Genomic DNA, 72,089 nt, shown 5'->3' on the forward strand with positions numbered 1-72,089 from the left:
TGAGGTTCGAAAATCTACCTATTGGGTCCTATGCTCACTACCTGGGTGACAAAATCATTTGTACACCAAACTTCAGTGACACACAATTTACCCATGTAACAAACCTGCACTTGTACTCTCGAGTGTAAAATAGAAGTTGAAAAGAAAAGAGAGAGATCCAAGATGGCTGATCACTAGCAGCTTGGGCTCGTAGTTCCCAGTGAAAGCGCAGAGAACGAGAGGACGCCACACTTTCAGACGAATATTTGTTGCTCACGGACCAGGAGATCCCCAGCAGAGGAGCCCCACGTGCCGCCAGGGTGACTCTTGTGGCCGGCGCGGCGGTTTTGCTGGTGCCTTAGCGTGCCAGTTTTTGGTGCAGAGTCCAGAGATTCCCGGGCAGAAAAGCACCATCAATCTTAACACCGCTATTTTGGCCAGCGCAGTGGATTTCTCAGATTTCGGCGCTGGGAATCAACAAGTTGGACGTCTGCTCAGAGACCTAGTTAGAAAGTCGGTAATTACAAAGATAACAGACGGATAAATATATAATGAAGGGAAGAAATCAGCGTAAAAAGGCAGAGAATACTCAAAATCAGAATGCCTCTCCCTCTACAGGGGATCGCAATTCCTCATCAGTAACGGAACAAGGCTTAATAGATTACGAGTGTGTTCCAATAACAGAAGCAGGTTTCCAAACGTGGGTGATAAGAAACTTCTGTGAATTAAAAGAACTTGTTCTAACCCAATGCAAAGAAACTAAGAACGCTGAAAAAAGGTTTGACGAAATGTTAACGAGAATGGACAATTTAGAGAGGAATATAAGTGAATTGATGGAGCTGAAAAACACAACACGAGAACTTTGCGAAGTCTGCACAAGTTTAAACAGTCGAATTGATCAAGTAGAAGAAAGGATATCAGAAGTCAAGAACCAGCTCAGTGAAATGAAATGAGAAGACAAGATTGGAGAAAAAAGGATGAAAAGGAATGAGCAAAGTCTCCAGGAAATATGGGACTATGTGAAAAGAGCTAATTTACGTTTGATAGGTGTACCTGAATGTGATGAAGAGAATGAATCCAAGTTGGAAAATACTCTTCAGGACATCATTCAGGAAAACTTTCCCAACCTGGCAAGGCAGGGTAATATTCAACTGAGGTAATACAGAAAACACCACAAAGATATTCTTCAAGAAAACCAACCCCAAGGCACATAATTGCCAGATTTATTAGGGTTGAAATGAAGGAGAAAATACTAAGGGCAGCCAGAGAGAAAGGTCAGGTTACCCATAAAGGGAAACCTATCACACTTACAGCAGATCTCTCAGCAGAAACCCTACAAGCCAGAAAAGAGTGGGGACCAATATTTAACATCCTTAAAGAAAAGAACTTTCAACCCAGAATTTCCTATCCAGCCAAACTAAGCTTTATAATCGAAGGAAAAATTAAATCCTTTGTGAACAAACAAGTACTTAGAGAGTTCACCACCACCAGGCCTGCTTTACAAGAGCTTCTGAAAGAAGCACTATACATATAAAGGAACAACCAATATCAGCCTTTCCAAAAATATATCAAAAAGAAAAGAACATTAACACAACAAAAAATTTACACTAACTAATGGGCAAAACAGCCAGCTAGCATCAAATGCCAGTATTAAAGTTACATATATTCTAATCGGATAAAAAGCCAAAACCCATTGGTATGTTGCATCCAGACCCATCTCACATGCAACGATACAAAAAGACTCAAAACAAAGAGAAGGAGGAAGATTTATCAACCAGTCAGAGAGTAAAAATAAACAAATAAATAAAAAGCAGGAGATGCAATTCTCGCCTCTGATAAAGTAGACTTTAAAGCAACAAAGAGCAAAAGAGGCAAAGAAGGACATTACATAATGGCAAAAGGATCAATGTAACAAGAAGAGCTAATGATTTTATAGATCAACGAGACAGAAAATTAACAAAGACATCCAGGACTTGAACTCAGACCCGGAACAAGTAAACTTGATAAACATTTACAGAACTCTCTACTTCAAATACATAAAATATACATTACCACCTCACACCTATTCCATAAGTGACTACATAATTGGAAGTAAATCACTCCTTAGTAATCGCATAGCATTTCATAGGTTTAAATGAAATATTGGTTGGCTGCTCGTCTGTTATTTTTTTCCCTTATTCCTTCCTGTTTACATCAAGTATAATTATTGGTATAAAAGAAGTTTTCAAAACCCATTACTAAAATGCATTCTAGCCTGGGCAAGAAAGCAATACTCCCATTCTCTCTCTCTCTTTCTCTTCCTTTTTCCTCCTCTTCTTTATTCTTTTTCTTTCTTTCTAAAAAAAAAAAAGAAAAGAAAAGAAAAAAAGAAGTTATAATTTCCAAATTAATCTCTAAGTTAAACTAAAGCTAATAAAATATCAAAAAAGTTTTCATGGAATTAACAAGCTGCTATTTAAAATATGGTGATAACAGAAGATGAAAATAGACAAAAAAAAAAAAAAGAGAGAGACACCACTGGAGAATGACAAGAAGGGAGAAATTTGTGAAGACAAGTAAGATATACTTGCAGGGTATACTGTTTAAGGTATTGTGTTATTGGCTCAATTACTAAACAAGGATAAAACAGAAACTACAAAAACAGACACTTGTACATATGTGTTTACATACACACATATTTAAGTTTATAGTATATATATGTGTGTATGCATATATTCTCTCTCTATATATATGCATGACTGTATATACACAGTATATACATAAGTATATACTATATACATAACATATATAGTATAAAGTATACTGTACACTGCACTTACATATATACTGATGTGTACACATGCATGTATATACTATACACACACATATATGTGTATGTGTGTCTCTGCTCTGTTCCAGTGGTTTGCATATATGTATGTGTGTATATATATATCTCCCATGACAGAAGTATAACTATAAATTAATATGAAGATAATAGCTGACACACTTAATAGTAAGACAAATACTTTTCAATCTCTAGGAAAAATATTAGATTTTGAACTCATATCCCACACAAAAATATGTGGATTTATAACTTAAATACAAAGACAAAGCTTTACATTCCTAGACGGAAATATAGAAGAATAACTTAATAAATTAAGGGTTAAGGAATAATTTCTTAAGGACTAAGATACAAGCCATAAAGAAGAAACCTAAAAAAGGTGATTAAAGATTTTTGAAATATATAAAATATATACATATATGTTCTGTATATGTATCCAAACATCTATATGTAAAAATAGGGTAAAATATTAACAAAAGAATTAAAGTACAATATGCAGAGGTGTTCTTTGTATTATTTTTATTCTTAAGACATTTTTCTGTGTTTGAGATCATCGTCAAATCAAAATATTTTAAAAGACAGTATGATGGGACTAAAAATAGTAGCTACAGACTAAAAAAGAAAAACAACCTAGGGCACAAGGAAAGGATTATCTAGAATATATAAGGAAATTTAATAAATCACTAAGAGAAAGAAACAATCCAACATAAAAATGAGCAAAGCATATGAACAGGCAATTCGTAGGAGAGTAAAACTAAATGATCATTAAACATATGAAAAGATGATCAATCCCACTAACCAAAAAGGAGTTGTAAATTAAAGTGAGATATCTTGTGTTTTTATCCAAGTGATCCCAAGAATATTCTACTTTGTTGTTTATATATATGAAATACAGGAATAATAAAGAGACAAAAGTTACCTATTTTGAAAAAGGAAAGCTAAGGGTATTGAAAAAATGGAAGTCTCATGTGCTTCTGGTAGAAGAATAAATTGGTACAACCACATTGGCAAACAATTTGTAGTACTTGTAGGTAGAAGGAGTCAAGTCATTATGGACAGCAGAATGTCCCAAACATTGTAGAAAGAGGGTCCCAGCTACTAGGGAGGCTGAGGCAGGAGAATTGCCTGAACCCAGGAGGCGGAGGTTGCGGTGAGCCGAGATCGCACCATTGCACTCCAGCCTGGGTAACAAGAGCGGAACTCCGTCTCAAAAAAAAAAAAAGAAAGAGGGAATACTTTCTTTGAAAATGAAATGCTGCCTATCCGCGCTGACCTGCTGGAGCTAGTCTCAGAGACTGGTTGTTTTCTGCACCCTTTCTTACAATATAGTCCTAGCAGTACAGATGCTCTCAATCACTGCCTCAGTACTGAAGCTACACTCAGCTAGATCTACATCAGATAATGAGGTGGAAGCCATGACTCAGCAAGCCAGTTGGTTGTTTCCAAATATATACACCTTTGTTTGCCAGGGTAAAGTTTTACACAAAACGATTTCAACACACATCGTGGCAGAATATCAAAACAACTACGGCAGTGAGATTTGGCTAAAGTGATAAGAGGTGGGATTTTAATGTGGAAGCTTGATTAAAATAATAAGTTTCATCATTGGTACTTTGTTTTGATAATTTAAGTGCAAGCAAAAAACAGCAGAAGGCGTTGTTTCTTTGGAAGTAGCTCTCATGACTCAATGCTTTAAATGCTCTCTGACACCTTGAAGTTTTCCCTTTGTGACAATTTCTTACCCTGTAACAGGCAAGGCATTTTCTGAGTTTTGCAACAGCCTGCAGACAGAAACTTACCCCTATTCCTATTAAAAAATGTTCGCCATTGAATATTGCAATTTTCATGTATGTCTTTTTCATTTCCACAATTGCCTGAGTTTGCTTTTAGGTATGCTTCTCTGGGGATAATTTTATTAAAATGAACTTATATGAAGTGTTATGTCATTATTTGCTACTCATTTAAGTCAGTCATTCCTTTCAACCACAAATTTTATTGAGTGCCAACAAGGTGACTTGCTGTGACCCCAGTGCTGGATACAATAATAGCCAACATTTATTGAACATTTATTATGTGGCAGGCATTGTTCTGACAGTTTTATGTGAATTACCTCATTCATTCTTTCCAAAAACTCTATTAGGTAGACAGTATTATCCCATTTTACAGGTGAGGAAACAGTTGCAAAGGGAGGTTGAATCGTCTGTTCCAGGTCGCTCAGCTGGCAAGTAGTAGATCTGAGATTTAAATGTGGACAGGCTGGCTTTAGAGAATATACCTGCAGCTGGTAAGTGATTTTGTCTCTTCTAAAAAGCAAATCTATTTTATGTCATCAATAAAAACAAAATTAGGCATGGTAGATTTTGCACCATAGTATGTGATAATTTTAACAAGTGTGCCATTGACCCCATTGCTTCCCTTTAAATGTTTTTGAGTTCAGTGTAGGAAAAAAAATGGCATTGGAAATTAACGTTTAAAGATCAGACTTGTCAGTCTTGACAATTACTAAGTTGTAGGAGTTTCAAAATGTGGAGGATGTGAAGTCAAGATATTCCAAGGAAAGAAATTGGCTGAGGTTTAGACAGTTGAGCAAAGGCATCAGGGAAGCAGGTAGCCTCGAACCAGGCATAGATAATCAGGTTCTGGCAGTGTCAATATTGAGTTTCAGTAACTCTGTCACTTTTCTCAGTCCTTTCATTCTACATCTGTTCCTTTAGGATTCAGGTCTTGTTTCTGCTCCCAGTTCTTGCACTGCTTTATGGTTGTTGAAGTATTAACTCATTCGTATTACCTCATCTTATCCTCATAGTTTTCAATGGTAAGAAGCAAAGATGATGTTCATTTTTCTGAAGAGTACACTGGCTTTCAGAGGTATTATGAAACTTAGCCAATAAATCATCACTAAGCAAAGGCAGGACTTAGAGCATGGCCCTATAACCTAGGATTCTGGATTATCTCTAGAGCACCCGTCTAATCATTCCGTCTTCAAAAGAAAACATAAAACCTACCTTGGCACCACTCCCTTCTTACCTCTAGACCTTGGACTGTCCTTCTGTGCTCAGATCCCATCCTCCCATGTTACTCTCAAGACTGAAATTAAATTGCCACACCCAGTAAGGTAACCCCATACCCCCACAACAGTCTAGATTAGAAGAGTCTCATGTGTACACAGCCCCATAGAATCCCATGCCTGCTGCCGTCATAACATTGATCACAGGCATTTTAATTGATTGTTCTTTTTGAGACTGAGTCTTGCTCTGTTGCCCAGGCTGGAATGCAATGACAGGATCTTGCCTCACTGCAAACTCTACCTACTGGGTTGAAGTTATTCTCCTGCCTCAGCCTCCCATTCAAGATTACAGGTGCTGGCCACCACACCTAGCTACTTTTTTTTTTTTTTTTGTATTTTTAGTAGAGATCGTCTTTCACCATGTTGGCCAGACTGCCCTTGAACTCCTGGCCTCAAGTGACCTGCCTGCCTCAGCCTCCCAAAGTGCCAGAATTACAGGCATGAGCCACTGCGCCTGGCCATTTGTTCTTTTTTATGTGTCTTCATCCTTAACAAAGTTGTTTAAGGGCACAGATGATGGCAATAATGATATATTTTTTAATTTTATTTTTATTCCCAGTGCATAGTAGAGTTCCTGGCATAGAGAAGTTGCTCACTAAATATTTAGGATGAAAGTCTATAATTTTAAGTTTGACAATGACTCTCACAATATTGTTATATTTGACCTTCAGCATATGATGAATAGATTTCATTCCTCTCGAACTTGTTACTGGCAGTGGTATACAGGGTGGGGCAGTTCACAGCAGAATACACGAGAATGGCAAGATTGGTCCCAGCATCTGAGTTCCACCAGATTGTTGAGAGATGGAGAACTAAAACAAATGTTTCAGTACTAGTGGATTAAAACAGTCCTCTTCAAATTGTGTGCAAAGTGCAATGCTGTGCTGTATTGGTATCTGCAATTTTTTATAAGGATTCAGAAAAAAATACTTCATGCAGAGAAGGGTTTAAATTATTACTATAATGTCTCTATACATTTTCACCAAAAGTTGACAGCTTTAACATTTAAATAAAGTAATTGAAATACATAATAAATAAAATGAAATGTAGAGAAAGCATATTGCTGTTGCCTAATAAAGAATATTGTGAATAGAAAGCAATATTATTTTTTTAAAAGAAGGAAATCATGTAGACCAAGAGTTTAACACAATAGTAGAGATATGAAAATAATAGTAACTTATCTTGTTTAGTAAATAGTTAACACACTTTTATTTATTTATTTATTTATTTATTTACTATGAGATGGAGTCTCTCGCTCTGTCGTTTAGGCTGGAGTGCAGTGGCGCAATCTCAGCTCACTACAGCCTCCGCCTCCTGGGTTCAAGCAATTTTTCTGCCTCAGCCTCCTGAGTAGCTGGGACTACGGACACATGCCACCACACCCAGCTAATTTTTGTATTTTTAGTAGAGACGGGGTTTCACCATATTGGCCAGGCTGGTCTCGAACTCCTGACCTTGTGATTCGCCTGCCTCGGCCTCCCGAAGTGCTGGGATTACAGGCGTGAGCCACCTGCACCCGATCAACACACACTTTTAAACTGAAAACTAACTATAATGTTTACTTGGTATTTATAGCAAAAATAACCTAAAATAAATAGTATTTAAAATATGAGAATTTAATATTGAAATAGAGTATTTTTATGGAAGACATTTTGTTAGATTTTGTATGTGATTGAAGGAAGAACTCTCCTCCAACCTCCCCCACCAAAAGTTTGTTTTATTTTGTTTTTTGTTTTGTTTTGTTTGGGACAGAGTTTTGCTCTTGTCACCCAGACTGGAGTGCTATTTGGGGTGATCTCGGCTCACTGCAACCACCTACTCCCAGGTTCAAGTGATTCTCCTGAGTAGCAGGGATTACAGGCACCTGCCACCAAGCCCGGCTAATTTTTTATTGCTAGCAGAGACTGGGCTTCACCATGTTGACCAGGCTGGTCTCAAACTCCTGGCCTCAGGGTGATCTGCCTACCTTGGCCTCCCAAAATGTTGGGATTATAGGCATGAACCACCATGCCCAGCCCAAAAGTTTATTTTTTATAAGTATCTCAAAGAAAATCAGTACTAAAGGATTTTGATTTGGACAGCCACCATCTATATAGTGTGTGCATAGCATTCTTTGTTATATTGTCTAGCTACCTGGTGCGCATGTGTGCTCACACATGCGCGTGTGAGTGTATGTGTGCACATGTATGTTTGTGGGAGTATGTTTTTATTTTACTGTGAGTGTGCTAGGAATTTCCTATTTGTGCCAGCACACAGCAACAGGCAGTTGGAAAGATGAAAGGTGTTTATTTGAAAGCTAACTCGGTCTTTCATTAACTTGTGTCCATTATAAATTATTCAGCCTCTCTGAACCTCAGTTTCCCCATTTAGAAAATGGGAAAAGGTAACAATTAGTCACAGTACATACACAGTACTTGACATGATACATAGTATGCCATATAGACATAATAAATTATAGCTGTGGATATTATCATCGTTATTCTTATTCAGTTAAATTTGGCAAATTACTCAGCAATACTTGGGCTACACTCTTAGCCCTGCCTTTATTAATCTTAAATATTAAGGATTAAACTTGACACACTTTGGATCCTGATATCTACGACCTTCCACACTGCCTATTTCATAGTCACCAACAATAATTATTTACTGGAATGGTTCTATAGTGCTTTGTGTTTGCAAATAACCCTTTAGTCTTACAGCAAATCTATGGTGTTGATGTCACCCTGACCATTTTGCTGATTAGGAAGTTAAGGCCTAGGAAAGTAAAAAAATTAACCTGCAATCATTTGGTCAGTGCTGGAGCAGGGCTCAAACACAGGTTTGGGACTATAAGGCTCTACCCTACCTGCCATTCTCTATTTGGTCTCTAAGCCGACACCAGGCTGGGCGCTATGTTGTGCAGACAGAATGTGTTATTCAAAGTAGAATATATTGGTGGGGAATGTGGTGCTAGTATTAATTATTCTCAGACAAGATTAAGTCAGGCCAAGCAGGACATAGGGTCACACTGGTCAGAATATAAAAATGGCATATCTTCAAACTCCAACTTCCTTAGCAAATAGCTTGGGAGTTAGAATATAACTACAAACAACAAAACATTAAGTAGCATAGAAGATACAGGTAAGTGATAGCAGTTACAGCTGTGCAGACAGGAAAAATATATGCCTTAGGCAGAGGGATATGCTTCACTCATTTCTAAGATCCTCACATTTGGTACAAAGCTTTGAACATAGTAGAAGTTCACTAAATGTTTATTAAATTAAGTCAGACTTCTTTGAGTTGAAGTGTTCAGTGAAAATGAAGGAAAAGTTATAGCTGAGGTTTATGCAAAGTCTCTTCCATTGGCTCACGGTGGCAATAGCTTGTGATTTATGTGACCTTCTGTAAATAGGCCATTGGTGTATTCTTTAAATATCATTGTGCATTAAAGCTGCAAAGCACAATGCATACTAAGTTATGATTAATCACATTTTGGGGAATGATTGGGGGCAGAAAAGGCAGAGATAAGGAAATTAATTTCCAATTTAAGCAGGAAATATCATTCTAAATACTTTTTTTTTTTGGAGACGACAAGTCTTGCTCTGTTCCCCAGGCTGGAGTGCAGCGACAAAATCTCGGCTCACTGTAACTTTGCCTCCTAGGTTCAAAGGATTCTCCTGCTTCAGCCTCCTGAGTAGCTGGGATTACAGGCACGTGCCATCATGGCCAGCTAATTTTTTATTTTAATTTTTGGTATTTTTAGTAGAGATAGTGTTTTGCCATGTTGGCCAGGCTGGTCTCAAACTCCTGACCTCAGGTGATCTGGCCTTCTCAGCCTCCCAAAGTGCTGGGATTACAGGCATAAGCCACCATGCCTGGCTTCTTATAAATAGTATTAACCTAAACATATTGGCTTATTTCATTAATATTGGTAAAATAGGTTCTGTGATTGAAATAATACATTGCATTCAATCTAAATGTCCCACGCTGAATTCTTGAGTAAGCACAACTATAATGTTTTGAACATGCTAGTTCATATAAACTCTTTTATATACAACTCATTCCTGATGTCATCCCTAGGTAGATACATCGCGGTGTGCTCAATGATACAATACTGTTCTGTGTTTCTGGTGAGCACAACTGGAATTTATTTTGACGTGGGAGTTGTCACACTTCATAAAATGTCTCTAAATGAATTCAAAGTGATGTATAGAATCTGTAGGTGTGTCAGTTTGGTAAAAATCTAAGAGACACACTTGGCTTCCTGGTTGATTAAGACATACATCCTTCAATTTACTGGGCTTCAGGGATTGTGTCTGGGAGTATGTACAGGAAGATCCATGAGGTATTAAGACTGGTGGATGAAGAACTAATTCTGACATCTGGGGCCAGTTTCGACCACTTCTCATTGAACCCTCCGAGGCCCTCCTGCTTTGCTTGTAGTCTCCAGTGATTCTCCCCAGCAAAAGAGCTTTTGGCGTTAGAAGGAAAGTATGATATAGTGACTACAAGTTTGTACTGGAATCAAGGACGCTGATTTTAGGTCTGTCTGTGCCACTGATGAAATGGAAGTCCTTGGTCAAGTCACATACCTTTTCTGGGCTTCTGATCCCCATCTTCAAAATTAATCCTTGGTATAAAGCATGCCTAAGGCTCTTCATGTCCCTAATAACATTTCCTTGTCTACTTTCTGCAAATATTTGCCATCTTTCTCTGAGGTAAGTGGTATCAGAAGGTACATGAGTGCCCCCATCCTCATGGCTGGGTAGTAAAATCAGGAAAATTCACGATAAGTACAAAATCTTTCAAAACAAAGGCTGCTTCTCAGTCTTTACCCCTCCTTCCAAACTTTATTGTATGAAACTTTTTCCCAGTCCTTTTCCAATTTTTAGCCAACCTCAGTTGTCCAAAAACCAAGATGCTGGTAGTTTTCAAAGATCTAAAGGGTTGGAGAATTGTTAAGTAAAAAGTCAATTTCATTAACTGCAGTTTTCTGTGTCTTTACTTAGGAAAATATTTGTGTTAATTGACTAGAAAAGTTCTGCACATACATTAACATTTATTAAGAAAAGACTGCATAATTGTTAAGTGACCACAAAGATTCCAAAGGCTAAGGTGGAAAGTATTCTCAACTGCCCCCTCCCATAGGAGTGAAGAGTTATAATATTTTACTAACCAGTCTGTGCAGTGAACTGTGGCTGGAAGATCAGACACGTGCATGTAAACACCTTGCTTAGGAGGAGAGAGAACAGTGAGGACAGCATGTTCCAACCAAACCAAAACACATTCAGATACAGAATGACCCATTCGACTGAGGATAAGATGGAAACACCTCAAACACCAAGACGATCATAGGAAAGGGCACCCAGCCATGCCTTGGCTACGGCTAATAGATTCCTGTTAATGATTAAGTCGGAGGAATCCATGGAGTGCATGGCCTCAGTGATTTCTCAAATCCCAGAATAAAGCATTTGCAGGTGACTTGAAGGTCTGTTAATGATCACTGAAGGTAAAAGGTGCTTGTTGACAGCTCCCTACTTTTTCTTGTGAAATTATTTAGCTCCTCTGGGATAACTATATGGAACTTTAGATAAAAATATTAAAATTCTATTTGGATGTACAATGTTTTAATGCAAATTTTTAACCATAAAACCAACCGCTCCATTCAGTTAAATTAATAGAATTACAAAAAGATGTAATGATGGCAATTAAATCTTGAAAATGCAAATTTTATAGTCAAGGACAATTACCTCATTTATAGTATATTGGAATGGTGCCAGATGAAGGTAATTTAGATCCTCCAAGCTCACAGTTACATCGTGATGGATATCTTCATTTCATTAGTTCAACAAAGATGGGTGAGAAGTTAGACAATACATAAAAAAAGAACTAAAGAGTATTTGACCTTTATAGTATAACTAGAACCAGAATTCATTCACTAATTTATCAAGTATTTAATGAGTACTAATTATCTAAAATATTAGTGATATATTTTTTCTGCCTTAGAGAAAAAAGTCTTTATTTTCAGCATCTAGAAAACACTGGTTTGTAGAGAGATCAGATTTCTTGAAAACCAGGCCAGGTTTTTGGTGCTTGGTGAGTATCTTTACGTGCAATGCAGATGACCTAATTTTGTGTTGACTGGAGTGATACCAAGTCTCCCTGCAAAGGAAGAATGGGTTTTTCACTAATTATCTTCTTTTATTTGAGCCTGCTTCAAGTAATTTTTGGTGTTTTCAAATCCTGCAGCTGTGAAAGTTGGACTACCTAAATGATTACTTTTGTCATTTTAAGATTTTACTATGTACTATCTAACGCTCCATATTTTCACGTTGTAATCTTGGATGCAGTTCATTTGCACAACATCCAAAAGCTTATCTTTCCCATATTACAGGAAGACAAGTAATTTTACAAATTTTTTTAAATACAGAGATTTGATAATAAGAAAGGATGTTTTTAAAACACCGAGTACTATATTGCCTTAATGCAAGTTTTCTGCTTATGTTCATAAAAAAATCTACATTGCTCACGATCTCCCCTTTTGCCCTCTAGAGGGCACTAGATCACACTCCTGGTGATAAAAGGAGTCAAATTTAAGCCCTACTTGCTGATGTTAAAATTTCCCCTTGAGTCATTATCTCTGGAGAAAAAATTACTCCTGTCTAAAGGAACCAGTGACTATGAGAAGCAGGCAGTTCACTTCTTGCCACGCTGTTTCTGAACAGAGGGAAAGCAATGCCCTCAGGGGGTTTTGAAGACTGCCCAAGTTAAAACACGGCTCAGGCACTTCCTAAATATGTAATGTTGGATGAAGTATTTGTTTCTGTGCCCCAGTTTCCTCATCTGTAATATGGGGATAATAATAATAATAATACCTACTCTACAGCATAGCTGTGAAGATTTTTAAAAATAATAATCTGTATAAAGAAGTTAGAGACAGATGTAGCCTATAGCAAGCACTATTAGCATTCGTTATTTTTTTATAGCAAGCACTATTAGTATTAGTTTTTTTTTAACACTTTTTTTGGAACATGATCCCCAATAATGATTCTGCACTCCTGCCCCCGGATTTCTTCCTTAGTCCCTTGACTCAAGTGGGCAAGCCTTTATTAGGACCTTCTAAGAGAGATATGCAATTCCCTTACAAAGTTCAATATTGGCTTAACATACTTTTAAAAAGGCTGATGCCATTGATTCAGTATATGTCAGAACAGAAAGTAAACCTCTTCAAAGTCAGGATGACACAACTTTGTAGTTTTGCTTTCTTGCTCACTTTTGGATAATAAGCCCCAAACCAAAATATTTAGAATTTATTGTAATGCAAGGCCATAGAAACACATACTAGACAAATGAATATACAGAAGAGATACATGGCCCTTCTTTAGTCTATAGAAAATATTTTATTTTATTTAAACGCCATATATAGTAGGAGTCACCAGAATTTTTTCCCCCAGAACTTACACAGCAGCTTGAAGAGCCAATAATGCTTTTGAAATTCAACCTTTGCTTCTAGTGATGATGTCTGAGTCTTTGTAAGTTTACTGTCTTGGTTCATTTAGCTAGCAGTAGAACAAGAGTTTTTACAAAATATACACCTGGGTCATGGTGGTGGTAGTGATATTCCTCTATCTTCTTTCTCTCCCTGACATTTATATTTATTCATTAAGGTAAGTTTATCAAATGTCCATTTCTAATGTATAAAAATAACTGCTTTAGTAATATTCTGAAACATATATTCTGATGGTGAACTTCCAAAACATGCCTTAAGAATCAATGTAAGAAATGCTGTAAATCTTTGGTTATATACATGCTTAAATAGATATTTAAAATTAGTTATCTCTGATCCTCTCAACATAGATATTAATTCATCAATGAGCCAACTGATAGTTTGTGCCATAACCTCTAATAGATCTGGCTTTGCCCCGGAAGCCCATGCAGGCTGAAATCAGCACTCAGCCCTTTGCCTGGATCGCACTTCTGAAACAGTCAGATTTTCAAGTGCCTTGTAAGCATTTCAAATATATTGGTGTTTATGTACAGATCTGGTTTGATCATTACTAATGAACTAATCAACTAAATAACAGGTTAGATGATAATCTGTTACCTGGTGGAGCCTAATAATAGAATCAGCTCTAGATATGAGTATCTCTTGGCATTCCTGTGGTCTGATTTATGAATGGTATGCTACACATCAATCTGTACACACCCATTCAGAATAAATAAGCAAGGTGAAAGGAGATTCATATATTCTTTGTGATAGATAAGTGTTATAAAGTAATGACTCTATCATGGTTAATACACCCTATTCTCATAGCATTAGGATAGAATATAAAACTTAATTGTCCTGTTCAAAAGAGAAATAAAGCAATGTCCCTTCTTAAAATGGTTTCTTATACAAAGGCACAAAATTTCTGGCATTAGAAGAAACAAAAGTGTATTTGGTACTCTAGCTGCTGTGTCTCAGTTGTAAAAATCTCGTCTGTGATTGTAATAGGATATTGATTAGTTTGGAAGCTATACAAAGCTGAATTGCATTTCTTGGTGGAGCAGGAAAGGTCACTGTTTGATTACTCAATAACTTTTCAAATACAAGAAATGCTATTTAAAAGTATGCTTGAATGATTGACTTGTACTGTAAGAGGGAAATGGGGGAAATGGTACTACTTTCATAAAGGTAGTTGGATGTTAAATTCTTATGTCATTTTCTATTCATATACATTTAACATTCTGTACTATTTTATGTAGTAGAACATAAACCATGAAACAAAATTACAAATGCAATTTTACATGTTACCCATGCGATATCTAACTTAGAAGACATACAATTCACTTGTTTTTAGGCATTAATTGAGTTTGTCAGTAGGGCCATCTTATATTTAACAGCATTTATTTTCTGTGATCATAAATATAAGGTACTCTGTATTATTATAGAAAATGTAAAAAATACATAACTATATAAAGAAGATAACAAATTACCAATAATTCTGATATTCTGATTAACTTCTATTCTTTCCTCTTTTTATTTACAAAACAATGTAAAATCTTATCATAGATTTACTATATTTGCTACAAGTTATAAATTCTGGATCATTTTATAATAGTTTTAATGATAATTTCCCCCTTTTAACTGGGAATACACTCTTATGAATAGTAAATATCCTTGAAAAAATGATTCTTAATAGTTGTATGCTATTCTAAATTATGGATACAGCATAAGACATTTAACCTGTTAGATTCTCTCACACACACCTCCAAATTCTCCTGTTTGTGTGACCTATGGTTTTGTTCAGAGCCTTGTATGATGGACATCGGCATCATCCTCTCTGCTCCCATTACTTTCTCCTCACATTGCCGTAATTTCCTTCACTCACTTCCTCTTTTGGCATTAGTAGTTTCTTTCTAATCACTGGCATGCATGCCCAAGCCTAACACTCACTATTTGTTCAAACAAGTATTCACCTTCGATTGATTGATTACTTTGGCAATCTGATTTGGCAAAATAAAGAAACCTTATTGAGTCTACTGTGAGGACTGGCTAACAGCATCTCAACACATTGTGAGAACTCAAAACATATTTACCAAATGTGTTAGGATGTTCTCGCATTTCTGTAAATACCTGCACCATGATAATTTATAAACAGAACGGTTTAACTGGCTTATGGTTATGCAGGCTGTACACGTAGAGGACCAACATCTGCTCTGCTTCTGGTGAGGGCCTTGGGAACTTTACGATCACTGTGGAAGCTGAAGGGAGAGCAGACATGTCACGTGGCAGGAGAAGGAGCGAGAGAGAGGTGGGAAGTGCCACCTACTTTTCAACAGCCAGATCTCATGAGAACTGACTCATCACCAAGGGCACGGCGCTAAACCATTCATGAGAAATATGCTCCCATGATCCAGTCACTTCTTGCCTGGCTCCATCTCCAACAGTGGGGATTCCATTTCAACATGCGATTTGGTGGGGACACAGATCCAAAGCATATCATCAAATATACAGATGACCAAATGGCCAGGGGCACGTCAGAGAAGGTAGAAAGCAGTGCATACAGACAGAGTGGAGAATTTGAGTAGTAGATTATGAAGACAGAAGAAAAGTGGGTGACGGAAAAATAGGAAGAATACCACAGGATTGGGCAGAGGAACAGGATGGTGGATTTGGGTGTCAGAAAAAAAGCAGAGTGAAAAATAATTGATGCTTTCTGCAGTACAGCCCCATTCTATGTCACGAGCAACACAGCAAAAGTATCATTCATGATTGGTACTCTCTGGCTTGTGTAACCACCCACTGAGACAAAGACACTGCTTTCATATTAATTATTTTATTTCATATTAATTAATGATATACCTACTAATGTATATTTGATCCATATGTACACTTTGAGATGTTGATAGATGTGTAGCATCTGGAATTGGAAGGTGCTGGACCTGCTCTTCTGTGTGTGAATCAGAATCTCCTGGAGCACGGGATTCAGGTCTAAAGTCAGACTTTTTAAGAAGGAAATAGACATTGGAGGAAATGTACCCTGGAGGATGATCAGCACAGGGAAGGGGACCTAAAATACAATCACCCATAGAAAGATAAAAAGAAAGCTTGGAGAAGGCATGATCACATAGTAACTAATAGGTGACTACTTTTGAAGGCACGCCAAGTAGAAGAGGAGCAGACTGGCTCTGTTTGAGCTTAAGGAGAAGAGATGTGGAAACAAAGCAGGCTCTTGAGGAAGACAGATTTTGTTTTGTTCAAGGAAAACCTAATAAGCGGTGGAAATACTTGAACGTGCGATTGGTTCATCTTTGAGAAAGTGAGACCTTCCACATCGGAGGTGTTTAAGTACACCTTGGTGAATAATTGGTGAGGATTTTGTTGTGGAGAGTCGGATATCCACTATTTATTGGAGAGAGATAATCTCTAAGGTCTCTGCCAACTTTGTGATACTGTAATTTTATGCAGATCTCTGTCTAGACGGAACAGAGAAAGCAAATGCAAACTTGTACTTATGTGGCCAAAATCGCTTTAACAAAAGTTACGTGTTGAAACTATTTTAGTTTTAATATTATCAAAAATTTTACTTTATCTTTCATAAGAAAACACCTGTAACAACTGTCATTTTTTTTTAATGTCAAGTGTGTTTTTAGTCTGAATATAATGCATAGTTTTCTGAAAAAAAATCTGACTTTTTTTTTTTTTTTTTGAGACATTGTCTGGCTCTGTCACCCCGGGTGGAGTGCAGCGACGTGATCTCAGTTCATTGCCACCTCCACCTACCAGGATCAAGGGATTCTTGTGCCTCAGCCTCCCAAGTAGCTGAGATTACAGACATATGCCACTATACCTGGCTAATTTTTGTATTTTTAGCAGAGACAGGATTTCACCATGTTGGTCAGGCTGGTTTTGAACTCCTGGCCTTTTGTGATCTGCCCGCCTTGGCCTCCCAAAGTGCTGGAATTACAAGAATGAGCCACAGCACCTGGCCAGAAATCTTAATTTGTAAGTGCTAAGATATATCAATGTAAATGACTCTACCCTTGAGTCACTTATACACATAATGCATTTAAATTGTGAAAAGGACTGCTTTGGAAGCACAGAGAGGTAGACCTAATGAAGCCCAGAGGAGGAAGGGAGTTTATGGTGGAGCTCTCCCAGAGTTGGGTCTTAAAAGCATGAGTAAGAGCTAGGTGAGTGAAAACGAGTGGAGGGCTAAAGAAAGTTCCAGGCAGGAAGAAGAGTATGCAAAAGAGAAGCTGTAGAGAGTTTTCAGGTCCCTACAAATAGGTTAGGAGAGCTGAAACTTACATTAGAGGAGGGACAGGAGAGGATGAGACGTAATCAGATAGAGGAAGACTTTTATGCTATTCTAAGAAACTTGAATTTTATACTTTATGTACCTGGAAGCCATTGACATGAATAAGGGAGATTTTACTTTAGCTCAAACACTGACATTTGATATAAACATTTAAATGAACCAAGAATTTAGGCAAAGAAACCCACTAGGAGGCTACAGCGATAGCTTCAAGAAAGATCTTCAAAGCCCAAGTTGGGCAGTGGTAATCTGTATGAAAAGAATGTGAAAGAATTAAATATTTTTAATATAAAATCATTTGTCACTAATATTGATTGACATTATTAAGCAGTAGAGAGGTGTAGAGTCAGTGACGACTCCAGATTTCTTACTTGGGTGACCCTGTTAGACCCACCAATTGTGATGAGGAGCATAAGATTAAGAACATGTTTTGAGGAAGGAAATGGATTTATTCAAATTTGGACTTAACTAATTTTCAAGTGCTTTTGAGACCTTTAAGTAGTTATGTCAGGCAGGCAGCTGGATATGAAGATTTGTATCTCAAGAGAATGATTCTACTTGAAGGTATAAATCAGGTTTTATCTACATATAAATAATAGCTGAAGCCATGAGTTTCTCCAGGGAGAAAAAAATATAGAAAAAGAAGTGGGCTGAGGGAGAAATCAAAAGAAATCGCATGTTAAAAATGGTGAGCCAAGAAGGAAAAACTTACAAAGGAATAAGAGAAAGAGTGGTGGGAGAAATTGGAGAATAAAAAAATCTGATATAAAATCAAGGGAATAGTTCCAAGGAGGGTTAATCTACAGTAGTAAGTGAAATTGACAGTCTAGCACTAAAGAGCTAAAAGTACCATTGACTCTGAAAATTCAGTGATTGCCTTAAGGAGACTGGTTTACATGGATTTGCAGCTAGAAGAAACATCATTGCTGTGTTGACTATCTGATGAGAAACAAGAAATTAAAGCCCTTAATTGTAGAATTCCTCCTCTTTCCATGTTTGAGAAGTTTATATGAGAAAAAGAGCAGAGAAGGGGCACAGCTAGAAGGAAATCCAAGATGAATGGAACAGTGGTGTTTGTATTACTTTGTTTTTTGTTTTAGAATGGGAAGTAGTTCAGAGTGTCTCTAGATCCTAAGAAATAAGATCTAGCAGAGCAAGAAGGGTGAAGTCAAGGAAAAGATACATGGTAACATACACAAGGTGATGTTGCCTTTGAAGAGCAGAAGGGAAACCACACTTTCTCCAACTCCTGTGCTCTGTGCTCTAATTCAGCTTACTTACTCATTACGGGAAGATTAGCATATGTGTGTTGATGTATGTATTGATAAAGTACTTATGTTTTCTTTTGGCGATTACCTGGGACTGAATAAAAAAATTTCAAGTTTATCACTTAGCAAAACTCTTAGCTATAAATCTTCAGATTCAGGGATTTTAAAAAATCTCTTTGTTTTTCTTTAAAGTAAGACATTAAAAAACAACTCTGAAGATAATTTCTATCTTTTCTTCAGTATTAAACCTTTTTTGTCACCTGCACAAAATCCCTAAGCCTTACTCCTTTTACTTCTAGAGCAGTGAAGCTGCAAAATCTTGCTTCCAAGATTAATTATACCACAAATGTGAGTTCACATATAATAAACAGGTACAGTGGCATGAATAATAAAGAAAATTAACCAGAAAAACTTTCTTGCAGCGAGTAGGCTCTTTCCATTCTTATTATAAACATCTATACTGTAAGGAGAGAATGCCAAGTTTATAACCACAAATTTGAGAATATTCTTTTTTAAAAGGATAGAAATAGAAGTTTTGTGAAAATTGAGAATAATGGCTCTATGCAGAAACCTGGATATGGCGAATAAAGTGGAATCTGGACTTCGACAATAAGGACTTCTTTACTATGTCTTTTAAATGTTTTTAATTATGTAAGTAATATGTGAATTTATTTTTGTATCAGCTCTCCGTTTACAAACAGCCCCCATCAATTCATGTGTATACACAAACTCATTACAAATCAATGAGTTTCGTTTCCTATTTCGTTTTCACTGAGTCCTTTCTGGTTACACCATTAGGCTGATGTAATGATTTTCTCTACAAACTGGTATAGTGGGCTATGATTTTCTGTTACCATTTCTCCCTCCTTTCTTTGTATGTAACTCTTTTTTTCTTAAAATCTTTTGGCTAGAGGAATCCACCAGTCTGGCAGACTTTATTTTTAAACAGTTGCAAATAGTTAAACCATTTGTAGAATTGGATACTCCTATACAATGGCGTATATTTTTAATTTCATGTACATGTGTGGAAGTCAGTTCACCTTAGAAGAATATAGTGGGTACCTGTGAGGGAAGACCCAAGCCAATATGAAATCAAAATACCCAGCTGCATCCTTACAATTTAAGTGCTCTGCTCTCTTCATGACTTCTGTAAACTTTTCATCAGATCTCTTTCTTTAAACTGACTTGATTTTTATTTTTATTTTCTTTGAGACAGAGTCTTGCTCTGTCACCCAGCTGGAGTGCCGTGGCCCGATCTTGACTCACTGCAGCCTTTGCCTCCTGGGTTCTAGCAATTCTCCTGCCTCAGTTTCCTGAGTAGCTGGGACTACAAATGTGCACCACCACATCCAGCTAATCATTTTTAGTAGGGATGGGGTTTCGCCATGTTGGCCAGGCTGGTCTAGAACTTTTGGCCTCATGTGATTCCCCCATCTCAGCCTTCCAAAGTTCTGGGATTACAGGTGTGAGCCACCATGCCCAGCTGTTTTAAACTGACTTTAAATGTGATCCCATTTGTGAGAACAAGGATACTAACCTAGCCACATCTAAATAAAGATATTTTGCAAATAATTTGATAAGAAAGAGACTGTACAACATACAATAATTATTATATAACAGAAGCAGTTTCATTTTAATATTTATGTGATAGAGATAACCCTGTAATTTGGACAATCTTTTTTGCTTTTAGTTTAATTAGTTTTCAAAATATCCTTTCAGTAAAGGATACAGTAAACATTACCAACTTTTCCTGACCAGCCACAGCAATTTGCATATCTTTTTATTGTAACATTATCATATTATATAAGAAATAATGTTTAAAAGTGTATCTTTTCATCTGGACCATGAAATCCTCAGGAACAGGGGTTGTGTTTTACTCATACTCGTCTGTTCGTTGACCAACTAAACAGACCATGTTTAACCACCCCCTTTCCATCTCCTTCAAATTCCAATATAAGACTAGACAATGTGGAGTCCTGAGAGCGAAGAATAGATGAGGCTATGGGATGACCAGCGACAACCAGAGAGAAACAGCCAGAGTGTAAGGGTCAACTATGTTCAAGGAGGAATGAGAGTTAAATCTAGACAGAAACCACATCCATTTGTTAATTGCACTGAGCAAGTGTGGAGTCAATAATGGGAGCCGAAACAAGAGGCCAAAAATCACCCTTAATCTCATGGGCACAATTTATTCAGCTTCCAGTGAATATAAAGCAGGCAGAAAAATGTGTAAAGGAGAGACAGGCCTAGCCTTTCTGCCTACATCTTTCTCCCATGCTGGATGCTTTCTGCCCACAAACACTGAACTCCAGGTTCTTCAGTTTTGAGACTTGAACTGGCTCTCCTTGCTGTTCAGTTTGCTGACAGCCTATTGCGAGACCTTGTGACCATATAAGTTAATACTTAATAAACTTCCCTTTATCCTATTAGTTCTGTCCCTCTAAGAGAACCCTAATACAGATTTTGGTAACAAGAGTGGGGTCCAGAACAGAAGAAGGCTCTGCAACAGATCCAGTTTGCTGCATAAGCTGCTCTGCCACTTGGGCCATATGACCCAGTAGATCCAATGGTGCTTGAGGCGTCAGTGGCAGACAGGGATGCTGTTTGGAGCCTTTGGCAGGCTCTCATAGCTGAATCATAGCAGAGGACTCTAGGAGTTTGGAGGAAGGCCCTGCCATCTTCTGCAGATATCTATTCTCCTTTTGAGAGACAACTCTTGGCCTGATACTGGGCTTTGGTGGAAACTAAACATTTGACTGTGGGTCATCAAGTCAAGATGTGACCTGAACTGCCTATCATGAACCGGGTACTTTCTGACCCATCTAGCCATCCAGTGGGTCATGCACAGCAGCATTCCATCATCAAATGGAAGTGGTATATATGGGATCGGACTCAAGCAGGTCCTGAAGGCACAAGTAAGTTACATGAGAAAGTGGCTCAGATGTCCATGGTCTCCACTCCTGCCACCCTGCCTCCCTCCCCCAGCCTGCACCAATGGCCTCATGGGGAGTTTCCTATGATCAGTTGACAGAGGAAGAGAAGACTAGGGCCTGGTTCACAGAAGGTTCTGCACGATATGCAGGCATCACCCAAAAGTGGACAGCTGCATCACTACAGCCCCTTTCTACGACATCCCTGAAGGACAGCAGTGAAGCGAAATCTTCCCAGTGGGCAGAATTTCAAGCAGTGCATCTGGCTGTGCACTTTTCATAGAAGGAGAAATAACCAGATGTGCAATTATATACTGATTCATCAGCTGTAGCCAATGGCTTAGCTGGATGGTCAGAGACTTGGAAGAAGGATGATTAGAAAATTGGTGACATAGGTACACACCTGCCAATGTGGTTTGCTGCCTTCCTCTCCATCACCTATATCTGGCATTTCTCCCCATGTTATCACTCCTCAACTCCCCACCCCCTTCACATGTACTCCAAACCTAAATCACAATTAATATATATAAAAGAAAATTGGTGACAAAAAAAATCAGAGGAAGAGGTATGTGGAAGGACTTCTCTGAGTCTAAAACTGTGAAGATATTTGTATCCCATGTGAGTGCTCACCAACAGATGACCTCAGTGGAGGAGGAGTTAATAATCAAGTAGATAGGATGATCCATTCTGTGGCTACCACTCAGTGTCTTTCCCCAGCCACCCCTGTCATCACCCAATGGGCCCATGAAGAAGTGGTCATAGTGGCAGAGATGGAGGTTACTCATGGGCTCAGCAAACTTGGACTTCCACTCAACAAGGCTAACCTGGCTATGGCACTGCTGACGGTACAATTTGCCAGCAGCAGAGACCAACACTGAGTCCTTGATATGGCACCTTTCCTCAGGGTGATCAGTCAGCCACCTGGTGGAAGGTTGATTATATTGGACCTCTTCCATCATGGAAAGGGCAGAGGTTTGTCCTCACTGGAATAGACACTTACTCCGGATATAGGTTTGTTATTCTGCACACAGTACTTCTGCCAAGACTAATATCCGTGGACTCACAGAATGCCTTATCCATCATCATGGTATTCCACTTAGCATTGCCTCTGACCAAGGTATTCATTTCATGACTAAAGAAGTGTGGCAGTGGGCTTTGCTCATGAAATTCACTGATCTTACCATGTTCCCCATCATCCTTAAGCAGCTGGATTGATAGAATGGTGAAATTGCCTTTTGAAGTCACAATTACAAGGTTAACTAGGTGACAATACTTTGCAGGGCTGGGGCAAAGATCTCCGTAAGGCCATATATGCTCTGAATCAGTGTCCAATATATGGTGCTGATATACCATATATACCATATATGGTACCTCCCATACCCAGGATTCACAGGTCCAGAAGTCAAGGGTGGAAGTGGAAGTGGCACCACTCACCATCACCCCTAGTAATCCACTAGCAAATTTTTTGCTACCTGTTCCCATGACATTACGTTCTGCTAGCCTAGAGGTCTTAGTTCCAGAGGGATGAATGCTTGGGTGATTGACATGGACTATCAAGATGAAATCAGTCTACTACTCCACAACAGAGGTAGGGAAGAGTACAGGCCCTGTGGCCTTGCAGGATACAGACTCCTCCCAACTGCTTTCAAAGGCTAGCATTGAGCATTGAGCGTCTTCAGCTTTTCCAGGTGCATGATGCAAGCTGTTAGTGGATCTACCTCCACTACCTTCTGGAGGATGGTGGCCCTCTACTCACAGTTCCTCTAGGCAGTGCCTCAGTGAGGATTCTGTGTGTTTGTGCTAACCCCATTTTTCCGTTTTGCACTGTCCTAGCAGAGGTTCTTTATAAAGGCTCTGCCCTGGAGCAAACTTCTGCCTGGACATCCAGTCATTTCCATACATCCTCTGAAATCTAGGTGGGGATTCCCAAACCTCAATTCTTGTTTTCTGTGCACCTGCAGAACCAACACTATGTGGAAGCCACCAAGGCTTGGGGCTTACATCCTCTGAAATGATGGCCTGAGCTGTACCTTGGTACCTGTTAGCCATGGCTGTAGCACCTGGGATGTAGTCCACAAAGTCCCATGGCTACACATAACAGGGGTGCTCTGGACCAAAAGTGGTCCAGGAAACCACCTTTCCCTCCTAGGCATCCTGGACTGTGATGGGAGGGGCTGCCATGAAGGTCTCTGACATGCCCTGGAGATATTTTTTCCATTGTCTTGGAGATTAACATTTGGCTCCTTGTTACTTATGCAAATTTCTGCAGTCAGCTTAAATTTCTCCCCAGAAAATAGGTTTTTCTTTTCTACTGCATCAACAGGCTGCAAATTTTCCAAACTTTTATGCTCTGTCACCTCTTGAATGCTTTATTGCTTAGAAATTTCCTCCACCATATACCCTAAATCATCTCTCTCAAGTTCAAAGTTTCACAGATCTCTAGGGCAAGAGCAAAATGCTTCCAGTATCTTTGCTAAAACATATCAAGAGTGACCTTTACTCCAGCTCTCAACAAATTCCTCATCTCCATGTGAGACCTCCTCAGCCTGGTCTTGGCTGTCAATATCACTATCAGCATTTTAGTCAAAGTCATTCACCAAGCCTCTAGGAAGTTCCAAACTTTTCCACATCTTTCTGTCTTCTTCTGAGACTTTTAAATTATTTCAACCTCTGCCTGTTACTCAGCCCCAAAGTCGCTTCCACATTTTCAGGTGTCTTTACAGCAGTGGGCCACTCTCTGTAGCACCAATTTACTGCATTAGTCCATTCTCATGCTGTTGACACATGATTTTTCTTGGTCACCTTGCCAACTGAGAATCTCCATTGCTGGCAATGCCTCACTGCTACCTGGGACTCACCTGGCCCCAGGCCTGCTGCTGGAGGAGCCTTACCCACTCAGTCTGACTGTGTTATAACTTGTACCTGTGTTTGATGGTTCCCAAGCTCTTGTCCCATGTCCAAGAAGAACGAGGATACACTTACAATTTAAAGGTTGAGGATTGGTGAAGAAGAATTTTACTGAATGATGGAATAGCTCTTAGTAGAGAGAGGACACAGGGTGTGGTTTCTCTTCCAGTGTGGCCAAGTCCAGGGCTTTTATGGGATAAGAGTAGGGGAGTGTGTGCTCATTGGTTTGTGGGTATGCAAAAAAGGTTAATGTGAAGACATCACTTAAAGGTGGATACAACAGTGTACAAAACCAATTAGGAAAGGGTGGGTATACGCAAAATAGGTGAAAAGTGGGGACCAATCAGAGAAAAGCACACCAAATGAGAAGACAGGTTCTCAATCTGGTCTGTGGATCTACTGGGACTTGTAGCTAGGCTTTAAACTGTCTTAGACTTGTAGCCAGGCTTTAAACTGTCAATGGCGACAGGAAACAGTAGTTCTGAGCAAAGAGGATAAATCCCCTTATAAAACCATCAGATCTCATGAGAACTTACAGGAGAACAGCAGGGGATAATTCAATTATCTCCCACCAGGTTCCTCCCACAACACATGGGGATTATGGGAACTACAGTTTTAAATGAGATTTGGTGGGGATACAGTCAAACCATATCACACACATATGTGTGCACACATGCACGCACACGCACACACACACACAAAGGAAAATATTGACATGAAGGAAGCTATGATTCCCTGCTTATATTAATATACGTAAGACGTGTTGGCACAATTTATGGGGCCTTCAATGCTATTCCTTGTCTGATCCAAGTCCAGGACATCTCCAGGTTTATTAATGATAATGATTATCATTATTATCTTTATTATTATTGACTGATAATGGCAGTGACTATGAGATAAGCCTGTTTGCCCAAGATGCCTTGGAAAATTATGTATAAACCTAGTAATATTCAACATTGACTTGGAAAGAAGTTCCTTGTCGATAACAAGGGATGATGTAGTTATGAATCTGATTTGAAAAGTCATTAACATATACATATACTATGAGTAGGCAAATATTCCCAAAGGGTCCTGTAGAAGTAATGCAATTTTTGTTCTGAGGCATGAGGAGGCAGCCAGATAACTGATGTCATTTTCCTTATCACTTTCTCAGGAAGGCTAAACAGCATTCTATGCACTCTTCTGGGTTGATTTATTAAAGGTTTTATGGAGAAAATGGTGGGAATTCAGGAACCACTGGAATCATTGGTGGGAGAATTTGCAGAATAAGGCTGCAGCCCACACACAGAGGCACAGAGAGCAGAAGTAAGAATGAAAAGAACAGACAAAATACCTCACCTGAAAGGAATGATGATGATGGGTAAGGAGTGTGCTGTTTTGTATAAACTTTAAATGTAATGTTTTTATTATACCAAGGAAATAGATAAACTATTACAGACAGCTGACACAGATGTTTATGATTAGCACAGTACTCGGCTCTCATTTTCCTGGATTCTGCCCCATTCTAAATAAACCTGGATTGCTTTCATTCTCTTTAGCATCATAGAACTCATTCATATTGAAGAGCCTATTAAGCCACTCAGATAGATGTTACTTCTGGATCTTACATCTTCTGAGCCATTTGCACAGAGTGAGGATTTGATGTTCCCTAACTAGGTAATAGGATTACTATATTTTGAAATGGTCCCTTAGGGACAATCCTTATGCAGTTTCCTGTTTCCTGTCAGGATGGTTTAACCTATACAGTGAAGAGAAGGGTTGCAGCAGCTTTAAATATTTAAAAATAAAGCTTATTTGAGCTGCATAAAGTAATTGCTACCTGCAGCAGAGAAAGCATAAGTCATGCTCCGTTTTTTACCTGAGAAACCTTGAAGATCTGCTTTTGTCATGCGTTTGTATTATTTTTAAATGCCTTCCAAATGGATATAGTTTACAAAGTCTTGGAAAACATAACATTTATGTATGGAGAGGACTCTAACCAAGGCTTCTCATCCTCCCCTTGTTTGCTGGGCCTGGCTTTTCAGTCTTCTTGCAGGGTTTTAAAGAGCAGGGAATTATTCACAATTAATGATAGCCAATCACTACAGTGGGGAATATACACTTATAAAATTATGACAAATAGCCACAACATGTGATCAGAGTATACAAATTACACCATAAGCAGAAAGTAGTTATGCTTGATTGGAGCAATTAAATGTTTTCTTTTTAAAAAAACTCCAGTGAGAATATTTTAGAAAATGGCTTTTTAATCATCCGTAGAACTGTTAAAATTATTGTCTCCTAATAGTTGTAAAGTATGCCATGTTTAGAATTAGCTGTAATCCCTTTGCATAGCCATGGGATTCTTCCCCCAGAAACCTGTTTATTTGAAACTTACTTTTAATCACAGACTTACCATCAACTCCTTCTCACTCTAAAGGAAATGCCAATAATTTTCTAAGATTAGAAGAGAAGACACTGGGCTTCCACGAATGAGTAGGAATTACACAGTCTGAATAGCCAGATCAGTGAAAATAAAATTCTAAACAAATATGCTTGTTATCTTGCTGCTGGACTTTCCCCAACAGATCAGAACATGGTCAGATGCTGAATGAAGTTCTAATGACCTCTTAAAAAGTAACTAGGTTACTCTCCAGGGCCACTATGGAATGGAAGCCAAGGAAGCCACCTGGTCTCACTGAGAATAGATTGTGGAACCTGGGAAACCAGTGAGAAAAGGAGGGTAATGAAGAGAAGATGTTCCCATTGACTTCTGTTTTTTTTCTTTCTTTGTTGGGGAGTAGGAAGAAGACAGGGCAGGAAGTGCCATTAACAGGTAGGGCCAAGGGGAAATCTGTTTTCTCACTAGGATCCAGAAAAAATGGCTCACCTCTACAGAGACTGGGCCTTCCTCTTTTCTGTTCAGCTTTGTGGTTTGGCAAAGCTTAGGGAATGTGCCTGAATGGATCTTATAGCCTTGGAAGAATGTCAGGGGACACTGAGAAGCAGAACATAGGTAGGCATGCCCAGTAAGTACCTAGTTAGAGACAGGGAAAGCACCTGTAGGATGCAGATTGGGTTCTGACCCTGGATGTGCCAGTGCCATGAACATTCAGGCACAATGATCAGGATTTTGCAGAAGTGCTGGGTATCTTCATTAAGAAAGGAAGGCATGGCTGGGCGTGGTGGCTCATGCCTATAATCCCAGCACTTTGGGAGGCCGAAGCGGGTGGATCATAAGGTCAAGAGATTGGGACCATCCTGGCCAACATGGTGCAACCCCATCTCTACTAAAAATACAAAAATTAGCTGGGCATGGTGGTGTGCGCCTGTAGTCCCAGCTACTCAGGAGGCTGAGGCAGGAGAATTGCTTGAACCCAGGAGGTGGAGGTTGTAGTGAGTGGAGATTGTGCCACTGCACTCCAGCCTGGTGCCTGGCGACAGAGTGAGACTCTGGCTCAAAAAAAAAAAAAAAAAAGAAAAAAAAGGAAGGCATTCGTACAGCAATATTTTCAGCTCAATAGTGTCAGCCATATCTTTTTCATAGCAATGGGCTGATAAGCTTTTATACTATTTATACTATTTGCTTGTTGTTGGTTTTATAAGTTAAAATTTGAGAAACTTTTTGTAACTATATATATATATTTTTTTTCTTGCAGAGCTTGGAAGTCTCCCTGAAGATGCTGAATGAAGAAACTTGACTTGTGAATATATACCTGTGCTACAGGATTTTATATCAGAATTTTGGCCATGATGGTCAAATGCTTCCGAAGTACCCAGTTTAGTCAAGCATCTAATAAAAGCTTGATTTTTTTTTTGAGGATATATGAAGTGATAGGCAAAGTGTTTTACTTGTACTAACACATTTAATCTCTACAACAACTATTTTCATAGTAGCTTACAAAATAAGAAAACTAAGGCTCAGGGAGAGAAAATGGTTGTGATTAAAATCAAAAAGTTGGTTGTGATTAAAAATCAAATATTAGATAGCACCTAGACTGAAGCAAGTTCTATCTGATTATGATATCAAATTTGTACTAAGAAGATATTTCTTCGGGCTTAATAGCGTCTTTTTTTATTTAGGGATAAAATATTACCACAGATGTAAAATATAAGGGGCAAAATGACACGTAACTTAATTTTACATTATTGGTGCACTCAAAATTTTTTTTAAAATGTCATTGTCTTGCCATTATAATCGTTTTTTTTAAATTATACAATTGTTATTTAAACTATGGTAATATGCTTTTCTAGATCTTTCATATATACCAACCACATTGATTCAACTTTACAGTCACTCTTTAACGTGAATTTTCATAATTTCATTGACCTCTCATGGCACTCCCTTACTTGTTGCCGTACTTGTTTATTTAATTAAAGTAGTACTAACAGAAGTACCTCACTTCTGTGTAAAAACATGTCTCACCTTGATTATTTGGGAATGTACACACTTTGCCCAGATTTTATTTCTTGAATGTTGTCTATATGTTCACAGGAAGATAAAGCTTCTCAAATACCCTTGGACACGCAGCCCCTCCCTCCCCACCAACCCCTACCTGAAGTAACAGAGCTTCTGGGAAAAAACTACAGTGGATTCATCATGAGTGATCCTTCTTCCTGAATTTTCAGGTACTCCTTTCCTTGTCTAGGTGATAGGGCTTGAAGACATGTGTTTGTTGTAGAGTTAACAACCTTTTTCAGATGCATGGAAAGAAGCTATTTATTTCACCCAAGATATGTCTATGTATAATCACCTTAGGAAAGCTGATTTACCTTTTGGAATGAAAATCAAGTTTCATGGTTTAAAACTCACTCAGTGCTGACTATAAAGTCTATGAGGTAAGGATTCTAGCCAACTACTATAGATTACACAGATTTATTCCTTGTCCCTGTGATGATTCCTTTACTTTCCAGAAATCTTATAGCCTGCAGGTTTCTAAATTGAGCCTAGGTCTTCATATTATGTATAAGTAGTAAGGCATTCATTTAGCCAGATTCAAATGGTCTATGACTTGAGACAGAACTAGAAAAATTTCCAGAACAGATGACTTCTACCATACTGAATAAAAATACTTGATCAAATTAACTAAAGGTAATCCTATTATCCACTGAAAACCTGGGTATCTAAACCCAGAAGAGGTCCTGCTGTTAAGATGCCAAAACTTGAAATTTAGAAAACAGCAAATGACTAAATATGCTGTAGATCCATAACTTTATTTCCCAGTTCTCATTTACATATTTCATTGTTTCCAATAAGACTCTTCGCAGCAGAAATAGAAAGACAACTTGTGTGAGTGCCGTGATGTGTGGCATCATCTGAAATCCACACAGAATCTTTGTTTACCTGCTGTGCTTAATTTCAGTATACATTCCTATGATTAATTTTGTTTTCCTACATCAAAATGTTCTATGTCGTTTGTGTTTGGCATTTTATGCTGTGGATTAAAGTGGACTTGTGATTCCTAAGAATCAAGCTGTCCTTGAATCTGAATTATAGACAATCACAGAAGACCACAGAGCCTGATGCTTCACCTGGGATACACACTCACACTCACGCCCGGAATCCTTCAAGAGCATTTAAGGAATCTGTGAGCCTGGATGGGAAAAATTACTTGATTTTTTTCTAGTAACTAATAGAAATTTTTAGCATTTCCTTTTACTCTTAATATGTCTAGAAAACCATGGTAGTATAACTAGTACTCACAATTTTGTCACCAGAAGAGATTGCAGGTGTTTTTCATACCACATTATTGCACACATCCTGGAATATGATTTATGTCCATCACTCATCAGCCCTCTGTCATTGTGGTAGTTATTAAATCCACCACATTATTTCATTATTTAATACATGGATAAGAAAGTGTGTGCATTACTCTACAAATTCCTTTACATTTTGATAACTTTATGTTAATACAATCAGTTTTCTTTGTACTCTTATTTTATTTTGTACATTTAAAAAATGTTGTTCTGGCCAGGCATGGTGGCTAATGCCTGTAAACCTAGCACTTTGGGAGGCCGAGGGGGTCGATCACCTGAGGCCAGGAGTTTGAGTCGAGCCTGACCAACATGAAGAAACCCCATCTCTACTAAAAAGACAACAAATTAGCTGGACGTGGTGGCGGGCATCTGTAATCCCAGCTATTTGGGAGGCTGAGACAAGAGAATCACTTGAACCTGGGAGGCAGAGGCTGCAGTGAGCCAAGATAGCACCACTGCACTCCAGCCTGGGCAACAAGAGCAAAACTCCATCTCAAAAAAAAAAAAAAAAAGGACTGCGAGTAGATCCACAGACTTCAACAGATTGCTAAAGAAATCTGTGACTCAACAAGAGTTAAAAACTCTTACTGCAGGTTACATAAAAGATTTACATCACTATAAAGTTTTAGTATCAAAATGGAAAAAATATTTTTACTTTCTGTTCTGCATAGCTTCTAGCACATCAGGGTTTCATTAAAATTCATTATTAGACCTATAAGTTTCCATAAGATATCTTCATAGTTCTATGAAATGTTTCTGTAAACATCATTTTATCTTTTCATTTTAAGAACTAGTTGAGCACTCAGTATGTGTTTGCTCTCAAACCAAGGGCTGAGAAAAATACAAAAGTAATGTAATTCATGGTCTCTGCTCTAAAAGACACTGCAATCAAGTGAGTGGATCAGGCCATGACTTACAAAACAACTGGAGAACAATCATGTTCGGAATACTCAGGTGTTAACAATAAGTGCAAAAGATGAGCTCAGAAGAATTAAAAGACATGTGAATGGATGCCAGACGCTGCCAAAGCTTGCGTGGAGTGTGGAGGCTTGGGCTGGGAACTGTAGAATGGATAGAATTCCAGTAGCCAGAGGAGATACAGCCTTCAAAGCGGGATAAAGACAACAGTCAGAGGCTGGACTGGAATGGTCATACTCTGTGTCCTTATCCTGCTTTATTTTTCTTCATAGCTCTTAAAACAACCAGGCATACTTGTATCTAATTATAATGTCTCCAATTGGGATGTATGATCAGGATCTTTGTTTCCCTCTCTGGTGCAGGCACAACACAAAGGAACAGTGCCACCTGGTACACAGCAGATGCTTGATAAACATTTGTTGAAGGAAGAAAAGAGCAAGAAAAAATGAGAGAAGAGATGGGGAGAAGAAGGGAAGATATGAGAAAGAGACGGAGGTGGTGAACGTATGGGCTGAGAAAACTGAAGAGAACAGTCTGAATAGAGCAAGGCATGTGTGCTAGAGAAGGTGAAAATGCATATGGAGTGGTTAATACTAACAACACCCCTAAGAGAAGTAATCTTTACAACCAGTAACCGGGAGCCAATCTAAAGTAAAGGAGCTATAAGGCATTCTGTGTAATGAGCTCATTTAGACCAAAGTACCTAATTTAGGTCTGAAGACATAGCAGGGACTCAAGAAATGTCAGCTCTTCCTTCTTGCTATTTACATGTTTAAGTTTTAAGGCTCAAGCCTCACTTTAATTGTAAGAAGTGTTTCATTACATTTGCTTACACATTTTTCCTAGAGTAAAAGTCCTTTGCGCTAGAAAATCTTTACCATATAGAATCTTCTTATCTGGGTTATTCTGTTATGTTGCACATTAGTTTATAGAGTTTCTTAGGTTCCTATAGTGGCTCATGCAATACTTTATTGACCACTTATAAAGACATTAAGATCCAGGCATCATAATTAGCTCTTCTTAAGATGAAAAATTCAATTTGATAAAATGTTGGAGTTGTAGAACTCTTGGATATTATCCAATCTAATCCCTTAAATGCAAAACAAAAATTTAGAGAGGTATAACATTTATCTAACTAGAACATAACTTCACTGGTTCACAGAACTGCTTTTTCTCCCCCATTCTCTGCTGGTATCTTGAGTAAACTTTCACCAGTGTTACCTCAAAGTGTCACTATTTTTGCTACTCATTTAAGTGCCTGACATGTATATCATAAATGTTCAATTAATATTCTTAAATGAAAGAAAGAAAGAAGGATGAATAAATAAATGGATTACCTTTACCATTTTTTGGTGTAAGATCATTTGTCAATTCTACTATAGAATTTATCTCTCACGTAAGTGCTTATATTCACAGGAGCTAGCAATAACTGTTCTTTACGCATTATTTTATAAGAAAGAGAATGTAATTTAATTTTGAATTTTAAGAGATTAAAAGTTAAACTTTATAAATACGTATAATGAAGCTCCTCTTATAATTAAGAAATAGAAGGCATAGAGTGAAAATGAATAATGGTTTGGTATAAGAGAAAGATCATATAATTTGAAATTTAGAAGATTTTCTTAAATCTTTTAAATCAGGCTGTCACCAGGCTTGGAGTGCACTGGTGTGATCTCAGATCACTGCAACTTTCGCCTCCTGGGTTCAAGCGATTTTCCTGCCTCAGCCTCCTGAGTAGCTGGGACAACAGGCATGTGCCACCACGCCCAGCTAATTTTTCTTTTTTCCTTTCTTTCTTTCTTTTTTTTTTTGTATTTTAGTAGAGATGGGGTTTCACCAAGTTGGCCAGGATGGTCTTGATCGCCTGAACTTGTGATCTGCCCACCTCAGTCTCCCAAAGTGCAGGGATTACAGGCGTGAGCCACCATGCCCAGCCTAAAAGATTTAAGTGTATGTACTAACTCCATTTGTTTTACCCCTTCCACCCCAGTTCTGTTACCATAGAAAAGGCACAATGCTAATGTGTTCACCACCTGTGATGTAGAATTGTTCTGAGGCGTGGATGAGCTAATGCTTGGGAAGTACTTAAAGTGGGGCATGTCATACATATGAAGAGTAGTTGTTGCTTCCCATAATTTCCCAAGGTACCAAATAATGACCCTGGGCTATGTGTAAAGATTAACCTTGTATCTGGCAGAATTACATAAATAATTGTCATTCGCTAGACTCTGGGACACTGACCTAAAGTTAATTATTTGTATTGTTCTCTAATAGGGACTTAACATCTCACCCAAGTCACCTTTCTGGTCTCTTGATGAACTATATAAGGGAAATTAATGATGGCAAGAGAAAAGAGTTTAGAATTAATTCTAAAACTTGAAAACTTGGACCAAAAGCAAAATTCCAATATGTGAGGATAAGAAGTTGAAAACCAAGGATTTTCTTCAAAGAGAGCATGAATATGTTTTATATGTTACTGTTTTATCAACTGCAGTCCTGAAAATGCAGGATTTGGGACTTGAAAAACAATATGGGTTAGGATGTGCGGATAGGAGTTGTCTGTAAATGCCGGCATCTTAAACTACTCTATGAGAAGAAGCTACAGCATGGCAGTCCAGCTTCTGCCTTTCATCATGTCAACTCCTTAGGCACACGTGTGCGGGCGCACATGCGCATGTGTGGGAAAAGCTTTGGAAAAATTTACAACTGCCGGTCGTCTGATGAATGAAGGCATTAGAATAGCAGATGTAGAGTATGGAGCTAGAAAGTGAAAAGTTAAACAGTGCCTTGGAGCACCAGGAAATGGGACCAACATGGTGAAAGCCATCAAGGTGCCTGGGCTATGAATGTTTTAATGTACAGTAAAGCACTTTGATAGCTACCTTGAAAAAAAAAGGAAAGAACGAAAAAGACTCCTATGTTTGCAAGAGTTTCCCAAAAGCTTCACTGAAATATCGCCAGCAGCTAACAAATGGGGAAAGGGTCAGTCACCATCAGTGGTGTGGATAGAGGCGCTAAACGACTGTGGCAAATAGCTCAGTAAGTGAGAGGGGTCAGGTGCAGTACAGGCCCACAGCACAGACCAGGAGCGAACCCAGAGGAGGCTGCTCTTCTCTTGGGGTCATGGACCATCCAGAAACAACCCTTTCTCTGCCTCAACCTTCTTTAATGTTGCCAGAGACTTTTGCCCTCGGAGCCCAGGTATTCTTCAGTTCTGACTCTTCAATTCACAACTTTGGCTTTCACAAGTAATCCGTTCTACAAGACAGAAAAGCAGAATTCCTGTGCCTGCCCATGAAATGCTTGTCTTACATTTAGAGAAGTCTTAACCCAAGGCCCTGAAGAGAGAAAGGTAGTTTCTTCCTGATAATTTAGGTCCCTAGGTGCAACGGAGGAAATAGAGATACAGTGTTCACCATGGCTCACACATCATTCCTTACATAAGGGAGCAGCTGCTTCTGCTCAGAAGATCTATTAGTTTCTCCCTGTTCGCCAGTTCAAACTGTGTCCTCACTTAAGGGGAGCTTGCTTGTAAGTTAGGATCATTGTTCACTTAGGGAATTAGCTAAGTAAATGGAAATCTATCACTACTTTTAGGGAGGATGTTACGCAAGCCTTTAGACCCTCTTAACACATATAAATTCTTATATAGCCATTTGACCTACATACCAATGAAGGGACCAGATTATTACAGAGGTGAATGTCTCAAGGCTTTGCTATATTTTAATGAAATTGACTCTGTCTATAATCCAGCCATATTTTTCTTCCAATGCATGGATTAGAACAGAAAGATATGTAAACTAATTCTTATTTCTTATGAAGGTAAATATTTAAAAAGAATCCAAAGCATATTCTCGATATTTCTTGGAATGCATATGCTGTTAAAATTCAAGACTATAACTTTAATGCTTCCTCCTGTAGGTTTGTTTCTAAGTTATTAATTTGCTATCATGTTTTGGGGGAACTTGTCAAGTTCTAATTTTTTCTTCTTTCTCCTGTATCTGCAAAGTACGCACACATTTGAATTATGACTTTCCTACAGGAACTAACAGCTGTATGTGCAAATCATGCATATAAATCAATTACCAAGGCCTATGTACTATAAATGCACCCATTAATTAAGCAATGTCAGATGCTATGAACCATGAAGTTCATTACATCTTTAGCATTCAAAACCAAGGATTATTTGAAGAAGAAATACTAAGTTTACCTAATAGTTAATGAAATTAAGCCGGTTGCTGCCAACATTCTTATTTTATGCCTAATTCAGTGTTTAAATGTTTATGAATAAAACACTAACTGCTGAAAGCAGATATGTTGAAATGTAATTACTGGTAAGTTATAACGCACTTGAGGACTCATTATACCAGACTTGGGAGTTTTAAGATCACCAGTGTAACACACTCTCCAAAAACACAGAGTTTTTATGGGCTAAAAGCTGGAAAGACATAAATGCTGTTGAATTTGTCCTGGCTGAGTGGAAATTTTGATGATCGTGGTCTTATGATTTATGAGTATAACATTTTCCAGTCATTACGTGGTTGCATTTCAGCATTGTGACATGATTTGCATATGTGAATATCCCAGCAAATTAGCTTCTGATGACTGCTGCATCTGCCTGGATAAAGAAGCCCTTATCTTAAAACCAATGCAGCTGCTACTGAAAAAAAAAAAAGAAAGAAAGAAACAAGAAAAAAACCTGCTTGGAACAGAAATGTGCAGTCCTGCTTCCCTTTGAAATCTATAGTCAGTGACTTGACACACATGGGTTCAATTTCAGGGATAAATACATGCTTGAAATGACTAGGTTTACACATCTGTAGACATTTTAGCATCCCTTAAGTTGTCTGCCTCACAAAGACTTCCTGGATGGTTCAGAGAAGTCTGACACCTTTTCCCACACCCCTTTGTCTGGGCTTGGAAATCCCATGGCTCTCTTTCCGTCTGCCCCCAATAAATTGCTTCTCCTAGCCTCCTACATGTAAACCATACTTACTTGTGACCTAAAGTATCCTAACTTGTGTTAACATATCCTTCCTGTGTGTTTTCTATGGGTCTACACATGTGATACCTGTATTCCTAGGTTCGCTACTCTAAGAACTGTTTACCTCTGTGAGTGAATAAAATGCTGTTCCTCAATTACACAGTCTTGGAAAGTAAAATATTTTATTTCATACACGAGTTTGAGTTTTCTAAGTCTTGCATTTCACAAACACAATCAGATAGGTTTACACTGAAATAGTTGTAATCACCCAGAAGAAGCTAAGAACACAAACAATTTTTGGAAATAAAGTATATCGAAAAGTGATTTTGTAAGTTTTTCTTCCCTGCTTTATTGGTTAAGTGTGGCTGTCTTCAGGCTAAAATACCTTCTATTTCACCTCTCGCTTGGTACCATTATGCGTATTGCTTATATTTTCCAGACAGAAGCCTCACCATTTCCTTCCTTATTTTCTTTCTCCAAGTATATATTTTCAGTAATTTTGGTTTTTTTCATTTTTAACATTGTTTATAAATGTTTGCTCACTCTTGGCTTTACCAATGTTGACTTAATTCTTAGAAGCTTGCATCATATTACTGTTTCTTCACTTTTGGTGTAGTATCTGTCTTTATATTTTCTAGAAACATCCTTTAACTCTGAACTCATCAGATACTCTTGATATGTACATAGAATGATTTTACAGTGTCTCCAATTTTATGTCATGAGATGTACTTCAAACAGTAGAAATATTATATGCTTTAAAGATTCCCATCATTTTTGAGTTTCATCCCTTTCAGGGTTACTGCCAACAGAATTATATTTAATTTTAATCTGAGAATTTTAAAATTTACTTTCAAAAAATTGGGGAACATGTTAACTCAACCCATCGTTAAACTCATTTATTCTCCAATACAGAGAATAATCATGTTTTACCCATGATTCTTATTTCCTCTGTGTCACTCCACAGTCTTTTCTTCATGGAAGAAATTCAAACAAGTCACAGTTGTTGTATTTTTTCTACAGTTATAGACAATCAATATACAGTAAAGGCAACTGAGAATTTATTAGATACTCACAGTCTCACAATTCTTAAAGTTGGGTTGAAGTGTATCGGCATATCTTTAGGCCATTTGGTAATTAGAAAGCAGATTCCAGATCCTCTTTCTGCCTGCATGATCAATCTTGATCCTCACGGTATCATCAGTTCTCTTCTCCCATTTTGTGTCATCTCAATCATGTTAGGCTCCATTCGCCTTAATGCTGAGCCTTTGACAAGTCTGGCATGTAATTCCTGTAAGCTGGCATGTCAAACAGGGGAATGAAAGACAAGGTAGGGAAAAACCACTAGAGGGATGCATTAAAAATGTGACCATTGCTACAAGGCGCTGGTGTTTAATCGTGCAAGGACCTACTGAAGAGACTTAAAATGTGTCTCAGAACTGCTGTCTAGGAGATGAAAGAAGGACATATTTATCACTCATGCTTCCTCTTTTTTTTTCAAGGGATGCTCCCAGACAGCAACTTTCTAAAACCTCTAGGATTCACTTGCATGACTGCCTAGCTAGCTGTTATGGAGGTCCCTTACCATGCACAAAGACAACCCAAGGAGGGGACCCAGGAAGAGATATGTGGTGCTGGTGGATAGTGAGGCCCTAATTTGTTGCCCCTGCACAAAGTTGGTTGAAGCCTGTCTGGAACTGGGCATGTCCACTGTGGCTGGAGTAAAAAGCTAAAGCTGAGGAGATATTGAAATGGTATCTGAAAGCTATCAGATATACTCTATATCTTGTTCACTGAGATCAACTCATACCATACAGTAAGTCCGATCAGTCACAGACTCATTTTAAAAGATCGGTTTGCTATAATTTCTGCAATGTCTTAATATACACAGCTATAGTCCTGGCTGCTGCAGCTGGTCCTAACACCATGACACTCACCATCTCCCTCTTCCATGATTCCTTCTTGTTTCCCTTCCTGATTGGTCAGCATTCTAATCTAAGTATAAAGTAGGTGTACTGGTTACCAACTTATTTGAGTCTGATGGAGAACACCCCCACACACAAATTACATGAAGCACATTTATTACTTTCAAATAGGGAGCAAGGAACAACAGATGCCTACGATTCCTTGTGAGCTGGTTCCCCAAGGCTCAGGAAAGCTGCCTGGGGAGGATGAAGTCTTGTTTGCAAAGGGTCTGAGGGCTTCCAGAAAGCAGCCTGTCTAGGGATTTATAACCCAGGGGTCATAGGGATTGCTGTGCCTATGCATTAAAAGACATCTTGTTTCTAGGGTAGGTGGGGGAGAGAGGTGGACAGAGCCCAGGTTGTTCTGGCCAGTCCTATACTATCTTAGGATATTGCATTTCCAGCACATTCCACAGTTAATTTTATGCCTGTAATTCTGGCATTTTGGAAGGCCGAGGCAGGTGGATCACTTAAGGTCAGGAGTTTGAGACCATTCTGGCCAACATGGCAAAACTCCATCTCTACTAAAAATACAAAAATTATCCTGGTGTGGTGGTGCCCCTGTACTCCCAGATAATTGGGAGGCTGAGGCGGAAGGATTGCTTGAACTCAGGAGGTAGAGGTTGCAATGAGCCAAGATTGCCCCACTGCACTCCAGCTTGGGCAACACAGTAAGACTCAGTCTCAAAAAAAAAAAATGAGGAGAGAATTTGGTCAGTCCAAGACCAAATTCTGCACTAAGTTTCTTCCTGCTGAGGTGACCCAGACATTCCTTAGTTAGGGTCTATGTCATGATAAATTTGTTCCCTCCCTAAAATCCAGATTCTCTTGCCTAATACAGCCTGAGGTTGTGAAGATGGAAAGCAGAAATTCTAGAAGGGGTTATTGAAAGTGATGGCGAGAGGGCATTCTGCCACATGATTCCTCCTGGCTTCTTTTCCCCTGGGATTCCAAAGTAGTTAAGAAAAAATAGTCAATGCTACAGCATTTTTAGTTATAATTGTTCTTGTCTGTTTTAAGAGACAGAGCTACCACATAACCCAGTGTTTCAACTTCTACCTATATCCATTTTCTAGTCCACAAATCTGTAATCTTAGTATTTGTGATAGTGAATATGCCAGGAATTAACAGCATTCACTTAATACTAGCAGAAGAGTTATTATTCACATCTGACTCGTGGGTCACTCAACTCCGAAATCTATACTAAGGGTCTGCTTTCTAGGAACAATTCAAATATCTATTTTTTTACCCAGAGTTTTCCAAAACAACGAAGGTACAGGTAGTTTTCTGTGGGCAATGAGATTCCAGGGAACAAGCATATAGATCAGGAGAGATAAAATGGAATTAATGAAAACCAACATGAGATTAAATGAATCTGGTGATACAGGCCTGCAATCCCAGCTACTCAGGAGGCTGAACTGGGAGAATGGCTTGAGCTCCAGGAATTTGAGGCTGCAATGAGCTGCAATCATACCACTGCACTCTAGCACTGGGTGACAGAGCAAGACCCTGTCCCAAAAAAGAGAAAAAAAATCACAAAAGACAATGCAAAGCAACACAAGAATGTATTATCAAGTTGGTCACCATTAATGGCAATTGTGCTTCATCCACAGGAGCCTTCTGAAGAGAGTTAGGAAGTGTGTTGCAGAACTGCGCACTGGAGTTCAAACTCATGTAGGAAGCATTTAACCACGGATTCTCAGTAATCCCTTGGTGAAGGGTGGCTTCTAGGGCAGTGAAGTCCCGATATTTCCAGTGTAATCATTGGTGCCTCTAAAAGAGTTTGATGTGGATATCCTCAGCAGTGGAATTTAAGTAGTATACCATTTATAGTATACTATATAAAGACATACTATGCCATTTATAGTATACTTTATATAGCATACTATTTAGTGTATATATACTAGATATACATATATGCTACAGTATGCATACATAGTATATATTATATTGCATAGTACTATATATTATATATGCTTGTATAGTATATTATATATTATATAATGTATAGGTATATATAATGTAATATACATTATACTATATGGTATATATTATATACTAAATATAATATATGGTATATATTGATGTATAAACATACTAAATATAATACATAGTATATATTATATTGTCTCTATACATACTATATAATATATACTATATTGTATATTATATATAGTGTAAATATACATTATATATTTTAATATATAGTATATTATATAAAGTGTATATATACACTATATAAAGGCATATTAAATTAAAATTGTGTGAAATAAGCTGCATTAAACCCACATGATTCTGTCTGCAACTAAAATATAGAGAATTTGAAAATTTAAGATTATTTAGAATATTCACATCAAACTATCTCTCCAACTATTTAAACTGATTGAAGTATAAAATGATGACTCATTTTATTAAATGGAAACAATATCTATGGTCATCAAACTAAACTGCATTATTATTACCCAATATAGGATTTTTTAACAATTAAATTTTATATTTGTATCAGTGGTTATGGTTATAGAATTAGCTTTTCCATGTAACCTACTAGATACTGTAGAAAGTGTCATTGAACACCTATATTACAATATTACAAATAATTCAATTAGAAAAATACCGAGCAGAAATTTAAAAATAATTATCAACATTTCCAACTTCCTTAAATAAAATTTTAGAGGCTGAGTTTAATGGATACTTGCAATCAGTATTCTTGGTCTATGTCACTAATCTGATATTCTGCCATATTTTTTGTTTTAATGTTATTCAATTTTTCTCTTATTTCTATGTTTTGTTATAAGTACTATATTTTCTAAAGGCTTTAGTTTTCTCTTGTAAATTAAAACATTTATGCACATTTTAATTTTGTTGCTGGGATAAATAATATCTGTGTTTAGGACAAAATACTCAGAATCCTTTTACTTTTTTACTCCCATGACACATGCAACTATTTTTTCTTCTGAAGAATGATAATGAAAGGCTATATTTTCTAGGAAATGTGTTTATGTTTATGATACACCAATATAGCCTCAAAATTTGGCCATCTGTTTTAAATATATACCTATATACCCCCAACATATGTGTAGATATATACATGTATCTTTGAGTTATTAACTAAAACACAAACAAGATGTACACCTGCCACCATCTTTAATTCCAACTCCTCAGAGGCAATTGCTTTTATTCAACTCTTTCAGTTAATATGCTTATAATTCTGTTACTTGATTATTCAGTTTTAGCTATTATGTATTATTTATTTATATTAAGAAAAGATCGGGCTTTTTACAACCATACACATACAAACACATATATTTCCCCTCTCCTCTGATTCTTAAAGCAATTAAAATATACATTTTGGTTAAGCCAGTATTTATCACTTACATTAGTATAACATTGTGTGTAGAATGTATAGTACAGTGTACTGCAGTGAACCAATATATTATAATTATCTTTTTGTGTAAAACTTTTTCATTTCAGAAGAGGCAATATGGTCTTTTCCTTTATACTCTTCTATGTCTCTGCCATTGTCTAATCTCAGAACTCTTTGAGTAATTAAATCTCCTTTAGGTACATTTAAAGATCAGAAATTTTTTCAGTGTTACTCCTTAAAATTGAGTGTTTCTCATTGGAACCTCTTTATTTCAGTTCACCTCTGGATTGGCTGCTCTCTAAGCCTGTGTTATTTTCATTGTGGTTTCTTTTTCAGCTCTCTGTTAGATCTTATCTGTTATTTTCATGTTTCCTAATGTTTCTTTATTCCATTCACCCGTTTTTCCATTTTCCTGTAGTTTCTGAGACAATTACTTCGCTTTGTCTTTCACTTTACCATTTCAGATTGCCGCAGTATTCAAAGTGTTGTTTATTGTCTCCATTATAAATATTTAAATTGGGGCCCAGCACAGTGGCTCACGTCTGTAATCCCAGTACTTTGGGAGGCTGAGGTGGGTGGATCACCTGAGGTCAGGAATTCAAGACCAGCCTGGTCAACATGGTGAAACTCCGTCTCAACTAAAAATACAGGTGGTGGGCACCTGTAATCCCAGCTACTTGGGAGGCTGAGGCAGGAGAATCCTTTGAACCCAGGAGATGGAGGTTGCAGGGACCTGAGACCACACCACTGCACTCCAGCCTGGGTGACAGAGTAAGGCTCTGTCTCAAAAAATAAAAAAAATTAAATTGGAAATGATGTTTACACCTTAAGTTTTTGGATCTTTATGGTTGCCTGTTTTTGTATTATAGAAGTAATAATTATATTGATTTTCTTTTTTCTGTCAATAACTATTTCTTAGAAATCAGTTCCTTTCATTCATCAGTTAAAGTCCTCTTCATTGGGACTGCAGTACCTCTCAAATGTTTGGTGCTGTTTCTGTTATTATCACTCATATGTAGAAAGACCTGTGTTATGTACTTTATGGGAGATAAAATGGGTTATCTCAGAGTCAGCAAATCTCTGTGCTAACCTGCTAGGGACATTTTAAATGACCCTAAACCAATGTTTCCCTATAGCAGATCTGGTCCTACTAACACATTCAGGAAGTGTTGGGAGTGGAGGGGCCATAGTCATTTGCAGCCTAGGAAGTATCCTTATCATATGTGACATGGCAGCCAGAAGCCACCCAGGAGAAGCCCTATGTTCCTTGCCTGACTGAACTGTTCCCTCTTATGAGACAGCTGTAGTAATGACTCCCTTGCTCGTTAGCACGGCTTTCCCTCCAAGTGTGAGATCTCTGGCATGACTGTGCAGCTGTTGTTGTCTTGGGCACATCTATGAGGTAGAGAAAGAAACCAAACATAGTCCAGACCCATTTTTGCCTTCAGCTCTGTGAGTTAAAGGACTTCCTAGTCCTTTCCTTCTTGCCTCATTCCCATTATATTTTTACGGGAATTCCTCTAAGTTGTCAGCATGCGCTGTTACCTTAGCAGGTGTAAGGGCTGACATAAGCCTTTTCCCACATTTCTACATCCAAATTATTTTCATAGAGAGCTGCAAGTAGGATGATTTAGACATGTGGACTTATTGTGCCCATTTCTAACAGAAACCTAATAGAATTTTGATTGGAAGGATTCAGTTTAAACTGGGTTTGAATAGTGAGCAGATAAATTTAAGGGAAGAGGGATAAGGATCAAAATTTCAAACTGGTTGAGACTACTGTATGATTTTTAAGGAAAGCATTCCTGGTAACTTTGGTAAATAAGGAAGACGAAAATTACAAAGTGTGTGTGATTGTCAATGTGAGGATGCATTTTCATTGAGCCGACATAGCTCAGTCCATTGAAGACTTCTATCCACAGAGCCAAATGTCAATGACAAGGCAATGACAACTTTAGAGAGGCTTAACTTGTTTTGGAAGAGTTTGCAATGAAGGAGATAAAGAGGGTTTTAGTAATTAACAATGGAATCATTAAAATGATCCAAAACATGTAAGTTATTTTAGCAGTTTGCAGCATAAACTTTCAATTGTAATCCCATAAACTATTTTCTAAAGGTGGAAGAAATGATTACAGCATTGCGATTGGTAGGTTATGTTTTCAATTCATCCAGAAAGAACTATATTGAGAATTGCTCTAAATCAACATTTGGCAAGAAATGTGGCCCATTAATCATAACAGGCTCCAAATGGTTTTGATGGCAAAACATTTGAGTTGTTTAATCAGGTTACTTACTTGAGGAAGAATTATTAAGTTCCCAACTGTTAGTCGAGTACCCACAGTCTGTCATAGTTGTTAATGGTTGTGGCACTATAAATCTCAGAGAATTAGACTTAACCATCACCTGGAAACTGCTTCTGAGAACTTCCTTACTAAAGTTATACCATGGAAAATTATGACCCAAATCCCCCACCATTAGCATGACTAACAGTCAAACCCAGAGTCTTTAGAAACTTTTAATAGGTTTTGAATTTCAATATGATAATATTATTCATGTCCAATTGAGCCAGGCCAAGCTTACTTTTTGCAATTTGGCAGTAGCTAACCATACATGAATTGGAAGATTGCTGTCCATATTTACTCTAAACGCTCAATCTCTGCTTAAGACAGACATGTATTCTATTTTTTAGTCAACTGATTTTACTCAGGGTTTCAGAGAAGGTTTCCTTCACTATCTTGCTTAGGATTTAATTTAGGGTAAATAAAATTATACTTTGATAAAAAATTAAAAAAAAATTTCTTGATAAAAATCAAGGGAAAATGCTACTTTAAATGTTAAAATAAACCATTTGTCACTAAAATATACATTCTCAATAAATGTTTGAACTAAAAATTACATGTTCATTTTTCATAAGCAAGAAATTTATATATTTCCCCTAGAAGAATGCCATTATTAATATGATAGAGGTTTTCAACCAATGATTTAGACCATCATAGGTACTGAGCTAAATTTTTGTTAGAGTAGGGATTGAATGGAGCAGGGTGGTCCAGGTATCAGCAGCAGTCGGTCACTTGTGAGAGAAGTAGTGAGTGTCCTGATGCAACTGAGCTTGCGCTGTAAGTCCTGGCTGCTTTTATTAGTTTGCTGGGGCTGTCATAACAAAATGCCACCATCTGAGTGGCTTAAGCAGCAGAAATTCTCTCACAGTTTTGGAGGCTATGAGTCCAGGATGAAGGTGTTGACAGTGGGCTCCTTCTGTTATCAGAGGGCCATGAGAGAATCTGTCATCTTCTCATTGCCTCTGGCAGTTTGCTGCAATGCTTGGCATTCCTTGGCTGGTAGACCTCCACTTTCAGGTTCACAGAGCATTCTCCCTGCACACCTGTCTCTAGATTTTCCTCTTTTTATAAGGACACCAGTCCTCTTAGAGTAAGAGCCTTTCCTACTACAGTATAACCCATCTTAACAAGTTACATCTGCAATCAACCTATTTCCAAACACAGTCACATGATGAGGTACTAAGGGTTAGGACTTCAACATATAAACTTTGGTGGGAACAATTCAACTCATAGTACTGCCCCAAGTTCATCCTGTGAACTTGAACAGGTTACTTCATTCTAAGTCTTAGTTTCCTTGTTGGTAAATATAGTAAAGCTAATACTAGCACCCATGTCGCTGGAGTATTTAAGGATTTAGCTAGGCCATACACACACAAGGTAACTAAGTACATCTCAGCCATTACTAATGGTATTAGCATAATGTATTAGGTCTATAATTTGATTTCCACATAGCTGTGCATTATATTTAATCTTACTTTAATCTTAATTTCTTATCTCTGTGGGCAAATGTATAAAAACTTTAAAAATAAGAAAATACTGCTATTCAAGCATACAGAAGAAAAACAATAATAAGTAATTGTTCATGGCTATTGCCTTTTTAAAAAGCATTCTGGATATGCCTCTACATCTTTAAGTAGTGACATAGGTGATTCAGTCATAGCATTTCATCTGTGCTATATACTGAAAACTCATAATTGCTTAACATGACAAGAGTATTCACTGATATATATTTTCCATTGCATATTTAACTGGAAGAAACGTTGTACCCAGTAAATATTAAAGTTAAAAAATAGGATTAAATAGACTGGAGTTTGCCCTGTTAAAACAAATATATTTTTAATATTTTTAAACATGTTAAGTATTTTGTGATATTTCCTGAAAATACCACGCCAACAAGAGCACAGTTATTTAACAGAAATAGCTATCCTACTATGACATGAGAGGCCTCATTAGTTTCTTTTTATAATTAGCTATAACTGCATCAAAAATTATTAGCCATAATGAAATAGAGGGTCTCTGGAAAGTGAACCCACATGAATACTTATTGTGAGTAAATTAAATTGAAAAAGGCTTGATTAAGCAATATACACCTAATTTCACATAAAAAATGCTGATTTCTCCCTGAAGAACAACTACAGATTCCATTAAAATAGGAATATTTCATATAAATATCCATTAATCAAAAATGTATTTAGATGGTGTCCCTGACTAGAATAAAAAGCATGTAAGGCCCGGCACAGTGGCCCATGCCTGTAATCCCAGCCCATGGGGAGGCCCAAATGAGCAGATCATTTGAGCCTAGGGGTGTGAAACAAGCCTGGAAAACATGGTGAAACCTCATCTCTGTAAAAAATACACACAAAAAATTAGCCAGGCATGGTGGTGCATGCCTGTGGTGCCAGCTACTCAAGAGGCTGAGGTGAGAGGATTGCTTGAGCCAGGAGCTCGAGGTTGCAATGTGCCCTTATCATGCCACTATACTCCAGCCTCGAAGATAGAAAGAGACGCTGTCTCAAAAAAATAAATAAATAAATAAACAAAACATAAAATCTCACATCTTAGAAGACCAGGTGAAAAGATAGTGATGCCATACCTCAAAACAACAATCAAATTGGTAAACCTAAGTTAAACAGGCTCATCATATAAAATATGACCTTTTTGGAGAATTCTCCTTTTAAAGTCCTAGAAATATTTCTTCCTATTAAAATTGGATACATATATTCTAAAACATTTGAGAAGCTGTTAAGCTTCATATTCTGAAAAGGGGCTTTGGCTAAGAAGCATGGAATGGAAAGGAAAGAGGGCAGTAGAAAAAGAAGCGCATGAAGTGATAGGAACGGAAGTGTGTGCTTCCCAGCTTGCATGCCAATAGGCTGGAGAAGTGCCTTCTTAATAAGCATTCCAAGCACACTTTGGTATATGTGTTTCAACAATAGCATCCCTGGGGATGGGTCTTCAGGGAAGTTTCCAAATACATTTCAGACCTAATTTTCATTACGCATTCACAAGATACCCTGCATGGTGATGAGATACATGCAAGCAAATAGTGAGAAGGATTTGTGTAATATAAGTATTTGATGGATCTGCCCTCCCTAGGTCCCTAAGCCAGGCGCTCCCGTAATAGTGGCCATGGCTCTGCAGTGATTCCCTGCCCCACAATGACAGCATGCTATCCCCTCTACCAGCTATAGGTAGTGCATTCCTCTCTACTTCTGCTTGCGAGGTAAACAGAGTAACTCTCCAAGATCAAAAAGTATTTAACTTAAAATCTGCTTACTTGAAACTACGCCTAAAGTATGGTCAGCACTATGAGAATTATTGAGTAAATTTGAGCTTACTTGAAACCTATCTGGACTTGGTCATAGGTGTGAATGAAGGGCAGAAAGCCAAAAGACAAGGGAAGAGAGGTCTGCATTATTTCATCTGTCTTGATATAGTCTTATCCAATGCCAAATCTACCACGTGATTACACCAGGTTATCTGTTTTGCTATATCCATGAAATCAGCACTAAAGAAAACAGTAAGTAGAATATGCCTCATTGATCAGTTGATCAAGTGAAGCCATGGAAATTTAGGTGCATTAATTTATAACTGCTATTCAACAGATATGTATTGCATTTTTTCATATATCTTGACTCCTCAAATGATTATAACTACTTAAAGGTAGAAATCTTGCCTTACACATATTTGTAATTTCGCATTGCATTATTGGAATGTAGTATGTGACTTACAACTATTGTGAATTTAAATGATTGACCAATGTAAGTACAGTCAGGGTATTAGTTGATGCAACCCATGGGGTCCAATCCGTTTTAGACCAGAATTGTTAAATGAAGTTAGTGTAATAAAGATTAAGCCTGTTCAGTATTTCTCATCATTTCACACTAGGAGTGCATTTGAAACAGTTCTTCTAAATTATTTTTCTTCAAAGGAATCAGGGTTAACGTAAGAGGAAACAGTGACAAGCTAACAGCCCCTGATGTGCACCAAAGTGACTGTCATTTTGCCAAGACTTTTTACTAATATAGAAGGTGTTTTCTTTTACTATCATGAAAAGTGTGGCTTTCCTGTTAAGCTTGATGCGTACAACTGGAAAGAAAAAGAAACCTGGCCTAAGATGTTAGAATAAAGTCTTTCCTGTTCATTTGCCAGCATTCCTTGCCTCATTTAAAAGGGACCTGTTGAAAAAGAAACTGAACTGAAATGATTTTCAGATGTGAATGGATTTCAAGGTAGTCAGTCACCTGCTCTAGGACCAGTCACACTTCCTTGGCAATCTTTTTAACGCTGCTAAGGTACCATGCTTCAATGATCATGGACTTCCAGGTCATCCTACAGCCTTGTCCTTTGTTCAGGTCAATTGAATCAGTCATACTAACTCCTTGCAATGGCACAGGTACTAAATGAATCCTCTCTTGAATGGGAAATGTTATCTATGTGCTATGAAAGGAAACGTTAGATTAATGGAATCCCAGGGTTAGAAAGGAACTCAAGGATCATTTATTTTTAGTCGTCATTTCGATTGCAGAGCCTCCTCCCCTACATAATATTTGCCAAGTCCGCATGAGGTATGGGCTAGAACACTTGTAATGATATCACTTATGTTTTTGTGTAGAAAACAGAAGTATTTTTCAGCCCTCATGGTCTACTGGTATTTTTCGTGCCATAGTCCATGAAATGTACCTTGATTTAAATTCAGCCCTGAAACCTTAGAAGAAAGCCTAAATGGAGCCAAGAAAGTGAGAGGCTTTGCTCTCTGAAGGCTCTGAGTATAGCAAGTTTCCTAATGGTGTAGAAGCTCTGGATTAAGAAAGAGAAACTGATACCAATTCTGTCTTATCCTCTGGTGTGACTTGAGCAGTTCAAAGAAGGCTACCATGACCTTGGAATCTCTGTCCCATTCAAACTGCAAGGCTCAAAATTCCACCATTAGAGAAACTCTCATTTTGTCAAACTACAGCCTTTCATGTCTTTCTTTATAAAACATACTCACTATAGAAAGGTGTAATATATAAAGTTGCTAAAATTTATCTTTTTAATAAGATTTCAACAGAAATAACTGACCCTTGCAATATGTAAACAATCAGAACAAACAAAACTAAAAGAAGGAGCGAAGAATCTGGGGAGAGAAGGTGTCTGAAACACAGTCACTAGTGAATGGAAACTTCAGCACTGCAAGGCTAGCCTGGTTTTCAGTATCCACTGTGAACTGCCTGACAGCCTTGAGCAAGTCCTGCTCCTGCACCCTGGTTGTTATAAACCAAGGGCCCAGATCATGTTGGGCCCAGCAGCTGCTGCTTAATTGCTTAATTGTTTTTACCATTCTGTGGAACAAAATGACATAATAGCTTCAGACAATAGTAAGTGGAATGTGTAATTCCTGCTGATCACAGAGTCTCAGATATTGCTAGGATCTAGACCTGGCCCGCATCTTTTTCCAGACTTCAATCTCTGCAGCCTGTTAGAGAGTAAGCTTTCATGAAGCACCTGCCATGAGTCAGGTACCAGGTGGAGCTGGGGTCAGATGCCTGAAAAACAGAAGAGGATGCTGCTCTCATGAGCCTAGAGAAGGAGAGGATCATTCAGTAAGGCATAGACGGCCCATCCCAAGGGTCCCCTTCCCCATTCTTCCACCAATAAGAATTGAGAGAGCAACTTGAGAGGACAGGAGATCCATGGGACTAATGCAGGTGGAGGGAATGGCATGCCAGGGCCTGAGGCAGAAAAGGCAAAGATGTTCTTGAAAAACAATGTAAGAAACGCAGAGGACTAGAGCAGAGGGAGTCACTGGCAAAAGCATAAGGAATGAAGCTGGAGACCCAGATCATGGTGTGCTTTGTGTAGAGGAAATTTGAGATCTTTGCTTAAATGTAATATCATGGCTATTAAATGACGTTTAGCTGGCTGGTGTCAAGATTAGAGTTCTTTCTTTTCTTTTTAGTGTCATTCAGTTAGAAACTGAATTGAGTAGGGCAAGAGGAGAGGGAGAAAAGGAGGGAAGAAATTGGATTTGTTACCTAGGAGGATATAATGGTCTAAGCTGAGGAATCAACATTCAGAACAAAATAAAACTCACTTGAATGTTTGAAACACTGACATGGTTTATAGTGCAGAGAGGAAGAAATGATATGAGGATTAAGCCAAACACTGAATAACTGGATAGAGGGTAGAACCATATACTTAACAGGCCAGGGGAAAGGCAGCTTTGGAGAAGGAGGTCAGGACCCAAGAATTACAGTGAGGTATTCATTCAAGAGCATGTGCTGCGTGAACATTTGGCTTTAAAAGATCTGGGGTTAAAAGAGTGATCTGGGCCCCAAGTAAACATTTGAGAGAAGGTACATGGTTGGCATTTGAAGTAACTGGGAAGGAGAGGTTGCTTAGGGAGTTTGCATAGAACAGCAAAAGGAGAGTCCACCAAACCAAGTCTTGTGAACTTCGTCATTTAATGACTGAGTTGACATGGGAAGGAAATAGCAGATGGGTGTGGAGGGAAAAGAAGAACCATGAATACCTGATGTTAAAGTAATTTAGAAGCCAATGCATCCGTAAATGGTGGGTGGTCATCTATTCAGAATGCTGTGGTGAGATTAAGTTGAAGACGAAGGTCTTTATTGAATTTAGTGACATGGAAGTCACTGGTGAATTTACCAAGCTATGAATAAATAGCAGCTATAGGAAAGTTTCCAATTCTGAGGGAATATTGAAGAGTGTTTTATCTTCAGACTCTTTTGATGAATGTAGAAACGGGTTCAGACCATTCAAGTAAATCTCCCAAGGTCACACAGACATGTAACAACAGAGCGAGGGCCAAGGCCCTCTCCCACAGCTCTTTCCATCAGACAAAGGTCACTGATACTTTGTTATCCTGAGACATCAACTTGAATTTTTAACTAAAATGGGCCTATCCATTGCTGAAAACAATAATAATAGGGTTCAATTCTTTAGAACAATAAAACTTTTGTTTACTCCAAATATTGATGGGAGTTAGTTAACTGGGATGCTTCCATGCAAAACTCCAGAAATGCTGTGTGTCAAAGTCTCCGCCAATGAAAACCAGAGATGTCCAGTCCAAGAACTGTAGTGTGAGGCACGCAGAAGACATCTTTAATTTTGACATTTAAGAAAAGCGACCAAATGGCTTGGTTAAAATTACAAACATACTGTAAAACGTCATGTCAAGACAAAACAAAACACTCCAAGTGCCATCTTACAGTGGCATACCAGAAAGTATTTGAAAATGGTTACATGCCATTACTTTTTCACTTTGGTAAGATGAAAACAACATGATTTTTTTTTCGTGTGTTAACAATGTACTCTCTCAGGCTAAGACCTTGTATTCCAAGTTGAAGCCTAGGGCAACATTTTTATAGCTGAATTACAAATCCCTGAAAATAGAGATTTATAATGGAAATTCTAGAAAACAATATCTAATAGATCTATACTACCTGGAGCCCCTCTAATGAAAGGAGATCTGAAATTTTCTTCCACATACCTTTGCTAGTAAGATTAAATGATAAAAATAATTCAGATGAACAAGTTAAGATATAACCCTTTTTTGATACCCGTATATATTATAGTAATCCTACACTTTGAAAACAAAAAGGAAAGAATCTGTTACAGCTGGGTAGAAGAATGTAAGATATAAAAAATTCTTTAGGGAAATGATGGGTTATTAAGGTATGGACTATAATATCATCGTCAATCTATAAAACTTTTACAACCTAGTCTTATTTGCACAGAGATTACATCCCCAAAGCTCAGTGCCAAAGACACATGTTAATAAGCTCACAACTTTTAATTAAGCAATATGTAAAAGTAGATTCCCATTAAGCTGTGATTTGTGGGCTAGTTCATTACAGTGGGCCCCAACCACCAGACACATATTCAATACAAATCAAGCAGTCTGCATATTATCCAGCTTAATGTGAACCTACCAGTGATGTTTTATTGCCAGTTCAGAAGAACAGTTCATAGAAAGTATTTTTCCCCAAAAGACCAGGACAGAGATCAAAACCTAATGACCCCATGGTGCTTGTTTAATGAAATGACTCATCTGCATTGTTTATTTGCATAACACAATAATTACTCATACAGTTAATTATCATACATCTGATTATCTGACCTGAGGGGTTAGAGTTTTTATTGTCATAAACCCATAGAGGGCAGCCCTGGTAGTTGGTTTGGGTAGTTGGGGCAAGATTAAATTTTCTTTTACTTCAGTTTGGTTGAGAAGGAAAGTGTTACAGAATTAATGATCTGGGGAGAATTGGCTAAGTAAAAAGAAAATGAGACTGCATTTTTCCTCCATAAGGTAAATTCTGCAGGAATTAGGGTATTAATTCTAAAAAATAGAACCATGGAATAGTGGGGAAAGAATATTATTTCATTTAATGAAGGAGAACATTTTCAGTGTAGGAAAATGACCAAGACAAAGGAAAAGTGGATATATTTGACTATATAGACAACAAAAAAGTCTCTACATAAAATACAATCATCATGTCTTCAAAAAATTAAACGACTTATACTATCCTAGGTAAAAATATTTGAATTAATCAATAACCCAATTTATTTATTGAATAAATATTTATTCAAGTCATTGTGTGTGCTGGGAATTTTATTTTATTTTTTATATTTATTTTTTAATTGTACTTTAGGTTCTGGGGTACATGTGCAGATCATGCAGGATTGTTGCATAGGTATTGTTGCATGGCAAGGTGGTTTGCTGCCTTCATCCCCCCATCACCTATATCTGGTATTTCTCCCCACGTTATCCCTTCCCATCCCCCACTGTCCCTCCCCAAGTCCTCACTGCAACTGACCGCAGTGTGTGATGCTCCTCTTCCCGTGTCCACGTGTTTTAATTGTTCAACACTTGCCTATGAGTAAGAACATGCAGTGTTTGGTTTTCTGTTCTTGTGTCAGTTTGCTGAGAATGATGGTTTCCAGATTCATCCATGTCCCTATGAAGGACATGAACTCATTGTTTTTTATGGTTGCATAGTATTCCATGGTGTATATGTGCCACATTTTCTTTATCCAGTCTATCGTTGATAGACATGTGGGTTGGTTCCAGGTCTTTGCTATTGTAAACAGTGCTGCTATGAACATACATATGCATGTGACTTTATAATAGAATGATTTATAATTCTTTGGGTATATACCCAGTAATGGGATTGCTGGGTCAAATGAAATTTCTATTTCTAGCCCCCTTGAGGAATCACCACACTGTCTTCCACAATGGTTGCACTAATTTTCACTCCCACCAACAGTGTAAAAGTGTTCTTATTTCTCCACATCCTCTCCAGCATCCATTGTCTACTGATTTTTAAATGATCGCCATTCTAACTGGCATGAGGTGGTATCTCAATGTGGTTTTGATTTGCGTTTCTCTAATGACCAGTGATGATGAGCATTTTTTCATATGTTCGTTGGCCTCATATATATCTTCTTTTGAGAAGTGTCTGTTCATATTTTTCACCCACTTTTGAATGGGTTTGTTTGTTTTTTTTCTTGTGTATCTGTTTTAGTTCTTTGTAGATTCTGGATATTAGCCCTTTGTCAGAAGGGTAGATTGCAAAAATTTTTTCCCATTCTGTTGGTTGCTGGTTCACTCTAATGATTATTTCTTTTGCTGTACAGAAGCTCTGAATTTTAATTAGATCCCATTTGTCTATCTTGGCTTTTGTGGCCATTGTTTTTGGTGTTTTAGCCATGAAGTCCTTGCCTACCCCTATGTCCTGAATGGTTTTGCCTAGGTTTTCTTCTAGGGTTTTTATGGTGTTAGGTCTTACGTTTAGATCTTTAATCCATCTGGAGTTAATTTTAGTGTAAGGTGTCAGGAAGGGGTCCAGTTTCTGCTTTCTGCACATTGCTAGCCATTTTTCCCAATACCATTTATTAAACATGGAATCCTTTCCCCATTGCTTGTTTTTGTCAGGTTTGTCAAAGATCAGATGATTGTAGATGTCTGGTGTTGCTTCTGAGGCCTCTGTTCTGTTCCATTGGTCTAGGTCTCTGTTTTCGTACCAGTACCACGCTGTCTTGATTATTGTGGCCTTGTAGTATAGTTTGAAGTCAGGCAATATGAAGCCTCCAGCTTTGTTCTTTTTGCTTAGGATTGTTTTGGCTATGCAGGCTCTTTTTTGGTTCCATATGAAGTTTGAAGTGATTTTTTCCAGTTCTGTGAAGAAGGTCATTGGTAGCTTGATGGGGATAGCATTGAATCTATAAATTACTTTGGGCAGTATGGCCATTTCATGATGCCGATTCTTCCCAACCATGAGTATGGAATGTTTTTCCATCTGTTTGTGTCCTCTCTTATTTCATTGAGCAGTGGTTTGTAGTTCTCCTTGAAGAGGTCCTTTACATCCTTTGTTAGTTGTATTCCTTGGTATTTTATTCTCTTTGTAGCAATTGTGAATGGCAGTTTGTTCGTAATTTGGCTCTCTGTTTGTCTGTTATTGGTGTATAGAAATGCTTGTGATTTCTGCACATTGATTTTGTATCCTGAGCCTTTGCTGAAGTTGCTTATCAGTTTAAGGAGATTTTGGGCTGAGACAATGGGGTCTTCTAAATATACAATCATGTCGTCTGCAAATAGAGACAATTTGGCTTCCTCCTTTCCTAATTGAATACCCTTTATTTTTTTCTCTTGCCTGATTGCTCTGGCTAGAACTTCCAATACTATATTGAATAGGAGTGGTGAGAGAGGGCATCTTGTCTAGTGCCAGATTTCAAAGGGAATGCTTCCAGTTTTTGCTTATTCAGTATGATATTGGCTGTGGGTTTGTCATAAATAGCTTTTATTATTTTGTGATACACTCCATCAATACCTAGTTTATTGAGGGTTTTTAGCATAAAGGGCTGTTGACTTTTCTCAAAGGCCTTCTCTGCATCTATTGAGATAATCATGTGGTTTTTGTCTTTGGTTCTGTTTATGTGATGGATTACGTTTATAGATTTGTGTATGTTGAACCAGCCTTGCATCCCCGGGATGAAGCCTACTTGATCATGATGAATAAACTTTTTGATTTGCTGTTGCATTCTCTTTGCCAGTATTTTATTGAAGATTTTTGCGTCAATGTTCATCATGGATATTGGCCTCAAGTTTTCTTTTTTAGTTGTGTCTCTGCCCGGTTTTGGTATTAGGATGATGTTGGTCTCATAAAATACATTGGTGAGGATTCCCTCTTTTTGTATCATTTAGAATAGTTTCAGAAGGAATGATACCAGCTCCTCTTTGTACGTGTGGTAGAATTCGGCTGTAAACCTGTCTGGACCTGGGCTTCTTTTAGTTGGTAGGCTATTAATTGCTGCCTCAACTTCAGCCCGTGCTCTTGGTCTATTCAGGGTTTTAACTTCTTCCTGGTTTAGTCTTGGGACAGTGCAAGTGTCCAGGAATTTATACATTTCTTCCATAGTTACTGGTTTGTCTGCATAGAGTTGTTTGTAGTAATCTCTGATGGTAGTTTCTATTCCTGTGGAATCGGTGGTGATGTCCCCTTTATCTATCATTTTTTATCGCATCTATTTAATTCTCCTCTCTTTTCTTTTTTATTAGTATGGCTAGCAGTCTATCTATTTTGTTGATCTTTCCAAAAAACCAGCTCCTGGATTTGTTGATTTTTTAAGGGTTTTTTGCATCTCTATCTCCTTCAGTTCTGCTCTGATCTTAGTTATTTCTTGTCTTCTGCTAGCTTTTGAGTTTTTTTTTACCTTGCTCCTCTAACTCTTTCAATTTTGATGATAGGGTGTCAATTTTAGACCTTTCCTTGCTCCTCATGTGGGCATTTGTTGCTATGAATTTCCCTCTAGACACTGCTTTAAATGTATCCCAGAGATTCTGGTATGTTGTGACTTCGTTCTCATTGGTTTTAAAGAACATCTTTATTTCTGCCTTCATTTCATTATTTAACCAGTCGACATTCAGGAGCCAATTCATTATCCATGAAGTTGTGCAGTTTTGAGTGAGTTTCTTAATCCTGAGTTCTAATTTGATTGCACTGTGGTCTGAGAGACTGTTTATTATGATTTCCATTCTTTTACATTTGCTGAGGAGTGATTTACTTCCAATTATGTGGTCAATTTTAGCGAAAGTGCGATGTGGTGCTGAGAAGAATATATATTCTGTGGATTTGGGGTTGAGAGTTCTGTAAATGTCTACTAAGTTCACTTGGTCCAGATCTGCATTCAAGTCCTAGATTTTCTTGTTGATTTTCTGTCTCATTGATCTGTCTAATACTGTCAGTGGAGTGTTAAAGTCTCCCACTATCATTGTGTGGGAGTCTAAGTCTCTTTGTAGGTCTCTAAGAACTTGCTTTATATATCTGGGTGCTCCTGTATTGGGTGCAAATATATTTAGAATAGTAAGCTCTTCTTGTTGTATTGATCCTTTTACCATTATGTAATGCCCTTGTCTCTTTTGATTTTTGTTGGTTTAAATTCCGTTTTATCAGAGACTAGGATTGCCACCCCTGCTTTTTTTCTGCTCTTCATTTGCTTGGTAAATCTTCCATCCCTTTATTTTGAGTATATTATCATATATATTTATACAGACAACTTTTTTTCCAAGCATTAAATTCTTATATTTTACTCATGCTTGGTTTTAGGCTTTCTATTCAGTTCAGGTAGTTTGTCTACTTATGTCTGTGTCCATAAAGTATTTTAATAATTAATGCAGTTTTTAAATACATTTAAAATTTTGTTTGCTTAGAGCTTCTTCACTCTTCTTTCTTTCATTTATTATTTGTGTACTACATGGTTTTTATAAAAACATTAAAAGATATAGATACACAGAAAAGAAAATCACCTTAAACACCAACAGATAAACAGTGTTAACATTTTAGTATCTATCTCTCCATTATGTTAATGCAAATCTATACATATGTCTGCATACATGTACAGAAATTTTTATAAAAATATATTTAGATTTTGAATAATAATCTACCTAGTTTATTTAAAACACATTACAGATATTTTTCCAAGTCAATTATTAAACTGTGTCAAAAACAATGCTATGGACTAGCAAGTGTTCAGCAAAATATGACTAGTAGGTGAAGTCCTGCTTGCTATGTGTTCATAAACTTTTATCAGAACACAGCTATGCCCATTCCTTTATATGTTGTCTGACCTTTTGTGCTATAACAAGAGAGTTGAGGAGTTGTGACAGGTTCACATCTCTTGCAAAACCTAAAGTATTATTTGGTCATTTACAGAAACAAATATAGACCGCTACACTAAACTGTTTCTATTCAGGGAAACTGTATTCCTGCTGCATCCCATGTTTGGGACCATATGACTGAGACCTGGCCAGTGAGACCTGGGTGGAATTGATATAGCACTTCTGGGTCTTAACACAAAAATGTCTTCCATTTCAACCTATTCTTTATCTCTGGTCATCTCTCACTTCTGTTTCCTAATTCTATATGTTTGCAGTTTGTTCTTTGTCAATCTTAACCAGAAGAAGAAATCAGTATTGTTCTATCAATTTAAAAATCATAAATATTAATTTATGTCTTTATTTTTCAGTTGACTTTCAGCTTTTGAAGATGTATTCTTTTTAATATTTTTTATAACTTCCTGACTTTTGTTTTTAAATAAAAAATATATTACAGGATTCGTTACATCTCGTAAGTTTTCTTAAACAGGGCTCTAATTGTTTCATTATCATTAATTTCTTAATAGCTTATGATTGCAATTTTTATTTCCTCTTTGTCCCACAAGTAATTTAAAAAGTTTCTCATACATGTGTTCTGTTAATATAAACTTTCATAATTTCTTAATTGTTTTTATGCATTATTATCTGAATATGCATTGTACAACTTCTGTTGTGTACAACTGATTTCAGCTTTTGAAGATTTGTTGTTTTTTATATTTTTTATAACTTCCTGACTTTTGTTTTTAAATAATAAATATATTACAGGATTGGTTATATCTCGTAAGTTTTCTTAAACAGGGCTCTAATTGTTTCATTATCATTAATTTCTTAATAGCTTATGATTGCAATTTTTATTTCCTCTTTGTCCCACAAGTAATTTAAAAAGTTTCTCATACATGTGTTCTGTTAATATAAACTTTCATAATTTATTAATTGTTTTTATGCATTATTATCTGAATATGCATTTTACAACTTCTATTGTGTACAACTGATTTTTCTTTAAAAGCCCTAAATGTACCAGTAGCACCAGGAAATCAGACTTTGACATAAACATCCCTCTACATAAATTATCCTGATTTTTTTGTATTATTCATCTTATCTATATTAGCGTATACCTATAAGGTTGTCAGAATTACATTTAGCAAAAATAGAGCTTTCCAAGAGCAACTCACACTGTCCTAACTCAAAGAGTTGGGTCCAAGAATATTTATTAAAAGCTTGTCTCTAATTCCTATAAATTAGGAAATGTTTTTATTGCTGTTTTGTTTTGCATTTCGCCTCTCTTTTGCCTATACTTACCTTTCCTAGCTGCTGATATAAGAATTTTTCCTCAGGAGGACTTTTGGTGATCTTTTTATTTTTTATTTTATTCATTTATTTAGATTTTGAGACAGAGTCTTGCTCTGTAGGCAGGCTGGAGTGCAATGGAGTGATTTCTACTCACTGCAACCTCCACCTTCCAGGTTCAAGTGATACTCCTGCCTCAGCCTCCCAAGTAGCTGGGACTACAGGCGTGCGCCACCCTGACCAGCTTATTTTTGTATTTTTAGTAGAGATGGGGTTTCACCATGTTGGCTAGGATGGTCTCAATCTCTTGACCTCATGATCCACCCACCTTGGCCTCCCAAAGTGCTGGGATTACAGGCTTGAGCCACTGCGCTCGGCTGGTGATGTTTTTAAAAGGCTTGTAAGTGCTTGGTTCTCCAGTGGCCGGGCTGTGCATGGGAGAAAGACTAAAATTATGGTAAATAAGACTACTTAAATTGATCTTCAGAAGATATAATGCAAGACTTAAGGGCTGCAAGACTATTAAAAGAAAATATTGATGAGATTTAGAGAGATCTCTATGGAGGGGGTAGCATAAGCTGTGATTTTTGAATGAAGGGATCAGTTTCCAATGAGAAGGCATCATTTGCATAAGGGTGTTAAAGAGAAGCTAGCCAACTGGACCTGTGGGGGCACTTAGCTGTGTGAATCTTAGCTGGAACAGAAAGCATGGAGTGGCCTTTCAAGCAGAAAAAAGCAGGTATGTTTGGGAAATAGGAAAAAGCCAGGATGATAGAGCAGCATGAATAAAGGCAAATATATCCATGAATGTGAAAGGAAGAGGTAATGGCTGGGTGGATTGAGTGTGACTTGAGGTCCCTGTGAAAACTGTGCCCTTTATGCTAAACTAATGGAGAGTTTGAGCAACAAAGTCTCATGCTCTGACTTATTTTTGACAGATTAGTTAATGCATTGAGAATAAGTCAGTGTGGAGTGAGGACAAAGGAAAGGAAACCAGTAAGAAGACTCTGACAGAAGTCCAAAAGAGCAATAATATTGACTCTGCAGCAGAGAACAGGGTGACATGTTGTCAGATTATGGATTTATTTTCAAAGCATATCCAGTAGACTTTCTGAATGTTTGATAGGAGAGGCAGAGAGAAGCGGCTGGAATCAGTACAGTTGTTGGTATCTGACCTGTCACCTTGACGGCACTCCACCTTTTTGTGACCATTTAACCTGCCTTGATCCTGTCAGTGGAAGGGACATGTTTTAGTCCTGCCTGGAAGTATTAAGAGCCAGTCATGCTGCCCCCTATTCCTTTTTTTTTTCCTTTGCTATGACAACTGGAAATGTCCTAGAGAGCGGTTACTTTATCAATCCGGACACAGAGTGAGGATGAAGACAATATCATACAATCTAAGGGGACTTCTGATGGATGTTTAGCAAGCCCAAGAAATAAGCTTTCTTTTAAGCCAGCAACAGTTTTCAGTAATAACTTGGAAGGTGAATAATGTATCTAATGAGCCTATATTGTAGGATCTGGAGAGGTGGGAAAAAATAGAATATTCGTGGCATATGTTGGATACTACTGGCTGCATTCCACAGTGTACTCCAAAAATAGATGAACTTAAATTTGCTGATTGGCAAGCAGAAATGAAATGGGATAAAGGGAGTGGAAGAATTTGAAGATTTGTAAGGTTGGAGGAGGTTATTGCTTTTTACCACCTACCAATACAAAATAAACCTGAGAATGCCTTTGAGCAAAGAAAACCTTCTGGTAAGAATCGAATCAGTGGTATTCTCATTGTTACTACTACCTCTGAATGGGTTATGATAGTACTGAGTTAATTTAACAGTAAAAGACTCAGGAAAAATAAAAATTCTCTGCCACCAATGCTCAGTAAGCTCAGGGCACCTGCAATTAAGTCATGTCTAAAAAGAACTATAAGAACAATTGGCATATTCAGCTGATCAGATAAATAAAAAGTTGCCTAAGGTTTTGAGATGGTTGCACTGACAAAAAGAGCCACTAGCCTAAACTAAAGGAGATTGTGATATTTTTGAGACTTGAAATGACTCTGAAAACGAGGAATCAGATAGACAAATATACTGAGACTCCAAACTCTCTAAACTCACTCTAGATGTAACTGCAGAGGAGAATGCTAAAGAAAGGAACCCCACAAAGGTTGGAGTCAAGAGTCATAGAGAACAATGGACTGGGAGAATTTACTCCATGAAGCATAATTAAAAGTCTAATCAACAATTATTTCCTGTAACCAAATGAGCAGGCCTTCAGAACTGCAGGGGGGTTTCAGAAAGGCTCTGGACCAGCAACTGCATGCCTCTTCTCAAATGCAAGTAACTACTGTGGTTCTAGCTCTGTTCTAACATTATTTATGAGGCTCATAGGGTTAGTAAATAACTTTTGTGTTTACATGTTTCTGGATCAAGTAGAGCTGTATTCACACCTGATATAGAGACTACCCAGTATCATGCCTCCCTATCATAGAGACAACTGTGCGCCATGCAGAGATCTCAGACTCTAGGTGGCATGCATTTAAGAGGGGGTGAGTGTCTCTTGCATACAGAAGAATTAGTAAACCAAACATTTCATGATCAAAGTGGCCAACTGTTAAAGTCATTAGAGGTGGTCACAGCTTTTTTGGGTTTCTCTTTAGCCTATAGTAGGATTATACTTATCCACTCAGTAAGTTAATAGTAATCAGATGACTTGATTTGGCCAGTGATTTATAAATATAACTGATGTGTATAATATATAGGCAGAGCTTTTAGAGCCAAATTGTCTTTCCCATTTGTTCTTTTTCTGCTCTGCCATGATAGTGAGAACTTCTCCATATAATGGCTTCTCCAGCCTGTGTCCAGTAAGAAGATAATGGAGCAGAGCCAATTGGCTCTGCAGCACATAGCTACGTAGTACAAAGTAAACCAAAGAACTGGTAGCTTTACTTTACCACTGATCAAGGACAAATTCGAAAGTATTCTCCACGAGGGAGCCACAGGGGCAGGGTCACATATCCCATGCTTAAAGAATTGTTTTAACAGGTGTATGATATACATATAGTGTTTTTCTACTTTAGAATTGCCCCAAGCAGTTTTCCACTTGGGGGGCGGGGAGCTAGGTTTTCCTTGCCATCGTTCTTCTTAGCAAACAATATAACTTTATCATACACTCAACATTTCTCAACAGACAATAAAATGCAATAGTCAGATAGGATAGGGGGAGAGTGAATGAAATAAGAAAACATAAAATGATTACCAGGAACTGTTAAAGGCCATTTGAGATCTATAGTCATAAATTTAGAGTAAGATTGGTCAGTGGGACAATGTCTGTTTTACTCCAGCTCCATTTAATTGCATGGGTGTAGACACAAACTAGGCACAGGTAAGTCCAGCTAACGCCATGGTCTCTTCAAGTGATAAAAGGAAATGAGAGGTGAACCGAAGGTGTAAGCAAAGGAATGATGATAGGAGATGACTATGAAAGTTAAGCTGGGTGAGAAGAAAAAAAAACAAAAAGGGACAAACCAGGGAAAAAGTGATAGACATGCAATTGACATGATTTGATTTTCTGCAGCATCAAATCTGCACTTGCAAGCCTCTGAGATGTCTTAAAATTTTGTAATTGCAGTTTTGGTTTTAATTAATCTTTCCTTCCTCCATTTACCTTTCTTTTTATTTCATCCTGTTAGATTTTAATCTAAGCTGGTCCACTATAGCTTTCTATTTCATAGGGGTTCTGTCTTCTAGAATGTTCCAGTGTGCCACTTTTGGACATCTCTCTTCAGCAGATAATGTTAACAAATGTATTATAGCTTTCAGTTTCATAAGTGACATTACAAATACTTTTCTAAGTGGTTTTAATGCTTAGAATTACATTTGCTGTTTCAGGACTGATTATGAGAGTAGCATGAACTCAAGAGTAGAGAATGTGGAAAATATAGAAAGAAAAGAAAATTATAAAATGTATAATCTCAACACTCACAAATAGCCAATGTCAATATATTTGTATGTGTTCTTTCAAATTTTTTCTATACAATATATTTTTATAATTGAGACCACAGTGTATGCATCTTACCCTTTTCACTCCACATTATATTTTGCATTATATTTTGAACATTTCCTCATGTAATTCTTTATTATTTGAAAATGAAACTCTAATGAATACACAACATTACAGCATACCTATTCTGTGTATATCTATAACCGTCTTAACTTCTTTTTTCTTTTTTTTTTTGAGACAGAGTCTCTCACTGTCACCCAGGCTGTAGTACAGTGGCGCAATCTTAGCTTACTGCAATCCCTGCCTCCTGGGTTCAAGCAATTCTCCTGCCTCAGCCTCCTGAGTAGCTGGGACTACAGGCACGCACCACCATGCCCAGCTAATTCTTCTGTATTTTTAGTAGAGACGAGGTTTCACCATGCTGACCAGGATGGTCTCGATCTCCTGACCTCATAATATACACCCACCTCAGCCTCCCAAAGTGCTGGGATTACAGGTGTGAGCCACCGCCCCCTGCCTTCACTTCTTATGACAAAACATTTAAAATTTACTCAGAAGTAATAAAAAAAAATAGTATCTAATGAACTCTCACTTATCCATTACGTAGGTCCAATGTTCCTCTTTATGCTATATTATCTTCATTCTCATTCTGTCCATGTTGCCAGAAAATCTTTCTTAGTCATATGCAGTTTAAGCATAGAATGTCCCTGGTTTATCCATGACCTACATTAATTAATGGAATCCGATATGAGCTTGAGAAAGACAATAAATCAATGAATCAGCAACACTTTCCAGAAAAAAAATAACCTAAATTGCTTACTATATAATCAAAGTGGCATTTCAAATGTGAGGGAAAAAATAAACTATTTGATACACCATGTTAAAACAAAGCAAAAAGACTGTACAGATTAAACTAAGTAAAAATTGAGAACTTCTGTATGCCAAAATATATATTAAAGCAAATGAAATACTTGACAATCTTGGCATAATTTGGTGACACATATAAGAAAGCTTTTACTTCATTTAATATATAAAGAGCTATTACAATTCAGTAAGAAAAAGTGAGTTCCAATAGTAAAACTATAAATTTTCATTGATCCTGTAAATAAACATCATTTCTAATCAAATATTTTCACCTTTTCAAGAAGAAAATATTTTTATAATTAATGTCCATTAGTAGCAAAATCTGGAGAAAGAAGAAGCTAACTCAACTACCATTTGTGGTTAAAGTAGAAATTAGTATAATATTTCTGAAGTAAAATTGGTATACATTGGAATTTTAAATGAACTACCAATTTATTTAATAACCTTACTTCTAGAAATGTATTCTTTCTTTCCACTCAGTTTTTTCTTTCTTTCCATCCTTGCATCATTTTCCCTTCCCTAATACTCTCTTCTCTTTTATTCTTTCCTTCCTTTTCCTTTTTCTTGTGCTCATTAATTTGCCTAGCCAATCACAGTAGCTAACAAATTTCTTTCATCCTTCATGGTATTCCTCACAACCACCTTGTGAAATGGACACGGATAAAAACCAGCAACAACTTTAGGTGTCTTCACGGAGGGGATGGAGAAAATGATGCTACCTTCTCACATTGAGTATAGAATTAGTTGAACAACAAAATCAAGGCAACAAAATCCATTAACAGAAAGACTAGACTGAAAGTATAAAGTCAGCTTCAAAGAGGAAGAACACTTGTTGCATTCACTCACAATGAACTATAGATCCTAGAGCACATTTTTTAAGTCCCCTTTAAACCCCTTTCCTGACTGTGGAGCTCTCACATTCCGTGTGGTCAGCAATAGGACCAGGTGAGCTCCAATGTAAGACAGCCTTTCTCCTGGAGTGGGGAGTACATCAACTATTCAGATATCCTCTCAATTGTGCACTCTAGAACCACATATACATACCTAAGTACATCACTGGATTAACAAATACTACCTGAAGTCTTCCAGTAAGGTTGAGTAACTTGTATGAATCACATAACTACTAAGCTATATAGGGCAGGATTTCATCTAGATCTAACTTCAGAGCCCCAGATCTCAACCACTATGCTGTACTATCTCATTCATTTCTTTATTCATTCATACCTATTTATCATACAATTACTGAGCTCCTATCTTGACTTAGACATTGGGTTGTTTATCCTTAAAGAATTTATACCATTTTAGGAAAGAATTCCTGCTCTTTCCAGGGTCTCAGTAAGTTAAGAAATCAATAAGAGAACAGCCTTTGCATTCTAATCTGTCAAATGTCCAAGATCAAGCAAATTCTCCATTCAGTAGATCCCTGTTCATGCCACAAGACCAGTGTATCAGTGCATATTATGTACATCTGGTCCTATTTAAAGCATTTCAGGCACTGGTAGAGTATGTAAGAAAATGACAGATTTTTTTGTGTGTGTGTGTGAAATAATGGAACTTTTCCTTGATCCCTAGAGGCAGAACCTAGCATCACCTACTTCACTCCTGAGTATATCTGTCCTCCCCATCCCCTAACTCCTCACCAGCCACAAAAGAGAAAATCTGCGTAAAATGTACTGTATTCAATAAAATTCACTGTATTCCAAAGGAAAAAAATGGATTTTAAAAAAAATTAGCTTTACCTTATTTCATTCAATCACCAACTATTTAGTTAGGACCTAGCATTTGCCAAGGCTCTTTGCTGTTATATTAAGCATGTTCTTAGGAGAATCTCCAAATTGGTGTTAGATATTTTCAAACTATTGGAAAAATTCCCAAGTTGTAAGAGTTCTCATTTGAAAGGACAATTTTCCTCATCTCTAGAGGTGTTTAAGATTGAGCTAGATGGCCAACTAGAAGTGGTGTAGCAAAAGAGATCTGTGTTTCACTTAGATGGCTGGACCCAAAGAACTTGTATATATGTACATGCTTATATGTGTGTGTGTATATATACGTGTGTGTATATATATAGAGTCTGTATATATGTTTATTCTTAAGTGTAAACATGTGTATATGTATACAGAGCATGTATGTATGTGTAATTTGTGTGTGTGAATTGTTAGTGACTAAAATACACAAAAAAGACCATTTTAGAGACATCTCCAGTAAGCACTTAAAAAACAGAAATGCCATAGTGCCATGGAAGCTTTTCCTTCTGCTTATCCAAGCATTATCAGTTGATTTATTTAATAAAACTGAGGGCCCACATAGACTGGAAATACAGCTTCCAATAGAATGCTCTCATGCTGTGATTATTGAAGTGATAAGTAATTTGCTTTTAATGCTAGCAACATACCACTTAGAACCATACTTAACTGAAGGATGAAAATCACTCATTTTTCATCCAGTTGCTTAACTGACACAATATAATCTACCTATTGTCACTGAACTTAAACAAGAAAAATTTATAGATCTCACTTTCAAATTTATAGCAAGCATTTAAAATTTTAATTTCTTCTTATTTATATTTTTATCCTTTAAAGAACTGCATTCCAAATGGATAATTTATTTTGACAATAAGAGCACAGTAGGTACTAGCAAAAATAATCTAGTAAAAGGATTTTTTATTTACAGTTTTCAATTTCAATCATATTTTCTATTGTATATTACTCTGTAGAAGGAAAATGTCAATGTGAATGACACAAGTCAATTAACAACCAATTATAAAACTAGAGATGAAGTTACCAATGAAATCACTGAGAATATACACATAAGTTTTTGATACTGTTTTACTAATAGAGGCCTTAAAAATTATTAGTAGTATTATAAATTAATAGACTGAAAAAGACTGGTCACTAAATTCACAGATATGTAGTCCCCCAGAAACCTGTTCTGAATGTTGAAATAATACTTTGCACTGTGCATAAACACGTATACTCTCCTAAGGGGATATTGTACTGGTGCCTCTTACATTAGAACTTAGTTCTTACAGAGAATCTATTTACAAAGACTATACCCAACTCTCCTTATCCATGGAATTATTATTTGCAGTCCATAAAGAGCTACAGAAAATGAGATAAATTAATTATAAGAATAAAGTTTATCTGTCTCTATTTTTCTTAAGAAACTAAGCCACAATATTGTGAAAACTGCTATACTGCCCAAAGTAATTTATAGATTCAATGCTATCCCCATCAAGCTACCAATGACCTTCTTCACAGAACTGGAAAAAAAAACTTTAAATTTCATATGGAACCACAAGGGAGCCCGCATAGCAAAAACAATCCTAAACAAAAAGAACAAAGTCAGAGGCATCACACTGCCAGGCTTCAAACTATACTATAAGGCTACAGTAATCAAAACAGCATGGTACTGGTATGAAAACAGAGATATAGACCAATGAAACAGAACAGAGGCCTCAGAAGCAACACCACACATATACAACCATCTGATCTTTGACAAACCTGACAAAAACAAGCAATGGGAAAAGGATTCCATGTTTAATAAATGGTGTTGGGAAAACTGGCTAGCAATGTGCAGAAGGCAGAAACTGGACCCCTTCCTGTCACCTTACACTAAAATTAACTCCAGATGGATTAAAGATTTAAACATAAAACCTAACATCATAAAAACGCTAGAAGAAAACCTAGGCAAAACCATTCAGGACATAGGCATGGGCAAGGACTACATGAGTAAAACATCAAAAGCAATGGCAACAAAAGCAAAGACAGACAAATGGGATCTAATTAAACTCCAGAGCTTCTGTACAGCAAAAGGAACAATCATTAGAGTAAACCAGCAACCAACAGAATTGGAAAAAATTTTTGCAATCTACCTATCTGACAAAGGGCTAATATCCAGAATCTACGAAGAACTAAAACAGATATACAAGAAAAAAATAAACAAACCCATTCAAAAGTGGACGAAAGATATGAACAGACACTTCTCAAAAGAAGACATATATGAGGCCAACAAACATATGAAAAAATGCTCATCATTACTGGTCATTAGAGAAATGCAAATCAAAACCACATTGAGGTATCATCCCAGGCCACTTAGAATGGCGATCATTAAAAACTCTGGAGACAACAGATGCTGGAGAGGATGTGGAGAAATAGGAACACTTTTACACTGTTGGTGGGAGTGTAAATTAGTTCAACCACTGTGGAAGACAGTGTGATGATTCCTCAAGGACCTAGAAATAGAAATTCCATTTCACCCAGCAATCCCATTACTGGGTATATACCCAAAGAATTATAAATCATTCTATTATAAAGTCACATGCACATGTATGTTCATAGTGGCACTGTTTACAATAGCAAAGACCTGGAACCAACCCAAATGCCCATCAATGATAGACTGGACGGGGAAAATGTGGCACGTATTCCACACCATGGAATACTACGCAGCCATAAAAAACGATGAGTTCGTGTCCTTTGTAGGGACTTGGATGAATTTGGAAACCATCATTCTCAGCAAACTGACACAAGAACAGAAAGCCAAACACTACATGTTCTCACTCATATGCGGTGTTGAACAATTAGAACACGTGGACTCAGGGAGAGGAGCATCACACACTGGGGGCAGTTGGTGGTGGGGCTAGGGGAGAGACAGCAGTGGCTGGGGAGGGTGGAGAGGGATAACATGGGGAAAAATGCTGGATATAGATGAAGGGGGAATTGAGGCAGCAAACCACCTGTTTATATATGCACCTATGCAACAACCCTGCATGGCCTGCACATGTATCCCAGAGCCTAAAGTACGATAAAAAGAAAAAGAAAAAGAAACTAAGCATGCATGTACATAAAAAAAAATCTAAATTAAGTAGATTCTTTCAATGCCAATACAAACATAGTCTTTCCTTCTGATACAGATTGTGCCAAATCTTATTTCAACATTGAACTGAGTGATAACACTGAGCCTTGAACATCAGAAAGGTCCTTTTGAACAAAAAGAGAGAATTCATGAAAACATAGGTTAGTAAATTTCTACACACCAAACACCTATGTGTACATATAATGTTATAAAGCTTTGGACAAACTCAAGTGTTGAACCTGTTACTTAGTACTTGGTGGCCAGTAAGAGAAATTCAATGGCAGGGAAAACAAATATAGAAAATCAATAACAGTAACAAAATAATCTCTGCAGACTTGTATTTTAGAATACTGAACTCATGCTTTGCAATAATGTAGTAGAAGATGCCTTGGATTAGAAAATACTCTGTGACCATGGGCATTCTTCAGGTGCAGAAAATACTGCTTTCCTTAACTATACTCATCCTTCCACTGGGGCCACCAGTTCCCTAAAGGAAACTCGTAAAAGTATCAATGGACGGGTTGCTCATTCAATTCAGTCACTTAGCACATTAGACATAAATTTAAGTGAAATTTGACGTATCAGTTTATTCTTTCATCCAACGAAAATACACTGAGCACTTATTAGTTCAGTATGGTATTAGGAACTGGGGAGGTAGTAGTATATACAGTAGACAATGATTCCTGCCTTCATAGGCCTCACATTTCAGTGAGGAAATTATAAATAGAAATGACAGACCTGAAAAATTGGCAGATATTTACTAATTCAATTAAGCAAACAGCAGCTCAGTAAAAATTTACTATAGTACTTTTGATTTATTGGCTTAATAATTTAGGGAAATACAGCATAAGATGCAGAAATCTACTTCTGTATATACAATTATTCCTTCTCAGAATATTTTGTGCTGATATAGGTCTATCACAGAATTTGTTTCAATATATCTAGCCCCACTTTTTCTTTGTTTCTTTGTGTGGACTTCTTTGTACTGTAAATAAGAGCACAATAAAGAACCGGCTCTAATGCTATCGCTATGCCTCCTTCATGCCATCTTTCCGACATCAAACCTTTACTAAGCTTCCCCATAGTACCAAGCACTATTCCAAGTTCTGTTAATAGGAAGATACATTTTTAAAGTTCTCTGTTTACAGTTAACTCATGCTGTAATGGGAAACAAAAGGGTGTCATTAGTTTTACTTAACAAATCTATGAAGTGAAAGTGGAAGTAAATATCTGGTGATCAGAGCTGTGAGTGGAGGGGAGGGAGGAAGGAAGTCAGTGAGAGTGACATTTAAATATCTGAAGGAAGATTTTAGTTGTCTGAGGTGAGCAGGTGCGATAATTTAAACTATTAAAACAAGTTTAGAATATTTATTAGTTCCCGTAAAGTTAAAGTCTGTTGACAGAGACACTAATGTACGTTGATTGCTCTTCACTAATAGCCATAGAGAATAAAAAGTGTTGATAGTATATATGTATGCTAATTTCTGCCAGCAGAGGGAACACAATGTGTAATCCTTAATGCAAACTTCTTATGTTACACTGACAATATCATAATAGTCAGACAATGACTAATGCTGAAAATTGAAAAATCACTAGGATTGAATGAGTTCACATTTTCTCTAATTATTGGTATCCATTTTGACCCCTCTAATAAGCACTGCCTTCTGTTTGAGAGATACGATTAAAAGAACACTTACCCTTCCTTAAAGGGCAGAGGAAGGTCAGGGAGCTTAGATGTCGCATATACAGTGGACAAAGATTCTTAATGATACTGGACTTTTTATGACCAATCAACCCTCTTATGGTTCATTGTCCCTTTGTGATTATACATCTGATTCCTAATCTTCAGTTGAAAGACAGGAAAGCAAGTGAGTAGAGGGGAAAGAAAAGAGATAGTATGAGGACTGAAAGAGGGGCTGTGCTACTTTGAACCCTTTAGAAAGAATTGTGATTTCGAGCAGCCCAGATCTGAGCCAGCCAGTTTGGGCTTGGTGGTTGTTATCTTAAAATACAAAAGTTGTTCTATATAAATGAACTCATTTAAGTGACCAGATTTTTGTTGTTGTTATTTAATCCTTCCATTTTTTCTTTAAGTTCCTTCTAGAAAAAAAAAACTGAAATTTTTAAGCTAAATGAAGAGAGGGAATTTATTTTAGACTTGACCTTACCATTTTCTAGCCATTCCTCTATTTTCTCTTCATGAAAGAATACCACCGTCAAAGAAATGTTAAAAATGGCGTCCTATCCCTCTTCAACTTCCAGAGTAGCCAAATAGCGCTCTCTGAGCTAGCAAGGATTAAGGTGGTTTCTCTTCTCTCTGAAAACATATTTGCAATGACCTTGACTTCTAGTTGTTCCTTCCAATACCCATTATTGACTTTTAGTCAACTACATGTTACCAGGCAGTAGGGCTGAAAAGGAAGTTGAACTTAGTCTTGTCACCATGACTTGTGCAACATGGAGCATTAGGAAAAGAAGAAGAAGGAAGTAGCACTCGGTGGCTCCTTCAAAGTTGATGCACTCATTTATAGTAATGAGTTAAATATTTAATCAGCAAATAAATACCTTTTTACTTTAACAGGTTCTTTTCATGTCTCTCCATTAAATGTCAGTCGACTCTCCCAGGATGCTGTCCATTTCCCTTATATGCTCCTGAATAGCTGTGATCACGTCACTGTGGACAAACTTTAAGCTGCTGATATCACCAAACACCTAAAAAGGGTGATAAAATGGGCACATATTTATTAACCACATTTCAAAGAAATATTTAGGTGGAATAAACAACAGCTGTTAATTCTTTCCTATTCTTCTCTTGGAATTGTAGCTTGGAAGTCCCCTGAAATGCCTCATGATTATTCTAATTCCACAGTATAACATAGGCTCATCATTTAGATTTTATGGTTGAGTTTCATTTCTGACATTTACAATAATGTTAAAACAATGCTACCCAATAAAGTAATATTTGTATAAATATATTTAGTAGCATAGTATAGAACATGGTATTGTAATTAACAATTCCAATATGTTTGAAAAGTTAATATTTTCTAATTCTAATGAAATCTGAAATCAAAGACAAGACTGGAATTTTCTTTTTTTGCCTTGAATGACTATTGTTTGATTAAATGCATAGAAATCAAAAACTGTCTGGGGAAAATAAGGAATAACATTCCTTTTAGTAGGAACTCATTGTCCCTAAGGAAGCTCTCTGTATATATAAGACTAATTATGCTCGAGCACAACTCACAGCCATGCCAACACCCTGCTTCCCTTGTCACACACAGTTTGGGTTTATTCCTGAACTGTTTATAATAGTCATCAATTTCACTGACTTCATATGCCTCTACTACATCTTGAAGGTATCTAAATTTCCAAGCATTCTGCTGAAGGATTGTTTTTCCCCAGAATTTACGACCTCTTTTACCAAACGCCATTCAGATGAGAAAGGCTGGGAGCCACATCTATGTGCACATTGGCAAATGTATTTCTCTGGATAGCAAAGGAGATGTGTGCTTACCTGACCACCTTTTTTTTTTTTTTTTTTGGGGGGGGGGGGTTGCAGAAGCCATTTCCTCTTTCTAGAGCTACTCTTCCATCTTCTGATGAGATTATAAATCTTAATGCCAGTCAATCATAAAGCCTGTCTCCAGGGTGAGCAAATGGAGAAAAAAGGTACTGATGGAAATACTGGGAAAAGAAAATCTTCCAAGATAGAGAGTAGGAGGAGGCATAAAAGCCTGTATCAATGTCTTTGTATGAAGAAAACATTCTCAAGGATGAGCCAATGTAGATGAAAAAAAAACAAGGAGAGAAGAGATTTGATAATATTTTTTAAACTCCTGAGTCAAAATCCCATCAGAATAGCTATGGTACTT

The sequence above is a fragment of the Aotus nancymaae genome, unplaced genomic scaffold (genome assembly GCF_030222135.1).
Source record: "Aotus nancymaae isolate 86718 unplaced genomic scaffold, 86718_ANA_hifiasm-v0.15.2.pri h1tg000051l, whole genome shotgun sequence".
NCBI lineage: Eukaryota > Metazoa > Chordata > Mammalia > Primates > Aotidae > Aotus > Aotus nancymaae.